The 72,089-nt window shown below is 40.9% G+C and overlaps 2 protein-coding genes across 3 annotated transcripts; both read left to right on the top strand.

The window, feature by feature from the left end:
- Positions 1–3,172: 3,172 nt before the first annotated feature.
- LOC133550103 (zinc finger protein 37-like) lies at positions 3,173–7,698 on the top strand. Its single transcript, XM_061896179.1, has 2 exons — positions 3,173–3,628; positions 6,254–7,698. Exons 1-2 carry the CDS (start codon positions 3,445–3,447, stop codon positions 7,498–7,500), a joined length of 1,431 nt encoding a protein of 476 aa, XP_061752163.1. The 5' UTR covers positions 3,173–3,444; the 3' UTR covers positions 7,501–7,698.
- A 4,194-nt stretch (positions 7,699–11,892) lies between these two features.
- Positions 11,893–68,538, top strand: gle1 (GLE1 RNA export mediator). Of its 2 annotated transcripts, XM_061896118.1 has the most exons (18): positions 11,893–12,100; positions 18,733–18,927; positions 21,552–21,746; positions 26,644–26,841; positions 35,523–35,717; positions 40,025–40,159; positions 41,551–41,699; positions 42,949–43,009; positions 43,085–43,342; positions 49,140–49,371; positions 53,850–53,962; positions 54,033–54,245; positions 54,315–54,505; positions 56,283–56,412; positions 56,525–56,629; positions 66,665–66,747; positions 66,858–66,921; positions 68,410–68,538. In XM_061896118.1, exons 1-18 carry the CDS (start codon positions 12,002–12,004, stop codon positions 68,476–68,478), a joined length of 2,685 nt encoding a protein of 894 aa, XP_061752102.1. In that variant the 5' UTR covers positions 11,893–12,001; the 3' UTR covers positions 68,479–68,538. The 2 variants fall into 2 exon arrangements, with proteins under 2 accessions (XP_061752102.1, XP_061752112.1); XM_061896128.1 differs by lacking the exons at positions 11,893–12,100; positions 18,733–18,927; positions 21,552–21,746; positions 26,644–26,841 and adding an exon at positions 30,170–30,392.
- The last annotated feature ends 3,551 nt before the right edge of the window (positions 68,539–72,089 follow it).

The raw sequence follows: 72,089 nt of genomic DNA, 5'->3' as shown, positions 1-72,089 counted from the left end.
TTCGAACTAACACTTTCCCAAGTTCCAGACCCAATTCCGGTTTTCCTGGAAATTCAAACTCTTCAACATTCAAAACATTCCAAACATTCAAACTTTTCTTACATTCATACTACATTCTGTCAGCATTTTAGTTCGACTTCAGCATTGGAGCATTCATTTATTTTATTTTGACATTGTTTCAAGTTCTGCGATGAGGTGGCGACTTGTCCAGGGTGTACGCCGCCTTCCGCCCGATTGGAGCTGAGATAGGCACTAGCGCCCCCCGCGACCCCTAAGGGAATAAGCGGTAGAAATGGATGGATGGATGGATCTTTTCAAATTGTTGTTCACTGGGGATTAAATCGTCAACTTGTGTGTTTTTTTTCTTGCATAGATGGATCCTGTTTAGACCAGTTGACCTGCTGCTTCTCTGTTTTGACCCTCCTCCCCTGCCTGGAGAGGAAACCAGGTGGTCAGGGATCATTTCTGGAGAGGTTGCAGTCTGGAGTACTGGGTAAAGAATTGTTTAATTATTTAATCCATTTTGACATTATTTCAAGATGTTGTGCACTGGGGGTTAGATCGTAACCTTGTGTTTTTTCTTGAGTGTGATGCATACTTGCCAACCCTTCCGGATTTTCCGGGAGACTCCCGAAATTCAGCGCCTCTCCCGAAATTCAAGCAGAGCTGGAGGCCACGCCCCCTCCAGCTCCATGCAGACAGACCTGACTCAATGTTGTGACCCTCTTAAACAGGACAATACTGCCATCTACTGTACATAGAATACAATGTAAATATATTCTACATTTAAGTGCAGTCGAGGAACATGCATTAGGGAGTCTGTTCTGAAGCCCACAGTAAAGAGACGTAACTTCATCACGTCGCCTGGTTATTGACTCCAACCCAATATATTACACTGTCGACGAGCAAAATGAAGAAATACGCTTGCAAGTTCCAGAATGATTGGAAACATGAATTTCAGTTTATTCAGGAGAGTTCGAAGGGGAAGGGGTATGTTGCCTGTAAATTTTGTAGAACAGACTTGTCCATTGAACACGGCGGCCGAACAGATATACTCAGCCATGAACGGTCAGCGAAGCACAAAGTGTCCGCAGCGCAGCATCGTTCACAACCCAGTATTATGGCCCACCTCGCAAAATGGAGACCCGAGGGTGTATCTTATGCTGAGACAAAGATGGCTATGCTGATAGCTGGAAGCAACAAGCGGATGTCTACAACAGATCCGTGAAGGTTATGTTCCCGGATTCGGAGATCGCTCGCCAATACGCGAATGGCAGAACAAAGGTTGCTCAAATAGTGAAAGGTAAGTGTTTTTTTTTTTTAGTAACCAGCAAGCACAGTACAGTTAGTAGAACAACTGTGTTTTTATTACTGTGTATTTGATCGGTGCCGTCGGAAATTCAACTATTTATTTTATTTATATATATGATTAAATAAATATATATGGCTAGAATTCCCTGAAAGTCAAGTATTTCATATATATATATATATATATATATATATATATATATATATATATATATATTAAATACTCAAGTTGGTGAATTATACACCACCCCTCTTAACCACGCCCCGACCACGCTCAGTTGCTGGAAAGCAACTGAGAGACTTATTGGAAAAAAACCAACAATATTTTAACCCTAAAACAGGCTCTCATGTCAGTGCTTGGTGGTCTGAAAAACCCGTAAGGACCAGATGAGTTTCCCGCTGGCCCAGGGATCGGGAACCTTTTTTGTCTGAGAGAGCCAATAAGCCAAATATTTTTAAATGTATTTCCCTAAGAGCCACATAATATTTTTTTAAACACTGAACACAACTAAACGCGTGCATTTTTAAGTAAGACCAACATTTCCAGAGTATATTAGGTCTCTTATTCTTTGTATTAACATTGTTATTCTGAAGTTAATTGTGGAGGGGGCGTGGCCTGTGGGCCTGCAACAAAGCGGGATGTTACCAGGACCGGCCTCGAAATCAGCGACAGGTGCGTAGTTGGCCCACCTGGGCCTTTTTATCTAATCACCTGTCGTGGCATAGCTCGGTTGGTAGAGCGGCCGTGCCAGCAATTTGAGGGTTGCAGGTTCGATTCCCGCTTCCGTCATCCTAGTCACTGCCGTTGTGTCCTTGGGCAAGACACTTTACCCACCTGCTCCCAGTGCCACCCACACTGGTCACTATGTAAAGCGCTTTGAGTCACTACAGAAAAGCGCTATATAAATATAATTCACACACACACACACACACACACACCTCCCACCTCCTGAAATCGGAGGTCTCAAGGTTGGCAAGTATGGTGTGATGTCATGTTTGTTGCCGATGTTGGATCCGCTTTGGACTGGACCCTCGCGACTGTGTTGGATCCATTATGGATCGAACTTTCACAGTATCATGTTAGACCCGCTCGACATCCATTGCTTTCCTCCTCTCCAAGGTTCTCATAGTCATCATTGTCACCGACGTCCCACTGGGTGTGAGTTTTCCTTGCCCTTATGTGGGCCTACCGAGGATGTCGTAGTGGTTCATGTTGTGGTTTGTGCAGCCCTTTGAGACGCTAGTGATTCAGGGCTATATAAGTAAACATTCATTGATTGATTGAAAGAAAAAACCCAACCTCTGTCATTGTGCTCCCCCTCCCACAGGTGAAGTGAATTATATTTATATAGCGCTTTTCTCTAATGACTCAAAGCGCTTTACATAGTGAAACCCAATATCTAAGTTACATTTAAACCAGTGTGGGTGGCACTGGGAGCAGGTGGGTAAAGTGTCTTGCCCAAGGACGCAACGCCAGTGACTAGGATGGCGGAAGCGGGAATCGAACCTGCAATCCTCAAGTTGCTGGCACGGCCACTCTACCAACCGAGCTATACCGCCCCAAACATAGCTTTGATTGATTGATTGATTGATACTTTTATTAGTAGATTGCACAGTTCAGTACATATTCCGTACAATTGACCACTAAATGGTAACACCCCAATAAGTTTTTCAACTCGTTTAAGTCGGGGTCCACGTTAATCAATTCATGGTCTATGCCTGTAACAATTTGAGTTGTTTCGTTTTATTGACATATTGTTTCAGGTGGACTGGGGATGAGATTGTCACGTCTGACCCCCACTCCGCAACAGTAGGTGGCGGTAATGCGCCATTAAGAACGCCAAACACCGAATAAAAGTACGTCGTCCTTGCGCATGCGCTTACTGAGCCGCTTCCGGTAGGCCGAGCACTCGTTTAGAGACAAGCAACACAGTGTGGTTTATATCTTTATGGTCATTCCTGCTTTTATAGCTTTCTACTTATTTGTTTATCGCACGACTAACTACATTTTTGTTCATTTTTCGTGTCAGGATAAAGTCGCCTCGGTGAACGGAAGCTTTTCAGGCTAGCTTAGCTCGCTAGTTAGCTTAGCGTGCTAGCCGCGGAAGTTAATCAACACATCGCTAAGCGGAGAAAATGTGTAAAGTACAAATGTTGAGATTGTTGGTGAATCAGCGACTAAATGAGGCTGTGGAAGAAATATTTGTAGTGTTGGAAAGAACGATAACAGAGTACGAAGAGGAACTTTCCCGAACCAAAGAGGAGAAGGAGCGACAACGTCAACTACTGGACGCTGTTTTTAAAAAGCTGCCGAGAACAGGTTTGTTTACTTCTTACTCTCACATGTTTAGTAACTTTATATTTGTAAGCAGAGATGTGTTGACAGCAGTCCTCGCGTTTTAAACTCGCTGAGGCTCTTAACAGGACTTGTTCTTTCTTGATAGTTAGGACAGACAACTTAGTCACCACAGAACACTGCCGGCTAGTGGTCATTGTGAGAACGACACCAGAGCAGACAATATATACAGTTGTGGTCACTTGTAAAGAACAACATGTAAAGGTTGTCTTGAGTTTCCAATCATTTCTACAACTCTTATTTTTTTTGTGATAGAGTGATACTTGTTGGTCACACAAAACATTCATGAAGTTTGGTTCTTTTATGAAATTATTGTGGGTTTACTGTAAATGTGAGCAAAAATCTGCTGGGTCAAAAGTATACATACAGCAATGTTAATATTTGCTTACATGTCCCTTGGCAAGTTTCTCTGCAATAAGGCACTTTTGGTAGCCATCCACAAACTTCTGATTGAATTTTTGACCACTCCTCTTGACAAAATTGGTGCAGTTCAGCTAAATGTGTTGGTTTTCTGACATGGACTTGTTTCTTAAGCATTGTCCACACGTTCAAGTCAGGACTTTGTGAAGATCTTTCTAAAACATTCGTTCTAGCCTGATTTAGCCATTCCTTTACCACTTTTGACATGTGTTTGGGGTCATTGTCCTGTTGGAACACCCAACTGCGCCCAGGACCCAACCTCCCGGCTGATGAATTTAGGTTGTCCTGAAGAATTTGGAAGTAATTCCTCCTTTTTCATTGTCCCGTTTACTCTCTGTAAAGCAGCAGTCCCGTTGGCAGCAAAACAAGCCCAGAGCATAATACTTCCACCACCTTGCTTAACGGTAGGGATGGTGTTCCTAAAAATTAAAGGCCTCACCTTCTCTCCTCCAAACATATTGCTGGGTATTGTGGCCAAACAGCTCAACTTTTGTTTCAATTTCTGTAGTCAGACGAAACAAAAATTGAGCTGTTTGGCCACAATACCCAGCAATATGTTTGGAGGAGAGAAATTGAGGCCTTTTGTGACGATCTGTCACCTCATTTCTGTTTGTTTCCTTGTTTTTCTCATCAGTGCTCTTATTTCGTTCCATTTCCTGTTTGTCTCGGAGCACTGTTTGATCACTCACCTGCCGTTGATTGGCAGGCGGTCCACACCTGCTGCCAATCAGCGTGTCCAATATAGGCCTTGTCTCGAAGATCACTTTATGTTGTGGAACGTTTACATGCAAGACTGTTTTTATTTATGTCGATGATAATAAAATCATCTTACCACCTCGTCCCTCTCTCGGTTCCTGCATCTTGAGGTCCCAAGAAATTGCAGCCATGCGCGTTCCTCACAACGTTAATCCAGGTGGTAGTAATATGCTCTGGGCCGGTTTTGCTGCCAATGGAACTTCTGCTTTAAATGGGACAATGAAAAAGGAAGATTACATCATAATACGTCATAAATCCCCCTCCCACCCTTAAAGGAGCACGGCTGCTACTTCAAAACAGAAAAGGAGCTGGCCAAAACAGCTCTGTGAGCCACCAAACAAGAACCCTTGAGACAAAACAAAGAGTTTACTAGCGGACATGAGGTAAAAGCAAGGAGGTCACGAGAAAGCACACATTAGCTGATTCAAACATGACTATGGATTAAGTAAGAACACTTAAACATATTTAATTCTGACAGTAGTTTCAAACTGAACAGCCAAGCGGCTTTCACCGCAGTGAGCGAGTAGAAGCTCCATCTGTCCCCCCGCGCACAAGCATGAAGCTATTAACCTAAAGTTAATGAACAAAACTAACAATATCTATTTTGACAAAGACACAGCGAACTAATTACTGTCTAAGAATAAGCAACATGTTACTACTTACAACAAAAACAATCTGAGTACTTCCAGCAGTGGTTATACTGCCATAAAACACTTAGGCAACCTTAAGCACTTTGCAGGTTGTGTTTAAGATACCAGTATATATTGAATGTCACCGTTCGGGATAAAAAAATCAATTTCGGTTCATAATGCCCAGCCCTACAGCCACCACGGGTCAAAAAGAATACAGCTCACCAAACTAAAGCAAAATAAACTAGACTCACCCAAAAAAAAGCATACCTAAATGGCTCCCACATGTTCCTTCCGCCCCAATGCAGCTGAGATAGGCTCCAGCGACCCCGGTAGGAAATGGATGGATGGATTGATGGATTTTCCTTTTTCCTTTTTCTTTTTGGTTCCTTTGCTCTTCTTTCTCTTTCTGTTCTTTCTTTTTTTTGTGTGTTTAATGTCCTTTTTAATTCGCCCAGACTGTATTCCCTCAAAGATTTGCACAATATTCCGTAAAAACTCTTTGTATCCTGTATCTGTTTTGTCCTTTGGTTGTAAGAGAAACTCTCTTCCTTGTATGTAAGGCTTTACTACTCAGGTTATTTTGTCATTTTTTCATGACTTATTTTATTACTTCTGTTAACACTGATGTAAGGTACGGCTATGACATATTGAATGTCAACGTGGCGACTGATAAGATGCTCCAAGACATTATCAGAACATATACTGTTGAACACAAGGTATTATTTCATTGACTAAAGCTGGACTTCGCTAAAGCGTTTGTTGGTTTTCTTGTATCCGGCAGACGGCTTTGAAGAAAATCTTCCTGAGCAGCTGGAGTGGTCTTCCAGGATGGAGCAGGAAGCGGCACAGCCAACACAAACTAAGAGAGATGAGGAGTACCCACAACCCCCTTGCCTTAAAGAGGACATTAAGGAGCCACAGCTCATTCACATTGAATGGAATGAGGAAGGAGAGGAGCCCAAGCGTGTTAAGGAGGAAGGGGAGGATCCACAGCACCCTCACATTAAAGAAGAGGAAGAAAAGGTGCCAGATTCCCCGATGTTGGAGAGAAAAAGTCACAGCCCAGCTACCTTAAAAATTAAAAGGATGAGCCACAAACCCCCTCAAAAAAAGGAAGAGGAGGAACACAACATGAGTCAAGACGGAGAGCATCTTGAAGGACTGGAGGAGGTTGTCATTGTGAAGAGGGAAGATGGTGAGGGTGAAGGTGTGGAGAAGGAAGAAGTGGAGCCTCCAAATCCACACATGACAACAGAAGCTGATGGAGACCACTGTGGAGGATCACAAGCAAACAAGCCCTTCGCTCCACTATCAGATAATGAGGAGTTAACATCACACTCTCCTGACACTGATGATGATGATGATGATGAAGAAGATGATGACACTGATGATGAAGACTTTAAAGCCGACGTGACACCTCACACTGACAACAAACGCTTGAAGTGCTCTTACTGTGACAAAACGTTTAAATACCCATGTCATCTGAAAACACACATGAGAACGCACACTGGAGAAAAACCATTCATGTGCTCAGTTTGCAGTAAAAGCTTCACACGAAAGGAATATTTGAAAGTACACATGAGAATGCACACTGGAGAAAAAACATTCCCGTGCTCAGTTTGTAGTAAAAGATTCTCTTTAAAGGAAAGTTTGAACGTACACATGAGAACGCACACCGGAGAAAAACCATTCCTGTGCTCAGTTTGTAGTAAAAGATTCTCTGTAAAGGAAAGTTTGAATGTACACATGAGAATGCACACCGGAGAAAAACCATTCCTGTGCTCAGTTTGTAGTAAAAGATTCTCTGTAAAGGAAAGTTTGAATGTACACATGAGAATGCACACTGGAGAAAAACCATTCCTGTGCTCAGTTTGCAGTAAAAGATTCCCTATGAAGAAAAGTTTGAAAACACACATGAGAATACACACTGGAGAAAAACCGTACACGTGTTTAGTTTGTAATAAGAGATTCACTCAGAAAGGGAATTTGATGACACACATAAAAACACACACCGGAGAAAAAGTGTGAGTTGCAGTGTGTGTGATGAAAGATTCTCTTATAATGTGTTGGTGAGTACAGCAGCAGCAAATGAAGATGCAGGATGTCGGTCCTGTCAGACAAATCACATCTGCTGTACAGATTTCATTTACAAAAGTGTTTGATACGTCTCTTTTTACCTTATTTGTATTTGCCTTTAATAAAGTCTGTTTGCTAGAGGCACGCTTGTTTTTTTGTATCCCGAATGATTTATGGAAAATGAAAAATTCCTTTCCGGAATCTCTACTCTTATATAACAGAGATAGTATGACTTCAGGTTTGTTCAGGAATACACTTGTAAACAATTCAAGTATTCTCTCTTAATTTTTATTTTATTCGTTTGGTGGACATTTGAAAACTGATCATTTCCAAGTGGACTTACAGACATAGAAGTGAATATAAACCCCAAAAACTGAAGTTGTCACGTTGTGTAAATGGTAAATAAAAACGGAATACGATGATTTTCAAATCCTTTTCAACTTATATCCAATTGAATGGAGTCCACAGACAAAATAGTTAATGTTCAAAATGGAAAAACAGCTCATTTGGAATTTGATGCCTGCAACATGTTTCAAAAAAGCTGGCACAAGTGGCAAGATAGACTGAAAATGATGAGGAATGCACATCAAACACTTATTTGGAACATCCCACTGGTGAACAGATTAATTGGGAACATGATTGGGTATAAAAGCAGCTTCCATGAAATGCTCAGCCATTCACAAACAAGGCTGGGGCGAGGGTCACCACTTTGTCAACAAATGTGTGAGCAAATTGTTTAAAAACAACATTTGTCAACCAGCTATTGCAAGGAATTTAGGGATTTCACCATCTACGCCGCGTAATATCATCAAAAGTTTCAGAGAATCTGGAGAAATCACTGCACATAAGCCATGTTATTACGGACCTTCGATACCTCAGGCGGTACTGCGTCAAAAAAGCGACATCGGCGTGTAAAGGATATCACCACATGGGCGCAGCAACACTTCAGAAAACCACTGTCAGTAACTACAGTCGCTACATCTGTAAGTGTAAGTTAAAACTCTACTGTGTAAAGCCATTTATCAACAACACCCAGAAGCGTCGCCGGCTTTAATGGACCCCCGAACTCATCTAAGATGAACTGATGCAAAGTGTAAAAGTGTTCTGTGGTCTGACGAGTCCACATTTCAAATTGTTTTTGGAAACCGTGGACGTCATGTAAGTAAAATAAAGTAAATAGTCACACACACACTAGATTTGGGGGAAATTACCCTCTGCATTTGACCCATTCCCCTTGGTCCAGCCCCGGGAGGTGAGGGGAGCAGTGAGCGGCAGCGACGGCCGTGCTCGGCCTCCGGAACAAAGAGGAAAAGAACCATCCGGACTGTTCTAGGCGCAAAGTTCAAAAGCCAGCATCTGTGATGGTATGGGAGTGTATTAGTGCCCAAGGCATGGCTAACTTACACATCTGTGAAGGCACCATTTAATGCTGAAAGGTACATACAGGTTTTGGATCAACATATTTTGCCATCCAAGCAACGTTATCATGGACGCCCCTGCTTATTTCAGCAAGATAATGCCAAGCCACGTGTTACAACAGCATGGCTTCATAGAGTGCGCGGGTACTAGACTGGCCTGCCTGTAGTCCAGACCTGTCTCCCATTGAAAATGTATGGTGCAATATGAAGCCTAAAATAGCAGAAAGGAGACTTAAGCTGTACATCAAGCACTTAAAAAATGCGTATTTTCAGTTCCCAAACGTTTACTGAGTGTTGTTCAAAGGAATAAAGGCCATGTAACACGGTGGTAAAAATAAAGAAAGCATTTAGGATGAAGGAAAAGAAGAGCAGTCAAAGCGCTACAGAGTGAGGCTGGAGAAGCACTAACCGCTGTACCACCGTGCTGCCCTGATAGATATGAATAATAAAGTATAATAGGAGATCATACATAATGTTATACTCCAGTACAGTAGGTGGCGCTATGCACCTTTTGTACCGAAAGTACTGCAACCCGCCAGAAAAGAAGAAGAAGCGCATTTAAAAAAGAAAAATCAGGCAAAGTAGAAGAAGATACAACTTATCTCTCGCGGATACACGACGTCTGCCTGCTTTTTCACCTTTTATTTGTCTTTTGACACCCTTTACGTCGTTCCACATGTCCAGCAAGCGTCAACGTTGGGAAACTTTGGATGCGCTCAAAAAGTCGCCGAAGGGAAATATCAACTTTGATCTTTTTTGGTCGGAGAGGGGTGAGGTAAGTCTATCTATCTGAATTTAACTTAATGTTTCTTAACTTGGGCAAACTGCCCATGCTTTTATTTAAAGTTGACTTTCTCTGGACAGAAGTTGACTTTGTGCCACACTCCTCGTCCAAAGTGTCTTTTTAACCACCCTTGGCATCCAGTAAATAAAAAAGAGTGGATTATTATGATCATATACGATCTTTGTCAGCTGCAACATAAGATGTGTGAATGGAAATGGCAACGGTTTACAAAACAAAACGGTTGGATCACTTATATAACACAATTTACCATCATCAGTAGGCAGAAACAGAACAAATGTCCAAAAATATGCAAAGGTCTGCCAAAAATAACGTGATTACTCACGAAAATAATTGTTGCATTAATTTTGAACGCATTTAGATTAATCATGCAATTTATTTTGACTGCTCGATCTCTTTTACCGTAACCGCTGTATATGGGTTTCCGTTCGCGAAGGATTGTGAGTAATCCGTGCAACAGCCGCCGTCTTGTGTGTCGTAAGTTCTTTTCTAAATATTGTTTTTATTTTTTATTATTATTTTTTTATATAGAGAGAGAGAGACAGGCAGACTGACAGACATGAAAGACGGACAGACTTAAAAGTTAAAAGACATAAAACATAAAAGACAGACAGACATTAAAAACAGACACAGACATGAAAAACATACAGACATAAAAGTTAAAAGACCGACATAAAGGACAGACAGACATAAAAGACGGACGGACATAAAAAAACAGACACAGACATGAAAGACATACAGACATGAAAGACATACAGACATAAAAGACAGACTGACATATCAGACATAAAAGACAGACAACAGACAGACTGACATTAAAAGACAGACTGACATAAAAGAGATGTAAAAGACAGACGGACATGTAAGACACAACAGACAGACTGACATAAATGACACACAGACATAAAAGACAGACAGACATTAAAAACAGACACAGACATGAAAAACATACAGACATAAAAGTTAAAAGACTGACATAAAAGATGTACGGACAGACATAAGAGACAGACTGACAGACATGAAAGACGGACAGACTTAAAAGTTAAAAGACTGGCATAAAAGACAGACAGACATTAAAAACAGACACAGACATGAGAAACATACAGACATAAAAGTTAAAAGACTGACGTAAAGGACAGACAGACATAAAAGACGGACGGACATAAAAAAACAGACGCAGACATGAAAGACATGCAGACATAAAAGACAGACTGACATATAAGACATAAAAGACAGACAACAGACAGACTGGCATTAAAAGACGGACTGACATTAAAAGACAGACTGACATAAAAGAGACGTAAAAGACAGACTGACATAAAAGAGACGTAAAAGACGGACTGACATAGAAGACAGACGGATAAATAAGACATAAAAGACAGACAACAGACAGACCGACATTAAAAGACAGACTGACATAAATGACAAACAGACATAAAAGACAGACATAAAAGAGACGTAAAAGACGGACAGACATAAAAGACAGACAGACATTAAAGACAGCCATTCAGACATGAAATACAGACTGACATAAAAGACAGACTGACAAAATACATAAAGGACAGACAGACATAAAAGCAGACAGACATAAAAGAGACGTAAAAGACGGACTGACATAAAAGACATACAGACATAAAAGACAGACTGACATAAAAGAGACATAAAAGACAGGCAGACAGACAGACATACAAGACATAAAAGAACGACAGACAAAGTTAGATGGATACATAGAGAGGGAGAGAAATTAATTTTTCCTTTTTTTATTTATTTATCTCCTTCATTGATGTGCATTTTTGATCAATAGACAATTAAAGTTTAGCAACTAAACACATATTTACACACCTGTACTTGAGAAGGAACAGGAGGAAGAAAATCTACGCTATAGACAATAGATAGAGAGAAATTGATGGATAGAGAGAAAGAGAGCAATTGATGTATTTACATACATAGGGAGGGATAGATAGATAGAGAGCGATATAGATGGATATGAATAATAAAGTATAATAGGAGATCATGCCTAATGACATACTCCAGTACAGTAGGTGGCGCTATGCACTTTCTGTACCGAAAGTACTGGCGGCTGCAACCCGTCAGAAAAGAAGAAGAAAAAGCGCGTTTAAAAAATAAAAAACGGCAAAATAGAAGAAGATACAACTTATCTCTCGCGGATACACGACGTCTGCCTGCTTTTTCACCTTTTATTTGTCTTTTGACACCCTTTACGTCGTTCCACATGTCCAGCAAGCGTCAACGTTGGGAAACTTTGGATGCGCTCAAAAAGTCGCCGAAGGGAAATATCAACTTTGATCTTTTTTGGTCGGAGAGGGGTGAGGTAAGTCTATCTATCTGAATTTAACTTAATGTTTCTTAACTTGGGCAAACTGTCTGTCAGTTTAGTCGTTTTTTTTTTATGTGCCTCACTCCTCGTCCAAAGTGTCTTTTTAAACATCGCCACACTCTTGTTTCTCAGCCAATCTTTGATCTCCTCCCAAAACACATGTACAGTATCACATGGACACATGTACAGTATCACATGGACACATGTACAGTATCACATGGACACATGTACAGTATCACATGGACACATGTACAGTATCACATGGACACATGTACAGTATCCCACACACACATGTACAGTATCCCACACACACATGTACGGTATCCCACACACACATGTACGGTATCACATGGACACATGTACAGTATCACATGGACACATGTACAGTATCACATGGACACATGTACAGTATCACATGGACACATGTACGGTATCACATGGACACATGTACGGTATCACATGGACACATGTACAGTATCACATGGACACATGTACAGTATCACATGGACACATGTACAGTATCACATGGACACATGCACAGTATCACATGGACACATGCACAGTATCACATGGACACATGCACAGTATCACATGGACACATGCACAGTATCACATGGACACATGCACAGTATCACATGGACACATGCACAGTATCACATGGACACATGCACAGTATCACATGGACACATGCACAGTATCACATGGACACATGCACAGTATCACATGGACACATGCACAGTATCACATGGACACATGCACAGTATCACATGGACACATGCACAGTATCACATGGACACATGCACAGTATCACATGGACACATGTACAGTATCACATGGACACATGTACAGTATCACATGGACACATGTACAGTATCACACACACACTTACAGTATCACATGGACACATGCACAGTATCACATGGACACATGCACAGTATCACATGGACACATGCACAGTATCACACGGACACATGTACAGTATCCCACACACACATGCACAGTATCACACGGACACATGCACAGTATCACATGGACACATGCACAGTATCACATGGACACATGCACAGTATCACATGGACACATGCACAGTATCACATGGACACATGCACAGTATCACATGGACACATGCACAGTATCACATGGACACATGCACAGTATCACATGGACACATGTACAGTATCACATGGACACATGTACAGTATCACATGGACACATGCACAGTATCACATGGACACATGTACAGTATCACATGGACATATGCACAGTATCACATGGACACATGCACAGTATCACATGGACACATGCACAGTATCACATGGACACATGCACAGTATCACATGGACACATGCACAGTATCACATGGACACATGTATAGTATCACAACGACACATGTACAGTATCACATGGACACATGTACAGTATCACATGGACACATGTACAGTATCACATGGACACATGTACAGTATCACATGGACACATGTACAGTATCACACACACACTTACAGTATCACATGGACACATGCACAGTATCACATGGACACATGCACAGTATCACATGGACACATGCACAGTATCACATGGACACATGTACAGTATCACATGGACACATGTACAGTATCACATGGACACATGTACAGTATCACATGGACACATGCACAGTATCACATGGACACATGCACAGTATCACATGGACACATGCACAGTATCACATGGACACATGCACAGTATCACATGGACACATGCACAGTATCACATGGACACATGCACAGTATCACATGGACACATGCACAGTATCACATGGACACATGCACAGTATCACATGGACACATGTACAGTATCACATGGACACATGTACAGTATCACACTCACACTTACAGTATCACACACACACTTACAGTATCACATGGACACATGCACAGTATCACATGGACACATGCACAGTATCACATGGACACATGCACAGTATCACACGGACACATGTACAGTATCCCACACACACATGCACAGTATCACACGGACACATGCACAGTATCACACGGACACATGCACAGTATCACACGGACACATGCACAGTATCACACGGACACATGCACAGTATCACATGGACACATGCACAGTATCACATGGACACATGCACAGTATCACATGGACACATGCACAGTATCACATGGACACATGCACAGTATCACATGGACACATGCACAGTATCACATGGACACATGCACAGTATCACATGGACATATGCACAGTATCACATGGACACATGCACAGTATCACATGGACACATGCACAGTATCACATGGACACATGCACAGTATCACATGGACACATGCACAGTATCACATGGACACATGTATAGTATCACAACGACACATGTACAGTATCACATGGACACATGTACAGTATCACATGGACACATGTACAGTATCACATGGACACATGTACAGTATCACACACACACTTACAGTATCACATGGACACATGCACAGTATCACATGGACACATGCACAGTATCACATGGACACATGCACAGTATCCCACACACACATGTGCAGTATCCCACACACACATGTGCAGTATCCCACACACACATGCGCAGTATCACACGGACACATGTACAGTATCACATGGACACATGTACAGTATCACACACACACTTACAGTATCACATGGACACATGCACAGTATCACATGGACACATGCACAGTATCACATGGACACATGTACAGTATCCCACACACACATGTGCAGTATCCCACACACACATGCACAGTATCACTCACACACATGCACAGTATCACATGGACACATGTACAGTATCACATGGACACATGTACAGTATCACTCACACACATGCACAGTATCACATGGACACATGTACAGTATCACAACGACACATGTACAGTATCACATGGACACATGTACAGTATCACATGGACACATGCACAGTATCACATGGACACATGCACAGTATCACATGGACACATGTACAGTATCACATGTACAGTATCCCACATACATGTACAGTATCACATGTACACTTACAGTATCACATGGACACTTACAGTATCACATGGACACATGTACAGTATCACATGGACACATGCACAGTATCACATGGACACATGCACAGTATCACATGGACACATGCACAGTATCACATGGACACATGTACAGTATCACATGGACACATGTACAGTATCACATGGACACATGTACAGTATCACAACGACACATGTACAGTATCACAACGACACATGTACAGTATCACAACGACACATGTACAGTATCACAAGGACACATGTACAGTATCACAAGGACACATGTACAGTATCACATGGACACATGCACAGTATCACATGGACACATGTACAGTATCACACACACACTTACAGTATCACATGGACACATGCACAGTATCACATGGACACATGCACAGTATCCCACACACACATGTGCAGTATCCCACACACACATGCACAGTATCACACGGACACATGTACAGTATCACATGGACACATGTACAGTATCACACACACACTTACAGTATCACATGGACACATGCACAGTATCACATGGACACATGCACAGTATCACATGGACACACGTACAGTATCACATGGACACACGTACAGTATCACATGGACACATGTACAGTATCACAACGACACATGTACAGTATCACATGGACACATGTGCAGTATCCCTCACACACATGTGCAGTATCCCACACACACATGTGCAGTATCACACGGACACATGTACAGTATCACATGGACATGTACAGTATCACATGGACACATGTACAGTATCACATGGACACATGTACAGTATCACAACGACACATGTACAGTATCACATGGACACATGTACAGTATCACAACGACACATGTACAGTATCACATGGACACATGCACAGTATCACATGGACACACGTACAGTATCACATGGGCACATGTACAGTATCACATGGACACATGTACAGTATCACATGGACACATGCACAGTATCACATGGACACATGCACAGTATCACATGGACACATGCACAGTATCACATGGACACATGCACAGTATCACATGGACACATGTACAGTATCCCACTCACACATGTACAGTATCCCACACACACATGCACAGTATCACTCACACACATGCACAGTATCACATGGACACATGTACAGTATCACATGGACACATGTACAGTATCACTCACACACATGCACAGTATCACATGGACACATGTACAGTATCACATGGACACATGTACAGTATCACTCACACACATGCACAGTATCACATGGACACATGTACAGTATCACTCACACACATGCACAGTATCACATGGACACATGTACAGTATCACAACGACACATGTACAGTATCACATGGACACTTGTACAGTATCACATGGACACATGTACAGTATCACATGGACACATGTACAGTATCACATGGACACATGTACAGTATCACATGGACACATGTAATATCATATTTTTAACACTGAATACAACTGTCAGGTTCAAACACTTTATGACATGTATTAAACAGACAAGAAGCAAGGAACAAAACAGAGACAGGATTCAATTTAGCTCAATGAGGAGAAACCCGTAGACCTGTACCCTTGTACAGTGTCGTCCCACGCTCTGACAAGAGAGTTCTACGCCTCCTCTTTTATTTGGACTTTCCTGATTGCAACCAAATGCGTGCATTTTTAAGTAACACCAACATTTTTTGAGTATATTAAGTCCTTTTTTTTTTAAATAATATTGTTATTATAAAGCTAACCAATATTAAATAAAATACTTTTGACTTCTTTAACAGGTGCGGTAGGAACGGATGGATGGATTATATTTTCAACGTTATTTTTAACACTGTGATTACCAGGGGAATTATTATTAAGTTATCGTGTTAAGCAACGTCAGCTAAGATTTATCTGAGAGCCAGATGCAGTCATCAAAAGAGCCACATCTGGCTCTAGAGCCATAGGTTCCCTACCCCTGCTCTATAGTTATAGGCTCACACAAGCTGTGTAAATCGTTTAAATTTAGAGCATGGCATCCTAGTTTTCACAGCTTTTTGGTTTTTAATTGTAGAAAGCTGGATTCTGATGCGTCATCTATGTTGCTGCTCCTCGATCTTAGCGCTGCTTTCGATACCGTCGATCATAATATTTTATTAGAACGTATCAAAACACCAATTGGTATGTCAGACTTAGCCCTGTCTTGGTTTAACTCTTATCTTACTGATAGGATGCAGTGTGTCTCCCATAACAATGTGACCTCGGACTACGTTAAGGTAACGTGTGGAGTTCCCCAGGGTTCGGTCCTTGGCCCTGCACTCTTCAGCATCTACATGCTGCCGCTAGGTGACATCATACGCAAATACGATATTAGCTTTCACTGTTATGCTGATGACACCCAACTCTACATGCCCCTAAAGCTGACCAACACGCCGGATTGTAGTCAGCTGGAGGCGTGTCTTAATGAAATTAAACGATGGATCTCCGCTAACTTTTTGCAACTCAACGCCAAAAAAACGGAAATGCTGATTATCGGTCCTGCTAGACACCGAACTCTATTTAATAATACAACGCTAACATTTGACAACCAAACAATTAAACAAGGCGATACGGTAAAGAACTCTCCCTTGTGGAGGGGGTCCGGTCCGATCCGGTGGCCATGTACTGCTTGCCTGTGTATCGACTGGGGACATCTCTGCGATGCTGATCCGCCTCCGCTTGGGATGGTTTCCTGCTGGCTCCGCTGTGAACGGGACTCTCGCTGCTGTGTTGGATCCGCTTTGGACTGGACTCTCGCGACTGTGTTGGATCCATTGTGGATTGAACTTTCACAGTATCATGTTAGACCCGCTCGACATCCATTGCTTTCCTCCTCTCCAAGGTTCTCATAGTCATCATTGTCACCGATGTCCCACTGGGTGTGAGTTTTCCTTGCCCTTATGTGGGCCTACCGAGGATGTCGTGGTGGTTTGTGCAGCCCTTTGAGACACTAGTGATTTAGGGCTATATAAGTAAACATTGATAGATTGATTGATTGAAAGCGTTTTAAGATAAAGTTCTAACTCTATTTTTAAAAGCACAAAAACAGGTCGGGTATTGAGAAGCTTACATGTCTTAATATAAAACTTACCCAATAGTGTTATGAGGTAGCAAAGGTCAATTTCCTTTAGAAAAAAAAGTTCCCATACGGTTTTCGAAATTGTATTTTTTGTATTTCCAAATAAAATTCAAGTTGTTTTTTTTAATTTCCCAGTCCTGAAAAGAAACTTCCCTAACTAAAACATGTACTGAGCCACAAAGTTAAGATATGGAGGTTTTGTTGAGCATGTCTTTGCCAACATTGGATTGCTTTTCCGCTCTATAATGAGTAAAACTCCAAACATAGATATTCTATGCGGTCCTCAGACCCTGTTGAATGTGTGCAGTATTGTGTGAAGCAGTACATTAATTAAAGTGCACCAAAATAAAGACTGCAGAAACTATTAACACCTTTTTGTGAAATGATACATGTTTGATGCAATTGCAGACCCCTGAGATGAATTTCCATAGTTCAGTTACCAATGTTTCCTGTCATTTCCTTAACACGCTTTTTACTTTTGTAGGATATTTTGGCCGGTTATGAGGAGATGCTCAGCCTGTCCGCTGAGGCTGGAGAGATCCTGAAAAATCTCTGGTCCGAATCCCCTCAGAAGTGTGCTCTTTTGGAGTCCAGTCCTGGGCTCGCTGCCTCCAGTCGACAGTGTGATGACGCCACTGGCGAAAACAACACGGTGTCTGTAGCGGACGAACAAAAACAGGCAAGTCATGTTGTCTTTCCGTTAAGTGTAACCCACAGTACAGTTACATTTTTTTTTTCCTATCAAAAATGTCTCTTTATTTTGCTTATCAGCAAAAACTGCATTTTGCAGCGGACAAAGAATCACTGGTGTACTGAATACAGACTGACATAAAAGACTGACTGACATAAAAGACTGACTGACATAAAAGACAGCCAGACATAAAAGACAGCATGCAGACATGAAAGACAGACTGACATAAAAGAGACATAAAAGACAGACAGACATAAAAGACAGCCATGCAGACATGAAAGACAGACTGACATAAAAGAGACATAAAAGACAGACATAAAAGACGGACAGACATAAAAGACAGCCATGCAGACATGAAAGACAGACTGACATAAAAGAGACATAAAAGACAGATAGATAGACATAGATACTGTCCGTCGGCTAAGTCGTTTTTTTTTTGTATCTGACACAAACTTCCTTCAGCCTCTCGTTTTGAGCCTTGCTTTTATTTGAAGTTGACTTTCTCTGGACCGAAGTTGAATTTGTGCCACACTCCTCGTACAAAGTGTGTTTTTAACCACCCTTGGCATCCAGTAAATATAAATGAGTGGATTATTATGATCATATACGATCTTTGTTAGCTGCAACATAAGATGTGTATCTCTACTTGAATGGAAATGGCAACGGTGTCGAAGGCCAGTAACTAGATTTACAAAACAAAACGTTTGGATCACTTATATAACACAATTTTTCCATCATCAGTCGGCAGAAACAGAACAAATGACCAAAAACATACAATGCGCTGTCAAAATTACGAGTTGTGTGATTAATCACGGAAAAATGTTGCATTAATTTTGAACATATTTAGATTAATCGTACCATTTAAATTTTGACTTTCCGATCTCTTTTACATATACCGAAGTACATGTCAAACTACTTCCTTAAATGACCACCATAACCACAACACCAGGGGGAGCTCCACAAACCACGGTAAACCCAGATTCCGATCTAACAAAGGTCTTAACTCATTCTCTTTCTATGCCACATCAATGTAGAATGCACTCCCAACAGGTATAAAAGTAAGTGCATCTCTATATTCCTTCAAAACCGCTCTAAAACAACACCTCCAGGCAACTTCAACACTTTACTAATACCCTCCTCCATCCACATCCCATCTCCCCGGATTATAAACAACTCAAATGTACTTCTAATGTATATCCATCCATCCATTTTCTACCGCTTATTCCCTTTTGGGGTCGCGGGGGGGCGCTGGCGCCTATCTCAGCTACAATCGGGCGGAAGGCGGGGTACACCCTGGACAAGTCGCCACCTCATCACAGGGCCAACACAGATAGACAGACAACATTCACACTCACATTCACACACTAGGGCCAATTTAGTGTTGCCAATCAACCTATCCCCAGGTGCATGTCTTATTTAGATTAATTAAATTAATTACATTTTGACTTTCCGATCTCTTCTACGTAACCGCTATACATGGGTTTCCGTTCGCAAAGGATTGTGGGTAATCCGTGCAGCAGCCGCAATTCTGTGTCGTAAAGTCTTCGCCTGCGGAAGTTTTCTAAATATCATTTTTATTTTGTATTATTATTTTTAAATGATAAATAAATAAATAAATGGGTTGTACTTGTATAGCGCTTTTCTACCTTCAAGGTACTCAAAGCGCTTTGACACTACTTCCACATTCACCCATTCACACACACATTCACACACTGATGGAGGGAGCTGCCATGCAAGGCGCTAACCAGCACCCATCAGGAGCAAGGGTGAAGTGTCTTGCTCAGGACACAACGGAAGTGAGGAGGTTGGTACTAGGTGGGAATTGAACCAGGGACCCTCGGGTTGCGCACGGCCACTCTCCCACTGCGCCACGCCGTCCCTTTTATACACCTTTTATGTATAAAGTTCAACATTTACAAACAAACATATTGTAACGACCTGCTGGGTTTATGTTGTGTTCCTGAGAGAGAGATCTTCAGAATTCCGATTGTCGTGAACGTACCACGCCTGTAAGGTGATTGGCGAAGCGGTCGTTGTTGCGGAAATGAGGGAGAGTATAGACTTTTTTTTAATTTTCATTTTATTTTTTATTGAGCAAAAAACATACATCTAATTCACACAAAAGTCAATGCACTTCCTACATCAAGGAAATAAAAAAAAAAAGCAAGCAGAGAGCAACAATACCAAACAATATGAAAAAAAAAATAAATAAAAGACAAAAAGGGCTACCCAAATCACTTTAAATGTTTTTTAACAAATATATCAATTTAAGGGCTTTTGTACTCTTAATCATTAATTCTCCAAAATTTGATTGATAATTGTAACACAGTAAAAGAAAAGGCCATATTTTCATAAATCGACATTTATGTAGAAAAAATGTTTTTCTGGAGGATAATAATGTTGACAACATTTCTATGTTACAGTCGTTTATGAAAATACCAAATTTGATCTCTTCTATAATGAATGGTGACATCGCCAGAGACATGTTTGATGCAATTACAGACCCCTGAGATGAATTTTCATAATTCAGTTTAATATGCGAGCCGTGTTTTTTTTCTACATGTTTACCCGTGTTTACTGTCATTACCTTAACACGCTTTTTACTTTTGTAGGATATTTTGGCCGGTTATGAGGAGATGCTCAGCCTGTCCGCTGAGGCTGGAGAGATCCTGAAAAATCTCTGGTCCGAATCCCCTCAGAAGTGTGCTCTTTTGGAGTCCAGTCCTGGGCTCGCTGCCTCCAGCCGACAGGTTGGTGACGCCACTGGCGAAGACAACACGGTGTCTGTAGCGGCCGAACAAAAACAGGCAAGTCATGTTGTCTTTCCGGTAAAGCCCTACTGAAATTAGATTTTTCTTATTTAAACGGGGATAGCAGGTCCATTCTATGTGTCATACTTGATCATTTCGCGATATTGCCATATTTCTGCTGAGAGGATTTAGTAGAGAACATCGACGATAAAGTTCGCAACTTTTGGTGCCGATAAAAAAGCCTTGTCTTTACCGGAAGTCGCAGACGATGACGTCACAAGGGTGGGGTCTCCTCACGTCCTCACATTGTTTTTAATGGGAGCCTCCAGCAGCAAGAGCTATTCGGACCGAGAAAACGACAATTTCCCCATTAATTTGAGCGAGTAAGAAAGATTTGTGGATGATGATATTGATAGCGAAGGACTAGAAAAAAAATAAATAAACAAAATAAAAAGCAGTGTGAGCGTTTCAGATGTAATTAGACACATTTACTAGGATAATTCTGGAAGATCCCTTATCTGCTTATTGTTTTATTAGTGTTTTAGTGAGATTGTAAAGACATACCTCGAGGTCGGATGGCTGCGGTGAACACGCAGTGTCTCAGAGAGAAGCCAAGCTCACAACTGCCTTTTAAACAGCTACTGCAGGAGGACGAATAATCCAATGATGTCTCCGGTAAGATATATATCACAATTTTCCCATCCAAAAACATACTGGTTGACGTAGAGAAAACATGTTCGTTTGACCTTGGGGTGGTATAGCTCGGTTTGTTGGTAGAGTGGCCGTGCCAGCAACTTGAGGGTTGCAGGTTCGATCCCCGCTTCCGCCATCCTAGTCACTGCCGTTGTGTCCTTGGGCAAGATACTTTACCCACCTGCTCCCAGTGACACCCACACTGGTTTAAAAAAATGTAAAATTGGATATTGGGTTTCACTATGTGTAACTGTTGCGACTAATAATTATAATTTGTTTTATTTCTCTAAAAACTGAATAAGTTAAGTTCACAAAAGGGAATTTAAATCAAAATGTATAAAAGTTCATAAGAAGGCTTTATTTAAGTTACTATGGTTAAAAATGTAATTTCATGCCTTTTTGTTGGGTTTGTGGGCATGTGTTTGTTTTGAAGTGTCTCGATTGGTCTGTGAACGGATATAAGGAAGCTACTTCCGGGTATGAGGAAAATCTGTTTGATGCAATGAGAAGGGATAAAGAGAGCGACTGATGGTTACAAGGACTAAAAAGTGTCACAAGGACTTTCAGCGTTTGGGCCACAAGAGCCAGAAGATCACAATTTCCTCCTAAATGAAGCATGCAGGCCAACGAGGTATTTGTCATTTCTGTTTGTATTTTACTTCGGTAAATGTTTGAGCCACATGCTGTGATACGTTTGTAACGTGCTTTATTTTATTAACAGTTTTCACGGTGAATTGAAGTGAAAGAAAGCCTTCAATAAATCAGTTCAAGAAAGCCATTGTGTCAGTGCTATGTGGAGAGAGTTACACTATGTAAAGCGCTTTGAGTCACTAGAGAAAAAGCGCTATATAAACATAATTCACAATTCACTTCACTTGACTGCTCTGTGTTAAAAACAAAGAAACACCGGCTGTTTCTGGGTGCTAAAGACAGCTGCAATCCACCACTTTCCACCAACAGCATTGTTCTTTCTAGTCTCCTTTATTAATTGAAGAAATTGCAAAAGATTCAGCAACACAGATGTCCAAATTACTGTGTAATTATGCGATGAAAAGAGACGACTTTTAGCCTTTTTGCTCTCTGGCCATGCTCCCTCCACCCCAGCGGACAATGGCGTGGAACACCCCAGAGGCCATCACAGTGGATAGGTTTCTTTTACTTTTTATTCATAGCTAGTATGTAGAAATCTCTGGTTGTATCTGCTGCTTTAATGTAAATCTCTGGTTGTATCTGCTGCTTTAATGTCTTTAATGTCCTATGTGTTCTTTGATGTTTGATGTTTCCCTCTTACACACATGGAAGAGGGATGTGTACCATCCATCCATCCATCCATTTTCTACCGCTTATTCCCTTTCGGGGTTGCGGGGGGCGCTGGCGCCTATCTCAGCTACAATCAGGCGGAAGGCGGGGTACACCCTGGACAAGTCGCCACCTCATCGCAGGGCCAACACAGATAGACAGACAACATTCACACTCACATTCACACACTAGGGCCAATTTAGTGTTGCCAATCAACCTATCCCCAGGTGCATGTCTTTGGAGGTGGGAGGAAGCCGGAGTACCCGGAGGGAACCCACGCAGTCACGGGGAGAACATGCAAACTCCACACAGAAAGATCCCGAGCCTGGATTTGAACCCAGGACTGCAGGAGCTTCGTATTGTGAGGCAGACGCACTAACCCCTGGGATGTGTACCATGGCTCTGAATTGTGTACCATGGCTCTGAATTGTTGTTTTTTTCCCTTGGCCTCAGTCTGCACCTCCTCTCCAGGGCCCAGGCTAAGACCGATTAATTTTTTTAAATTTTTTTTCTATTTTAAATTTTTTTTTATTTTGTTTTAATCTTCTATTCCCCCTCCTTGTTTACCTGTATCTCATCTTTTTTGTAAGGGGCGCTGGAAGCCGGCAGACCCGTCAGCGATCCTGTTCTGTCTCCCTGTAATGTTTGTCTAAACTTGAATGGGATTGTGCTGAAAATTTTAATTTTCCTGAAGGAACTCTCCTGACGGAATAAATAAAGTACTATCTAATAAAGTACTATCTTAAGTGGGGCTGAGCTAATATTTCCTGACAGTCCGTGACGTCACGCGCACGCGACGTTTTCAACAAGAAACTCGGCGGGAAATTTTAAATTGCAATTTAGTCAACTAAAAAGGCCGTATTGGCATGTGTTGCAAGTTAATATATTTTATCATTGATATATAAACTATCAGACTGCGTGGTTGGCAGTAGTGGGTTTCAGTAGGCCTTTAAGTGTAACCCACAATACGGTTACATTTTATTTTTCCTATCAAAAATGTCTTTAAATTTCTCATTCCTGAAAAGAAACTTCCCTAACTAAAACATGTACGGAGCCACAAAGTTAAGATATGGAGGTTTTGTTTAGCAATGTCTTTGCCAACATTGGATTGCTTTTCGGCTCTATAATGAGTAAAACTCCAAACATAAATATTCTATGCGGTCCTCAGACCCTGTTGAATGTGTGCAGTATTGTGTGAAGCAGTACACTGTGTAGCTGCTGACTGAAGCACATTGTATAAATGTGATATAACGTTGTAGTTGGTTATAATAAATAAATACAATGTATAAATATTCAGTTCATATTTACATATAATGTGATTAAAAATGTATTTTATTTGGTAATTTCATGCATGTATTTGTTAACTTTATTTTTATTACAAAACCCATGTAAATTGGAGAGGAGCATATTTTGTTTCTGGTTTGGTCACATTGTTGGGGGGGGACAATTAATATGTGACGGAATAAGGGAAGCAGCATGAGACAGCAAACATTTGATGGAAGAGGTTAATGGAGTCTCGGCTGGAAAATAAACTTTATTCCCTCTGAGTTTGTGAGGCCAATGAGGTATGATTCTTTGTCATAATGCATGTGAAATCTACGTGTTTTATTTGATGTCAGACTAATTGTAAGTTCTGTTTTTTCTTATTCATTAGTTCTGACGGCATTTGTTCGGCATCCATCATTTGGGAGGAAAAGAAGGCGTGGCTGAAATAAATGTCTGTTTGAGGAAAAACGAACAACTTGAGCCTATATTAAGACCTCGGAGGGAGTAACACACTGATTGAAGCTTAGATAGATTAGATTAGATAGTACTTTATTTATTCCGTCAGGAGAGTTCCTTCAGGGAAATTACAATTTTCAGCACAATCCCATTCAAGATCAGACAAACATTAAAGGGAGACAGAACAGGATCGCTGACGGGTCTGCCGGCTTCCAGCGCCCCTTACAAAAAAAGATGAGATACAGGTAAACAAGGGGGGGGGGGGGGGGGGGGGGGGATAGAAGATTAAAATAAAATAAAAAAATCGGTCTTAGCCTGGGCCCTGGAGAGGGGGAGCAGATTGAGACCGAGGGAAAAAAACAACAACTCATAGCCATAGTACACATCCCTCTTACATGTGTGTAAGAGGGAAACATCAAACATCAAAGAACACAGAGGACATTAAAGACATTAAAGCAGCAGATACAACCAGACACTTCTACACACAGCTTTGAATAAAAAGTTAAAGAAACATATCCACTGTGGTGGCCTCTGCGGTGTTCCACGCCATCGTCCGCTGGGGTGGAGGGAGGATGGCCAGAGACAGGAGCAGACCCAACAAAGCAACCAGGACAGCCGACTCCACTCCCGGCCAGTGTCCAGTCCGCATGGATGAGCGAGGATACGTCCAAGGAGACTGAGGTGTCCGACACCTGCTCACCCAGTCAAGACACCGCGAAGCCTCTCCGTCCCAGCGCTCAGTGCCAGCTCCGCAGCCCTGTCCCCCTCATCCGCATCTCCTCCAGTCCCTCCAAAGCGACTCCGGTGTGGCAGAGACCCAGCAGCTGGTCTCCATGGCCAAAAGGCTCCCGGGAGGCAGATCCAGAAGTCCACAAAAAAAGCACCACAGAGGTCACGAAAGTGCCACCCCTTGTCACACAGTCCCAAAGGGTCCCGGACCAAAAGGCAAAAAAATATAATAACACATGAAAACAAGAGGGAAACACAAAAGGATGACACAAGAGCACAGAGCTCCTGCCTACAGCAGCCACTACAGCAGCGTCATCTTGGAAAAAAAGTGCACCAAAATAAAGACTGCAGAAACTATTAACACCTTTTTGTGAAATGATACATGTTTGATGCAATTACAGACCCCTGAGATGAATTTCCATAGTTCAGTTGAATGTGCGAGCCGTGTTTTTTTTCTACATGTTTACCCGTGTTTACTGTCATTACCTTAACACGCTTTTTACTTTTGTAGGATATTTTGGCCGGTTATGAGGAGATGCTCAACCTGTCCGTTGAGGCTGGAGAGATCCTGAAAAATCTCTGGTCCGAATCCCCTCAGAAGTGTGCTCTTTTGAGTCGGTCCAGTCCCGGGCTCGCTGCCTCCAGCCGACAGGTTGGTGACGCCACTGGCGAAGACAACACGGTGTCTGTAGCGGCCGAACAAAAACAGGCAAGTCAAGTTGTCTTTCCGTTAAGTGTAACCCACAGTACGGTTACATTTTTTTTTCCTATCAAAAATGTCTCTTTATTTTGCTTATCAGCAAAAACTGCATTTTTGCAGCAGACAAAAAATCACTGGTGTACTGAATACTACTAGTCTTAAGTAATGAGAATGTACACTTGAGAAAAACCATTCATGTGCTCAGTTTGCAGTAAAAGACTGCATACTGGCGAAAAAACATTCCTGTGCTCAGTTTTTCGTAAAAGATTCCCTATAAAGAAATTACACATGAGAATGCACATACACATGAGAAAAGGGACGGCGTGGCGCAGTGGGAGAGTGGCCGTGCGCAACCTGAGGGTCACTGGTTCAAATCCCACCTAGAACCAACCTCGTCACGTCTGTTGTGTCCTGAGCAAGACACTTCACCCTTGCTGCTCCTGATGGTTGCTGGTTGGCGCCTTGCATGGCAGCTCCCTCCATCAGTGTGTGAATGTGTGTGTGAATGGGTGAATGTGGAAGTACTGTCAAAGCGCTTTGAGTACCTTGAAGGTAGAAAAGCACTATACAAGTACAACCCATTTAATGCACACTGGAGAAAAAACATTCATGTGCTTAGTTTGTAGAAAGAGATTCACTAAGAAAGGAAATATGAAGACACACACTGTAGAAAAAGTGTGAGTTGAAGTGTGTGTGATGAAACATTGTTATATAAGTATTAGTGTAAGAAATACAAATGTGATGGTGAGAACAGCAGCAGAAAAAGAAGATGCAGGATGTTTGTCCTGTCAGACAAATCACATTGTTGATGTCCCAAATGATTTATGGAAAATAAAAAATTCCCTTCCAGAATCTCTACTCTTGTGTAATAGCAGAAATAGTATGACTTCAGCTTTGTTCAGCAATACACTTGAAAACAGTACAAATCTGCTCTCTTCATTTTATTTTATTCATTTTGTGGACACTTGAAAACTGATCATTTTCAAGTGCACTTACAAACATGCCAGTTTTTATACCCAATCATGGCACCCACCTGTTCCCAATTAGCCTGCACACCTGTGGGATGTTCCAAATAAGTGTTTGATGAGCATTCCTCAACTTTATCAGTATGTATTGCCATTTTCCCCACGTGTCAACACGTGTCACGTGTTGCTGGCATCAAACTCTAAAGTTAATGATTATTTGCACACAAAAAAAAAAGTTTATCAGTTTGAACATCAAATATGTTGTCTTTGTAGCATATTCAACTGAATATGGGTTGAAAATGATTTGCAAATCATTGTATTCCGTTTATATTTACATCTAACACAATTTCCCAACTCATATGGAAACGGGGTTTGTACTATCTTGTCAGCTGCAGCATAAGATGAGTATCTCTACTTGAAGGCCAGTAACTAGATTTAAAAAAGTCAACAGTTGGATCACTTATATAACACAATTTACATTCATCAGTCGGCCGAAACAGGACAAATGTCCAAAAATAAGCAAAGGGCTGCCAAAATAACGTGATTACTCACGGAAAAATGTTGCATTAATTTTGAACACATTTAGATTAATCATGCAATTTATTTTGACTGCTCGATCTCTTTTACTGTAACCGCTATACATGGGTTTTCGTTCGCAAAGGATTGTGGGTAATCTTTGCAGCAGCCGCCATCTTGTGTGTCGTAACTTCTTCGCCCGCGGAAGTTTTCTAAATATTATTTTTATTTCTGTATTATTATTTCTTATATATAGAGAGACAGACAGGCAGACAGACGGACATAAGACAGACAGACAGACATAAGACAGACAGACAGACATAAAAGATATACAGACAGACATAAAAGATATACAGAATGACATAAAAGACTGAAGTAAAAGACGGACAGACAGACATAAAAGACAGATATAAAAGACAAACACTGAAATAAAAGACAGACAGACATAAAAGACAGACAGACATGAAAGATATACAGAATGACATAAAAGACTGAAGTAAAAGACGGACAGACAGACATAAAAGACAGATATAAAAGACAGACGGACATGAAAGACATACAGATATAAAAGGGACATAAAAGACTGACCGACATAGAAGACAGACGGACAAAAGACAGACTGACATAAAACACTGACATTAAAAGACGGACTCACATAAAAAGACAGACGGACGTAAGACAGACAGACGGACATAAGACAGACAGACATAAAAGATATACAGACAGACATAAAATATATACAGACAGACATAAAAGACAGACAGACAGACATAAAAGACAGATATAAAAGACAAACAGACTAAAATAAAAGACAGACAGACAGACATAAAAGACAGACAGACATGAAAGACATACAGATATAAAAGGGACATAAAAGACTGACCAACATAGAAGACAGACGGACAAAAGACAGACTGACATAAAACACTGACATTAAAAGACAGACTCACATAAAAAGACAGACGGACATACATAAAGAACAGACAGGCATAAAGGACAGACAGACATAAAAGAGACGTAAAAGACAGACTGACATAAAAGAGAGACATAGATAAAAGACAGACATACAGACATAAAAGAAACATAAATGACGGACAGACAAAAAACATAAAAGACAGCCTGACATAAAAGACAGACAAGACAGACAGACATGAAAGACAAACAGACATAAAAGAAACATAAATGACGGACAGACAAAAAACATAAAAGACAGACTGACATAAAAGACAGACATAACAGACAAGACAGACGGACATGCAGACATGAAAGACAAACAGACATAAAAGAAACATAAAAGACTGACGGACAAAAACATAAAAGACAGACATACATAACAGACAAGACAGACAGACATTGAGGACAGACAGACATAAAAGACAGACATGCAGACATGACAGACAGACAGACATAAAAGAGATGTAAGACAGACAGACGTACAAGACAAACAGACATAAAAGACAGACAGCCAGACATAAAAGACAGACAGACAGCTAGATAGATACACACAGAGGGAGAGAGATTCATTTTTCTTTTTTTATTTTATTTATCTCCTTCATTGATGTGCATTTTTGATCAATAGACAATTAAAGTTTAGCAACTAAACACATATTTACACACCTGTACTTGAGAAGGAACAGGAGGAAGAACATCTACGCTATAGACAATAATAGACAGACAGAGAGATTGATATATATATAGCTGGATAGACAGAGAGAAAGAGAGCGATATAGATAGATTTGAATAATAAAATATAATAAGAGATCATACCTAATGACATACTCCAGTACAGTAGGTGGCGCTATGCACTTTCTGTACCGGAAGTACTGGCGGCTGCAACCCGCCAGAAAAGAAGAAAAAGCGCGTTTAAAAAAGAAAAACAGGCAAAGTAGAAGAAGATACAACTTATCTCTCGCGGATACACGACGTCTGCCTGCTTTTTCACCTTTTATTTGTCTTTTGACACCCTTTACGTCGTTCCACATGTCCAGCAAGCGTCAACGTTGGGAAACTTTGGATGCGCTCAAAAAGTCGCCGAAGGGAAATATCAACTTTGATCTTTTTTGGTCGGAGAGGGGTGAGGTAAGTCTCTCTAACTTAACTTAACTTAATGTTTCTTAACTTGGACAAACTGCCCTGGCTTTTATTTAAAGTTGACTTTCTCTGGACAGAAGTTGACTTTGTGCCACACTCCTCGTCCAAAGTGTGTTTTTAACCACCCTTGGCATCCAGTAAATATAAATGAGTGGATTATTATGATCATATACGATCTTTGTCAGCTGCAACATAAGATATTTATCTCTACTTGAATGGAAATGACAACGGTGTCGAAGGCCAGTAACTAGATTTAAAAAAGTAAACGGTTGGATCACTTATATAACACAATTTACCATCATAAGTCGGCAGAAACAGAACAAATGACCAAAAACATACAATGGGCTGCCAGAATTAAGAGTTGTGTGATTAATCACGGAAAAATTTCGCATTAATTTTGAACATATTTAGATTAATCCTGCCAATTATTTTGACTTTACGATCTCTTTTACGCAACCGCTATACATGGGTTTCCGTTCGCGAAGGATTGTGGGTAATCCGTGCAGCAGCCGCCATTCTATGTGTCGTAAACTCTTCGCCTGCGGAAGTTTTGTAAATATTATTTTTATTTTGTATTATTATTTGTATACACCTTTTATGTATAAAGTTCAACATTTACAAACAAACATATTGTAACGAACTGCTGGGTTTATGTTGTGTTCCTGAGTGAGAGATATTCAGAGTTCCGATTGTCATGAACGTACCACGCCTGTAAGGTGATTGGCGAAGCGGTCGTTGTTGCGGAAATGAGGGAGAGTATAGACTTTTTTTTTAAAGGCCTACTGAAATGAGATTTTCTTATTTAAACGGGGATAACAGGTCCATTCTATGTGTCATACTTGATCATTTTGTGATATTGCCATATTTTTGCTGAAAGGATTTAGTAGAGAACATCGACGATAAAGTTCGCAACTTTTGGTCGCTAATAAAAAAGCCTTGCCTATACTGGAAGTAGCAGATGATGACGTCACCGGTGTGAGGGCGTTGTCACGCCCAATTTCTTTCCCCCCTTCAAACACCTTCCCCACCCATTTACTTATCGGGGTCATGATTAATACAGACGTTTTGTTACCGCTATATCATACAAATATAACGCTATATCTTAAAAATACAGATGTTTTGTTAACGCTATATTATAAAAAAATGTTAAAAACAATTTACAAACACAAGCTATGGGATGACTCATTTACTTCCGGGGTCACGTTTCCTCTTATGTCATCCCATAGCTTGTGTTTGTAATTTGTTTTTTTTGTTTTTTTATAATATAGCGTTAACAAAAGTCTGTATTTTTATAATATAGCGTTAACAAAACGTCTGTATTACTCATGACCCTGGAAGTAAATGGGGGGGAAGGTTTTTGTAGGGAGAAGAAATTTGGCATGACAGCTCCTCACATTGTTTATAATGTGAGCCTCCAGCAGCAAGAGCTATTCGGACCGAGAAAGCGACAATTTCCCCATTAATTTGAGCGAGGATGAAAGATTTGTGGATGAGGATATTGATAGTGAAGGACTACAAAAAAATAAAAATAAAATAAAGTTACATTGGGAGCGATTCATATGTTTTTAAACACATTTACTAGGATAATTCTGGGAAATCCCTTATTTTTCTATTGTGTTGCTAGTGTTTTAGTGAGTTAAATAGTACCTGATAGTCGGAGGGGTGTGTCCACGGGTGTGTTGACGCCAGTGTCTGAGAGAAGTCACGGCAGCTGCGTGGATGGCGCAATCTCCGGTAAGAGGCGACTTTTTACCACAATTTCCTCACCAAAACCTGCCGGTTGACAAGTGGTCGGGAACCATGTTCGCTTGACCGCTCTGATCCATAGTAAGGTTTCACCGCCGGGAATTTTAAACAAAAAAAACACTGGTTGTTTGTGTGGCTAAAGGCTAAAGCTTCCCACCTCTATCTTTCTACTTTGACTTCTCCATTATTACTTGAACAAATTGCAAAAGATTCAGCAACACAGATGTCCAGAATACTGTGTAATTGCGCGGTGAAAAGAGACGACTTTTAGCCGCAAGTGATGCTGCGCTAATATGTTTCCTCCAACCAATAACGTCACAAACACTCGTCATCATTCCGTGACATTTTCAACAGGAAACTCCGCGGGAAATGTAAAATTGTAATTTAGTCAACTAAACCGGCCGTATTGGCATGTGTTGCAATGTTAATATTTCATCATTGATATATAAACTATCAGACTGCGTGGTCGGTAGTAGTGGGTCTCAGTAGGCCTTTAATTTTTTAATTTTTTTTTAAAAATTTTATCGAGCAGCAAACATACATCTACAATTCACACAAATGTCAATGCTCGGTTGGTAGAGCGGCCGTGCCAGCAACTTGAGGGTTGCAGGTTCGATTCCCGCTCCCGCCATCCTAGTCACTGCCGTTGTGTCCTTGGGCAAGACACTTTACCCACCTGCTCCCAGTGCCGCCCACACTGGTTTAAATGTAACTTAGATATTGGGTGTCACTATGTAAAGCGCTTTGAGTCACTAGAGAAAAGTGCTATATAAATATAATTCACTTCACTTCACTTCCTACATCGAGGAAATAAAAAAACAAAGCAAGTAGAGAGTAACTATACCAAAAAATATGAAAGAATGAATAAATAAGACAAAAAGGGCTACCTGAATCACTTTAAATGTTTTTAACAAATACATCAATTTAAGGGCTTTTGTATTCTTAATCATTCTCCAAGATTTGATGATAATTGTAACACAGTAAGCCAATTAGAAAAGGCCTTACTTTCATAAATCAACATTTATGTAGAAAAAATGTTTCTCTGGTGCATAATAATGTTAACATTTCTATGTTAGTCGTTTATTAAAAATACCAAATTTGATCTCTTCTATAGAGAATGGTGACATCGCCAAACTTGTTTCTCAGCCAATTTCTGATCTCCTCCCAAAACACACTTACAGTATCACATGGACACACTTGCAGTATCACATTCCACAAACACATGATTGACATCCTCTACAGCTCCACATATATAACATCCGTCAACCTCCATGTTAAATTTAAGTTTCAAAAAATCCTTTGAGGGGTATATGTCATTAATAATTTTTAATTGTATTTCTTTAATTTTGGGAGGAATTGGGTATGTAATATATCTTGTCCTTATTTTCCTTAAATAAATGATAAATGGGTTGTACTTGTATAGCGCTTTTCTACCTTCAAGGTACTCAAAGCGCTTTGACACTACTTCCACATTTACCCATTCACACACTGATGGAGGGAGCTGCCATGCAAGGCGCTAACCAGCACTCATCAGGAGCAAGGGTGAAGTGTCTTGCTCAGGACACAACGGACGGGACGAGGTTGGTACTAGGTGGGATTTGAATAAGGGACCCTCGGGTTGCGCACGGCCACTCTCCCACTGCGCCACACAGTCCCGTAGCTGTATATTATTTCACTAAAACTGGCCTCATATATTTGTTGGACCATTTTTCATTACAGAAATAAACAGGGCTAGGATTTGAATATAATACATCCTGAGTCACCATAGACGTGCTTGTGGAATGAACGATCCAAGTTGAGCTCTATTAGCATAGGTTGCTCAATAAAAGTTTAAAAAGAGCGTCATACTTTGTGTGCACTTCTTCTGGACGCCACAATATGAACAAGGAGAATTATAACAAGTACAAAAACTGTACAATTCAGCGCCAAGGGCTTGTTAATGCAATAAAGTAGGGATGCACCGATTAATCGGTAACCGAATATATTCGGCCGAATATGGCAAAAAAAGCCGTCTTCGGTGGAATGAGTTAAGAACAAGGCCGAATAGTGGCGTGTGACGCAATTTTTTGACGCGGTGACGCAATCAACCAACGTGCGGTGACGTTGGGATATGTTGTGTACCTGTATAAGTGTATGAGGTTACAAGCACACACTTATTGAGTTTTAGTGGGTCCTCTGTTTACATTATTAGCCTGTTGTGTAGGTTACCTGTATAAGTGTAAGAGGTTATAAGCACACACTTAATTGAGATTTACTTGAGCCTTCTGTTTACATTATTAGCATATCTACTGTGGCTAAGGAGACTTTTGCCAAAAGGATAATATTTAATTTGTTGTTGGTTTATCCACTTTAATGCACTTTATTTTTTTTTGGAATGCATGTTTTGTTTGAAGGCCTAATATAAATGAAAAACTTTGTGCTTTTTTTGAAAAGCAAAGGCTACTGGAATATTTAAAAAAATGTCAGTATTCAATAAAAAATTACTTTATTTGAAAAACATGTCTAAATATTTATTCTAGGCTATTTATGCTATATAAAAAAAGTTGTGAAAAACTGCATTCATTATTCGGCCTTCAGCCAAGCGTTTAAGTTTTATTCGGCTTCGGCCACAAATTTTCATTTCAGTGCATCCCTACGATAAAGTCATTATAGTAGAATGTAAAATGTATATATGTCGTAATCTCTATAGTTAGGCTCACACAAGTACTGTAAATCGTTTAAATTTGGAGCATGGCATCCTAGTTTTCACAGCTTTTTGGTTGTTAGAGGTAGAAAGCGTTTTAAGGTAAAGTTCTAACTCTATTTTTAAAAGCACAAAAACAGGTCGGGTATTGAGAACTTTACATGTCTTAAAATAAAACTTTAGCCAATAGTGCTATGAGGTTGCAAAGGTCAAATTCCTTTAAAAAAAAAAAAAAAGTTCCCATACGGTTTTCTAAATATTTTTCACACTATAGAAATTGTATGTTTTGTATTTCCAAATGAAATACGAGTTTTTTTTAATTTCCCAGTCCTGAAAAGAAACTTCCCTAACTAAAACATGTACTGAGCCACAAAGTTAAGATATGGAGGTTTTGTTGAGCATGTCTTTGCCAACATTGGATTGCTTTTCCGCTCTATAATGAGTAAAACTCCAAGACCCTGTTGAATGTGTGCAGTATTGTGTGAAGCAGTACACTGATTAAAGTGCACCAAAATAGAGACTGCAGAAACTATTAACACTTTTTGTGAAATGATACATGTTTGATGCAATTACAGACCCCTGAGATGAATTTTCGTAATTCTGTTCAATGTGCGATCCGTGTTTTTTTTTTTTCCACATGTTTACCTGTGTTTCCTGTCATTACCTTAACACGCTTTTTACTTTTGTAGGATATTTTGGCCGGTTATGAGGAGATGCTCAGCCTGTCCGCTGAGGCTGGAGAGATCCTGAAAAATCTCTGGTCCGAATCCCCTCAGAAGTGTGCTCTTTTGGAGTCCAGTCCTGGGCTCGCTGCCTCCAGCCGACAGGTTGGTGACGCCACTGGCGAAGACAACACGGTGTCTGTAGCGGCCGAACAAAAACAGGCAAGTCAAGTCTTCTTTCCGTTAAGTGTAACCCACAGTACAGTTACATTTTTTTTTCCTGTCAAAAATGTCTCTTTATTTTGCTTATCAGCTAAAACTGCATTTTGCAGCAGACAAATAATCACTACTAGTCTTAAAGGAGAACTGTACTTTTTATTTATTTTGCCTATCATTCACAATCCTTCTATGAGACAAGAACACGTTTTTCTTTTTTTAATGCGTTCTAACTAGTGGATATATGCTAGTAAAGGTCAGCTAACAACAAAGCCAATGGTACTTCCTCTATTTTGCATATTATTTGCTCTGAAAAAACATCCAGAAACCTGCAACAACGTTTTATACACATTCATGATAATACGTAATTACGCATTTTGGTCACTTTAAGCATACCGTGGTGTCGTCAATTACACCAGTGTTTTTCAACCACTGTGCCGTGAGATATTGTTTGGTGTGCCGTGGGAGATTGTCAATTTCACCTAATTGGGTTAAAAAAAAAAAGTTTTGCAAACCAGTAATTATAACCCACAAATGTGCCGCTGTTGAGTGTCTGTGCTGTCGAGAGCTCGACAGAGTAACCCTGTAATACTCTTTCATATCGGTAGGTGGCAGCAGGTAGCCTTGTAGATATCAAGAATATTGTCCGGTTCAAACACTGATGACATCTATTAAACAAGACAAGAAGCGAGGAATTAAACAGAGACAGAATTCAATTGGGCTCAATTGAGGAGAAATGTCTGGACTGTACTCTTTGTACGGTCCCACCATGCTCTGATACAAGATTGTACGCCTCGTCTTTTATTTGGACTTTCTCTTGATTACGTGGCAACAGCTGTTTCTAAGAGAGGGGTTGTCGTAAACAGCCGTCCCCTTTGGTTACAAAACAGTTCAAAGAAAAGGTCAGAGACAGAATTCAATTTGGCTCAATTGAGGAGAAACGTCTGGACTGTACTCTTTGTACGGTCCCACCATGCTCTGATACAAGATTGTACACCTCCTCTTTTATTTGGACTTTCTCTGCTTACATGGCAACAGCTGTTTCTAAGAGAGGGGTTGTCGTAAACAGCCATCGCCTTTGGTTACAAAACAGTTCAAAGAAAGGACCTGCCAGTCAGGCGCTTTGTAGATCTCGGGTAAAGACAAAATCTTCCTGTGGATTACAAGACATCAAAGAAACTGACACCCTCATGTCGCTCCCCATCCTACACAGTGGAGTTTTACGAGCCTTTCGCTTGGTTGGATCAAAGACCGCTTTTGTTCTCTCGCAAGGCGAGCTGAATTCAATGTAACACAAAGTTTTGTGACAACTTAGATACAATTATTCTGACAAACATAGTTTGTCATCATCACAATATGCGGTAGGCAGCATGCAGGTAAAAAGGTATCTAATACTTAAACCAAAAATAAATAAAAGGTGAGTGCTGCTAAGAAAATGCATTGAAGCTTACAGATGGCTATGCAAAACGAAACTAAAACTGAACTGGCTGCCAAGTAAACAAAAATAGAATGCTGGAAGACAGCAAAGACTTACATCGTTTGGAGCAGATGGCATCCACAAAGTACATCCGTACATGGCATGACAATCAATAATGTCCCCACAAAGAAGGATAACGTCCGCACAACTGAAATAGTCTTGATTGCGAAAACAAAGCAGGTGCGGGGAATAACACTCAAAAGGAAGGCATAAAACTGTTACAGAGAAACCAACAAAACAGGAAGGGCCACCAAAATAACAGCGCAAGACAGGAACTAGCACTACACACTTGAAGACAACAACAAACTCAAAATAAGGCACAAAAACGTGGTGGAGTTTCATTTTTTAACTTATTCTGCTGTTGGTGTGCCTTTGTATTTTTTTACTTAAAGAAGATGTGCCTTGGCTCAAAAAAGGTTGAAAAACACTGATTTACACAGATGCACCACAAAGTTCGTTTTTTCCTTCAACAACAGCACGACTCATAATGACAGACAACAAAGACTACTTTGGAACAATTGATGATCCGGAAACTTATATTTTTGAGCCTGAATATAAGGAGGATGAAGCTGAGCTACGAGTTTGAAAAGCTGTGTGCTAAACCAGATACAGCCTTAGTGAAGCACTGGTTATAAAACTGGTTTTAAAAGCCAAAAACCGCGGTCCATAAGGATGTTTTTTCCCGTTCAGAGTGGAGCGAACGCTGTACGTTGCATCTGTACTTTCCACAATGAAGACATCTAACAAGCGATTGCCTACATTTTTTTTACTTTGTGGATTATTTGGGATTTGTGAGTTGTGATATCTCCCTCTGTTATGAAAGTTTATGGAACATAATTGCGAAGGAGCTGCGGCTATGCTGCACATGTGCATATACCGCATTTTCAGAGTATAAGTCGCTCCGGAGTATAAGTCGCACCTGCCGAAAATGCATAATAAAGAAGGGAAAAAAACATATATTAGTTGCACTGGGGTATAAGTCGCATTTTTGGGGGAAATTTATTTGATAAAACCCAACACCAAGAATAGACATTTGAAAGGCAATTTAAAATAAATAAAGAATAGTGAACAACAGGCTGAATAAGTGTACGTTATATGAGGCATAAATAACCAACTGAGAAGGTGCCTGGTATGTTAAAGTAACATATTATGGTAAGAGTCATTCAAATAACTATAACATATAGAACATGCTATACGTTTACCAAACAATCTGTCACTCCTAATCACTAAATCCCATGAAATCTTATACGTCTAGTCTCTTATGTGAATTAGCTAAATAATATTATTTGATATTTTACGGTAATGTGTTGATTGTCCCCCAAGGCAGTATACTAGGACCTTTGCTGTTCCTAATGTACGTAAATAACATGCCATCAGCATGCCACTGTGAATTGTTCCTGTTTGCGGATGACTCGGCCCTGCTGGTATCCGGCAAGGACAAGTCACAGGTGGAACAAATCCTCAGTGCTGAACTCCTTAATATTTGCACCTGGCTCGCTGACAACAAGCTATCCATACACTTAGGTAAAACGGAATCCATCCTATTTGGATCCCATATCAACCTTAAGAAGGTCAGTGACTTCACTATAAAAGTGGGTGACATTGTTATCACCAGGAAGGATGAGATCACCTACCTAGGTTCCATTCTAGAGGCTAATCTTTCCTGTGATAAAATGGCGACCAAGGTGATCAAAAAGGTCAACCAAAGAACGAGATTCCTCTACAGAATCTCCTCTCTGGTCAACAAAAGCACCTTGAGGATTCTAGCGGGAACTCTCATTCAACCCTTCTTCGGTTACGCTTGCACCTCCTGGTACCCCAGCACCTCCAAAACCCTCAAATCTAGACTCCAAACATCCCAGAATAAGCTAGTCCGGTTACTTTTAGACCTCCACCCCAGATCACACCTCAATCCAACCCACTTCTCCAAAGTGGGCTGGTTCAGGGTGGAGGACAGAGTAAAACAACTTGCACTGAGCCTAGTCTATAAAATCCGCTACACCTCCTTGATACCGAAGTACATATCAAACTACTTCCTTAATGACCGCCATAACCACAACACCAGGGGGAGCCCCACAAACCACGTTAAACCCAGATTCCGATCTAACAAAGGTTTCAACTCATTCTCTTTCTATGCCACATCAATGTGGAATACACTCCCAACAGGTATAAAAGTAAGTGCATCTCTATATTCCTTCAAAACCGCTCTAAAACAAACCTCCAGGCAACTTCAACACTTTACTAATACCCTCCTCCATTCACATCCCATCTCCCCGGATTATAAACAACTCAAATGTACTTCTAATGTATATACTTGTTCTTATGCTATGTGAACTCACTATGTTCTCTGCTGGCTGTACATATCCTACTAAATAAGACCTACACTGTTTCAATGTCCACATTTCTCTGTTGATGCAATTATTGATGACTGAAGTACTGATATCAACCAAAGCTCCTCATCCCACCTCTCGGATTGTAAATAATGTAAATAATTCAATGTACATACTATGATGATTAACTTGTGTGATGAATGTATTATATTTGTACCATGAATTGATTAACGTGGACCCCGACTTAAACAAGTTGAAAAACTTATTCGGGTGTTACCATTTAGTGGTCAATTGTACGGAATATGTACTGTACTGTGCAATCTACTAATAAAAGTATCAAGGAATCAATCAATTGATAATTTCACACACAAGTCGCTCCTTAGTATAAGTCGCACTTGGCCAAACTATGAAAAAAAAACTGCGACTTATAGTCCGAAAAATACGCTAAGCGCATGCAGATATGATGCTAATCTCTTGAATTTTTGCATCTCTTTTCCTCTCATCAGATCGCAAGCGAGAGCGAGCAGAATGTGGAGGAAAGTTCCACGCCTCCGCCGACCGTCTCCCTACGCTCCTTTGAAGCCAGGGTAATTGCTGGACAAATCTCCCAGTATGAAGAGGCTTACCGTCAAAAAGCAAGGGTGAGCTTGATCTTCCGCATGAACGCACTTTTCCCATGAATGTATTTTATTGTGTATTGAAGTATTGGTTCTATAATTAAGAGACAAAACACTTGCATTTCAAATCCGCCCCACCCGCTGAAACAAATTTAAAAATGATTTAATCCGTGATCGGCCCTCCCGAAACAGCACAATTTTAACATAACGTACATTTTTCTAAGAAAAACTAACGTTTAGATCAGGCCTGGGTAAATATTTTAACTCGGGGCCAAATTTAGAGAAAAAAATTTGTCTGGAGGCCGGTACATCTAATTTTAGAACACTTAAGATGTCTCACAATAATGGCTGATTGAATGCTAAAAACGTTATGACAGACCGTCTTCAAAAACGGAATTAAATTTAAATATTTTACTGAATGAGACACCCAGAATGTGCATGAAAATAAAGAATGTGGGATTTACAATATTAACTATGAACAATAAAACACTGAATATTGACAACATTTGACATATTTTACAATCAAGCGAAACTTAACAAAAATGCAAAAAACACAGCGAAATATGAACATGAATGGTAAAAAAAAAAACCACACCTACAATCTGTTACATCTGATATATCGCAAAGCTTTAGAACTTTGTTGTAAAAATCTCCCTCCGCGTCTGTCCCTGACACCCACATTTCAGGCTCACTTTTTGGAAACACTCTGTGGAAACGCTCCCTACCCACACTGCTTGGTGCCTTGTTTTCATATTACAAGTAATGACTTCTGTTTCCTGCTCGATACCTGCTAGCTTCCACGCTAGGCTCGTTATTTTCTAGCTCCCATGCTAGCTCTTTTAGTTTGTCGGCCTCGTGCGCATCCTTTGTTAGTACCTTTTTGTTTGTTCTTATTCTATTATTTTAATTAAATCATGTTTTCTGCCGCCTCCTCTGCATCTTGGGGTTTGTCACAAACTTACTTTGACAACTTTTTTTCTAATGGAATTGATGGATTTAAACAAATTGTTGCTGCCCTGCTGCGCATGTTCTTATTGGTCTGTTTTTCTAAAACAGTGGGCGTCGTCGTTCTCGCTAACCCAAGGGCGTCAAACTCCTTTTCATCGTGGGCCACATCGCAGATACCAAAGCCCTCAGAGGGCCGCTTCATGATAATATTACACAACTTCCATTTCGTTGGATTATTATCATTGTTTACTAACAAACTAATGGAAAACCTGCCTCGGGATCAATAGTCAGAGTGACAACTTCACTTCAGCTAGTGTAGAATGTTCAATAGAAACAGGTTTGAATGAAACAAAGGCAAGGAATACAGTAGGACCGGGATTCAAAAGGCACTATTTGTTGCGGTTTACCTGAGCTAAACTCCGGTTTGACACCTAATGGTTCTAACCTAAACCTTTGTTGTGGTTCAGATCATTTTCAGAGGGCATCAGCAGAAGATGGAGGACATGGTAACTCAGCTGGCAAACGCCCAGTTGGAGCAGATGAAACGCTACGAAGAGCGAATGGAGTTGAAGCGGAGGCAGGAGTACCAGCGCATAAGTGACATGATGGAACAAGAGTGAGATGACTTTTTTTTTCATCAAAAAAAATATGTACAGTCCATCATGTTTCTGGCTTGCTTTAACAGAGAGAGACAGGAATTTTTAGACAGGAATGTTGCGACATTTCCTAAAAGTTTCATGAAAATCCAGCCATAACTTTTTGAGCTATGTTGCTAACTAACTGGCAAACCCTGGTGATCCTTTGTTATACTTTTTTAATGATTGACGAGTCTTATAATTCTGACACACGTACGAGCAAGACCAAAGGACTTCAGGGACATTATCTTTCTGTCTCTCAATACAATAAACCTACCATAAATATGTTGGTGTTTTTGTAAACTTTAAACTTTTTAACACACTAAGGCAGGGGTAGGGAACCTGTGGCTCTTTTGATAACTGCATCCGGCTCTCGGATAAATCTGAGCTGAGACTGTTAAAAATAATGTTCAAAATATAAAACATGCTCATGCATTTGAATCCATCCGTCCTTTTTTCTACCGCACTTGTTCAAGAAGTTGCAATAAGGGTAAGAAGTGATTTATTTATTATCGGTTAGTTTAGGGTTTGCCCTCCTGGGGGTTCTTCAGACCACCAAGCACTGACATGAGAGCCTTTTTCACTGCTACAATATTTTTTTATTTTTCACTAAGTCTCTCAGTTGCTTTCCAGCAATTGTCTTTTTCCTCTTTCGTTCTCGCTCGCACTCTGGCTCCAGCCCCAACCCCGTCTCTCCTCCTGGCTGCTGCTTATCAATTAGATAAAAAGGACCAGGTGGGCCTTCTATGCACCTGTTGCTGATTTAGAGGCTGGTCCTGGCAACAACCCGCTTCGCTGCAGTCGCGCAGGCCACACCCCCTCCACAGTTAGCTTCAGGATAACAATGTTGATACAAAGAATAAGAGACCTATTATAATCTAGAAATGTTGGTCTTACTTAAAAATGCACGCATTCAGTTCAGTGTTGAAAAAAATATTATACGGCTCTCACGGAAATACATTTTAATATATTTGGATTCTTGGCTCTCTCAGCCAAAAAGGTTCCCGACCCCTGCACTAAGGGGATCAAATGAACAAAAAGTGCTTTCCTGCTTCGGTATTTTCTTTCAAACTCTTGCTTCTGTTACTCATAAGTCCTGTGGCTTTACGTGTGCTGCAGTCGCCGCTATTAACACTAGATCTTTGCTTAGCAGCACAACCTGCTTCGGGGATCAAATACTTATTTTCCCTGACTTCCACAATAATGTTTTTTCAATGTTTCGTACTGTAGAACCAAAGAGAGCATTGGCCGTCAGGAGAAGCTCAAGGAAGAGCAGCGCCACAGACTGAAGGTACACTACAATCCACTTTGAAATACATGGTGAATGTATCTTCACATCTCACTGACTTGTCCACCTGGCCCAAAGATCCTCAACCTCCGCGTGAGGGAGGCGGAGCAGCAGCGTCTAAGGGAGGCGGAGCTGGAGCGACAGCGGCAGACCGAAGGCAAAGAGCGGCTGCGGAACCTCAACTCCATTCAAGAGGAGATCCTGCAGCTCAACCAGCTTCTAGAGTCCTCCACCCAGAACAAGACCACGGCGCACCCAAGCAGCGTCGGCAAGTACAACACCCGTGGGAACCAGTTTTGCTCCCAGGTGTCCGAGGTGGTTCAAAAGACGGCGGAAGTGAGTGTAGTGTTTATTTATTTTTTTTAAATGAAGTTCAAAATGCATCATTTATTTAACACAGGTTTAAACCTTTTCCACTAAATAAGACTGAAACGCTCAGATTTAAAGGGGAACATTATCACCAAACCTATGCAAGCGTCAATATATACCTTGATGTTGCAGAAAAAAGACCATGTATTTTTTTAACCGATTTCCGAACTCTAAATGGGTGAATTTTGGCAATTTAAACGCCTTTCTGTTTATCGGTCTTTTAGCGATGACGTCAGAACGTGACGTCACCGAGGTAACACACCCGCCATATTCATTTTCACATTACAAACACCGGGTCTCAGCTCTGTTATTTTCCGTTTTTTCGGCTATTTTTTTGGAACCTTGGAGACATCATGCCTCATCGGTGTGTTGTCGGAGGGTGTAACAACACTAACAGGGAGGGATTCAAGTTGCACCACTGGCAAGAAATCTGCCGCCAGACCCCCATTGAATGTGCCAGAGTGTCTTCACATTTGACCGGCGATGCTAAGACAGACATGGCACAGAGATGTATGGATAACCTGCAGATGCATTTGCAACGATTAAGTCAACGAAATCACAAAGGTGAGTTTTTGTTGATGTTGTTGACTTATGTGCTAATCAGACATATTTGGTCACGGCGTGACTGCCAGCTAATCGATGCTAACATGCTACGCTAATCGATGCTAACATGCTATTTACGCTAGCTGTATGTACATTTGAAACTAGATACCCACATTTAGATTAGATTAGATAGTACTTTATTTATTCCGTCAGGAGAGTTCCTTCAGGAAAATTACAATTTTCAGCACAATCCCATTCAAGATCAGACAAACATTACAGGGAGACAGAACAGGATCGCTGACGGGTCTGCCGGCTTCCAGCGCCCCTTACAAAAAAAGATGGGATACAGGTAAACAAGGGGGGGGAGAAAAAAATAGAAGATAAAATAAAAAAATCGGTCTTAGCCTGGGCCCTGGAGAGGGGGTGCAGACTGAGGCCAAGGGAAAAAACTTTTATCTGACTGGAAACTCATAGCCATAGTACACATCCCTCTTACATGTGTGTAAGAGGGAAACATCAAACATCAAAGAACACATAGGACACTAAAGACATTAAAGCAGCAGATACAACCAGACACTTCTACATACAGCTATGAATAAAAAGTAAAAGAAACATATCCACTGTGGTGGCCTCTGCGGTGTTCCACGCCATTGTCCGCTGGGGTGGAGGGAGGATGGCCAGAGACAGGAGCAGACCCAACAAAGCAACCAGGACAGCCGACTCCACTCTCGGCCAGTGTCCAGTCCGCATGGATGAGCGATGATTTAATGCGAAACAAACACTTACCAATCGATGGATTTAAGTTGCTCCAGTGTCACAAGATGCGAAAGTCCTGATCGTTTGGTCCGCACATTTTACCGGCGATGCTAATAAGGCAGCCATGCTATGGGCCACTTCATTAGGTACACCCACGCTATGGCCGAATAGCGTCAATAGCTATTCGCTCAATAGCTTCAATTTATTCTTCAATTTCGTTTTCGCTATCTGCCTCCATACTCCGACCGTCTGTTTCAATGCATGCGTAATCTGTTGAATCGCTTAAGCCGCTGAAATCAGAGTCTGAATCCGAGCTAATGTCGCTATATCTTGCTGTGGTAACCGCCACGTTGTTTGTATTGGCAGCCCTGTATGACGTCACAGGGAAATGGATAGTGGTTTCGAAGATAGCGAAAATAAGGCACTTTAAAGCTTTATTTAGGGATATTCCGGGACCGGTAAAATTTTGAAAAAAACTTCAAAAAATACAACAAGCCACTGGGAACTGATTTTTATTGTTTTTAACCCTTTTGAAATTGTGATAATGTTCCCCTTTTAAAAAAGTAGCAGCCTTTTTGTTGTCCATGACAAATGATATCATTATTTGTGTTATTAGTATTAACATTTATTTATTCTCTTGTAATAATGCCTATTTTGCTGTTTTTGTTTTTTGTGTCAACCAAAAATTCAGACAAACTTACTCGCTGACTGCTATAGGGATGCACAATAATAAACGTGAACCGATACCAATAACCGATAGTTTCTGTACTTTTACAACCAATAATCGATATTTGTAGTACCAGTACGTATAAATATTTACACTGGATTTTGTGAAAATTTATTAAATTAACAGTTTACACTTTTGCCCAAAATGTAGACATTACTAAATATTGTAGGGATAAGGATAATGTCAACTGGATTAGATTTTATATCGCGCTTTTCTATTATTAAATACTCAAAGCGCTCACAGAGAAGTGGGAACCCATCATTCATTCACACCTGGTAGTGGTGGTAAGCTACATTTGTAGCTACAGCTGCCCTGGGGTAGACTGACGGCCCATCCGACCACCACCTCTCATTCATTCACCAGTGTGAGCGGCACCGGGGGCAAGGGTGAAGTGTCCTGCCCTAGGACACAACGGCAGCAACTTGGATGTCAAGAGGCGGGAAGCGAACCTGCAACCTTCAGGTTTCTGGCATGGCCGCTCTACCCACTACGCCATACCACCCTACACTTCTTACACTTTCTACTATAATTCGGACCAATGCAAAAATTGAGTAAGGCAAAAATAAACTGGAATTTACTGACATTTCAACTTTTGTAACTATTTCCTTGATAGACAACAACCTACTCAAACTTTCTGTATATTATTTCATTAAATGAACAAAACACGACATATATATAAATGGAGCCATTGGGACTGAGCCAATAAGATTCTGCGTTGCAGTTAGCAACAACATGGAACAAGTGGAGTCACATCTCTTGTCGATTTGACAAAAAGAAGAAATATATTTTTTCCTGACAGTAATACAATAGGGCAATACTGAGAAAGCTACATTCAATTGCAGAAATTAATTCAAATATAATGTGAATTTTTTTTCCACTGAGATATCTTAAAAGGTAACTAACTCAACTGTGCCTCCAAATGAACAAATTAAAGGCCTACTGAAACCCACTACTACCGACCACGCAGTCTGATAGTTTATATATCAATCAATCAATGTTTATTTATATAGCCCTAAATATACTCTAGCCTTTAAATAGACTCCCTTTTTAGACCAGTTGATCTGCCGTTTCTTTTCTTTTTCTCCTATGTCCCACTCTCCCTTGTGGAGAGGGTCCGGTCCGATCCGGTGGCCATGTACTGCTTGCCTGTGTATCGGCTGGGGACATCTCTGCGCTGCTGATCCGCCTCCGCTTGGGATGGTTTCCTGCTGGCTCCGCTGTGGACGGGACTCTCGCTGTTGTGTTGGATCCGCTTTGGACTGGACTCTCGCGACTGTGTTGGATCCATTGTGGATTGAACTTTCACAGTATCATGTTAGACCCGCTCGACATCCATTGCTTTGCTCCTCTCGAAGGTTCTCATTGTCACCGACGTCCCACTGGGTGTGAGTTTTCCTTGCCCTTATGTGGGCCTACCGAGGATGTTGTAGTGGTTTGTGCAGCCCTTTGAGACACTAGTGATTTAGGGCTATATAAGTAAACATTGATTGATTGATTGATAAATAACAAATGTCTCAAAGGACTGTACAAACCATTACGACTACGACATCCTCGGAAGAACACACAAAAGGGCAAGGAGAACTCACACCCAGTGGGCAGGGAGAATCCACATCCAGTGGGACGCCAGTGACAATGATGACTATGAGGAACCTTGGAGAGGACCTCAGATGTGGGCAACCCCCACCCTCTAGGGGACCGAAAGCAATGGATGTCGAGCGGGTCTAACATGATACTGTGAAAGTTCAATCCATAGTGGCTCCAACACAGCCGCGAGAGTTCAGTTCAAAGCGGATCCAAGACAGCAGCGAGAGTCCCGTCCACAGGAAACCATACCAAGCGGAGGCGGATAAGCAGCGTAGAGATGTCCCCAACCGATACACAGGCGAGCGGTCCATCCTGGGTCTCGACTCTGGACAGCCAGTACTTCATCCATGGTCATCGGACCGGACCCCCTCCACAAGGGAGGGGGGGACATAGGAGAAAAAAGAAAAGAAGCGGCAGATCAACTGGTCTAAAAAAGAGGTCTATTTAAAGGCTAGAGTATACAGATGAGTTTTAAGGTGAGACTTAAATGCTTCTACTGAGGTGGCATCTCGAACTGTTACCGGGAGGGCATTCCAGAGTACTGGAGCCCGAACGGAAAACGCTATATAGCCCGCAGACTTTTTTTGGGGCTTTAGGAATCACTAATATATCTTATATATCAATGATGAAAATATTAACACTGCAACACATGCCAATACGGCCTTTTTAGTTTACTAAATTGCAATTTTAAATTTCCCGCGAGTTTCTTGTTGAAAACGTCTCGGAATGATGACGTGTGCGCGTGACGTCACGGACCGTCAGGAAATATTAGCGCAGCACCACGAGCGGCTAGAAGTTGTCTGCTTTAATCGCATAATTACACAGTATTTTGGACATCTGTGTTGCTGAATCTTTTGCAATTTGTTCGTTTGATAATGGAGACTATAAAGACCAATCCTGTTGGTGGAAAGCGGTGGATTGCAGCTGTCTTTAGCACCGAGACACAGCCGGTGTTTCTTTGTTTGTTGTGAAGCAGAGCGGTCAAGCGAACATGTTTTCTCTACGTCAACCAGCATGTTTTTGGATGGGAAAATGGTGTTATATATCTTACCGGAGACATCATTGGATTATTCGTCGTCCTGCAGCAGCTGTCAAAAAGTCAGCTGTGAGCTTGGCTCCTCGGCTTCTCTCTGAGACACTGCGCGTTCACCGCAGCCATCCGACCTAGAGGTATGTCTTTCCAATCTCAATAAAACACCATTAAAACAAGAAGCAGATAAGGGATCTTCCAGAATTATCCTAGTAAATGTGTCTAATTACATCTTTAACACTCACACTGCCGCCGCCCGGAGCCGTCGCTTTTTTTTATTTATTTATTTTTTTCCTAGTCCTTCACTATAAATATCCTAATTCACAAATCTTTCATCCTCGCTCAAATTAATGGGGAAATTGTCGCTTTCTCGGTCCGAATTACTCTTACTGCTGGTGGCTCCCATTATAAACAACGTGAATATGTGTGGAGCCCTGCAACTCGTGACGTATGTGCGCGTGCACATACTTCCGGTAAAGGCAAGGCTTTTTTATTAGCGACCAAAAGTTGCGAACTTTATCGTGGATGTTCTCTACTAAATCCTTTCAGCAAAAATATGGCAATATCGCGAAATGATCAAGTATGACACATAGAATGGACCTGCTATTCCCGTTTTAAATAAGAAAATCTCATTTCAGTAGGCCTTTAAGTGCTTTCCTGCTCTGGTATTTTCTTTTAAACTCTTCTCCTGTGGCTTTACGTGCGCTGTGGTCGCCGCTATTAACACTAGCTCTTGGCTTAGCAGCACAAGCAGCTTCGTACGGCCTCCATGCATCTTTATTATGGTGAATTTTAAAGAAACTCATTAGATTTGTTGTGTTGAAGCGCTTCTTTTTCCGTTCTGGTGGAATCTTAGTTTTGCAAACTGACACTGTAAAAGAAAAGCCCACACAACAAGGTTTACTGCCCACAACAGTGACTCTGCCGCGCCATGTTACTTTTTCCCTTTACACACCAGGCTGTGTGCGCGGTATCATGACATCACAAATATGCTCGCACGCTGTAGGGGTTCAGGAGCCACGTTGCAGGACAAGCCACGGCAGAAACCAACGACGAACACAAAGAGGCTTAAACCCTGATTATTATCAGCTCATTTTATCTGTTGATTTTTTTTTTGTTTTCAGGTACAGTATCCCAGCGCGGAAGACATGACCGTGGCAGAGCGTGCCCTCCACGAAATGAGGGCGCTCATCTCCTCGATGCAGGAGGAAGCGGCCACAGCTCAAGAGGAGATGAAGAAGAAGGAGCTGGAGAAGGAGGAGGAAGAATCCCGTAGGAAGCTGTCATTGCTGACGACTCAACAGGAAGCACAAAAGAAGGCAGAGCTTTCAGCCAAAGAGAAAACAAACAAGCACGGTTAGCACTCAGTATTTTCCACCCTCAGAAAGATGTGACTAAGTCCTTCTTTTTTACACAAAACCCACACATTGCTCAAAAAGGTTAATTATGTCTTATTCACATGCTGTTTTTTAATGTTCTTGTCATCAGGCCATATGTTCGGTATATTAGATCAGTGGTTCTCAACCTTTTTTCAGTGATGTACCCCTTGTGAACATTTTTTAATTCAAGTACCCCCTAATCAGAGCAAAGCATTTTTGGTTGAAAAAAAGAGATAAAGAAGTCAAATACAGCACTATGTCATCAGTTTCTGATTTTTCTAAATTGTATAATAGTGCAGAAATATTGCTCATTTGTAGTGGTCTTTCTTGAACTATTTGGAAAAGAAGATATAAAAATAACAAAAAAACTTGTTGAAAAATAAACAAGTGATTTAATTATAAATAAAGATTTCTACACATAGAAGTAATCATCAACTTAAAGTGCCCTCTTTGGGGATTGTAATAGAGATCCATATGGATTCATGAACTTAATTCTAAACATTTCTTCACAAAAAAAAAACAATATTTATGGAACATGTCCACAAACAATCTAGCTGTCAACACTGAATATTGGCATTGTTGCATTTCTTTTCACAGTTTATGAACTTACATTCATGTTTTGTTGAAGTATTATTCATTAGATATATTTATGAAGGATTTTTGAATTGTTGCCATTTTTAGAATATTAAAAAAAAAATCTCCCGTACCCCTTGGCATACCTTCAAGTACCCCCAGGGGTACCCATACCCCCATTTGAGAACCACTGTGTTAGATGGACTCTTTTCCTGACATGTTTCGACTGTGATCTGCAGGGCGCTATAGCTCGGTTGGTAGAGTGGCCGTGCCAGCAACTTGAGGGTTGCAGGTTCAATTCCCGCTTCCGCCATCCTAGTCACTGCCGTTGTGTCCTTGGGCAAGACACTTTACCCACCTGCTCCCAGTGCCACCCACACTGGTTTAAATGTAACTTAGATATTGGGTTTCACTATGTAAAGCGCTTCGAGTCACTATAGAAAAGCGCTATATAAATGTAATTCACTTCACTTCACAGTCTTCTTCAGAAGGGTCAGCTGACCATTGTGACCTGTTGCCCATCAGCTGTTCTTATAGGCGTGGTCAACCAGGAAGACCTGTCAAGTCTACCTGGTTTTGCAATGATCTGATATGGCTGATTTTAAGATTTCCTCTTCAGAACCTCCAAGTCTGAGTCCGTGGTTCTCGGTTCAGGGTGGAGTGCCATCTCCGGGTTGGGGAGGAGACCCTGCCCCAAGTGGAGGAGTTCAATATATATAGAGCGTTTTCCGTTCGGGCTCCAGTACTCTGGAATGCCCTCCCGGTAACAGTTCGAGATGCTACCTCAGTAGAAGCATTTAAGTCTCACCTTAAAACTCATCTGTATACTCTAGCCTTTAAATAGACCTCCTTTTTAGACCAGTTGATCTGCCGCTTCTTTTCTTTCTCCTATGTCCCCCCCTCCCTTGTAGAGGGGGTCCGGTCCGATGACCATGGATAAAGTACTGGCTGTCCAGAGTCGAGACCCAGGATGGACCGCTCGTCGGGACACAGGATGGACCGCTCGCCTGTATCGGTTGGGGGCATCTCTACGCTGCTGATCCACTTGAGATGGTTTCCTGTGGACGGGACTCTCGCTGCTGTCTTGGATCCGCTTGAACTGAACTCTCGCGGCTCTGTTGGAGCCACTATGGATTGAACTTTCACAGTATCATGTTAGACCCGCTCGACATCCATTGCTTTCGGTCCCCTAGAGGGGGGGGGGGTTGCCCACATCTAAGGTCCTCTCCAAGGTTTCTCATAGTCAGCATTGTCACTGGCGTCCCACTGGATGTGAATTCTCCCTGCCCACTGGGTGTGAGTTTTCCTTGCCCTTTTGTGGGTTCTTCCGAGGATGTTGTAGTCGTAATGATTTGTGCAGTCCTTTGAGACATTTGTGATTTGGGGCTATATAAATAAACATTGATTGATTGATTGAATTACTTAGATTCTTGTTCTCGAGTGAGGGAAGAGTGGATCGTGAGATTGACAGGAGGACCGGTGCGGCGTCTTCAGTAATGCGGACGCCGTATCGATTCGTTGTGGTGAAGAAGGAGCTGAGCCGGGAGGCAAAGCTCTCAATTTACCTGTGGGTCTGTGTTCCCATCCTCACCTATGGTCATGAGCTTTGGGTTATGACCGAAAGGACAAAATCCCGGGAACAAGCGGCCGAAATGAGTTTCCTCCGCCAGGTGGCAGGGCTCTCCTTTAGCGATAGGGTAAGAAGCTCTGCCATCCGGGAGGAACTCAAAGAAAAGCCGCTGCTCCTTCACATCGAGAGGAGCCAGATGAGGTGGTTCGGGCATCTGGTCAGGATGCCACCCGAACGCCTCCCTAGGAATATGTTTAGGGCACGTCCGACCAGTACGAGGACACGTTGGGAAAACTGTCTCCCGGCTGGCCTGGTAACGCCTCGGGATCCTCCGGGAAGAGCTAGACGAAATGACTGGGGAGAGGGAAGTCTGGGCTTAGGCTGCAGCCCCCGTGACCCAACGTCGGATAAGCGGACGAAGATGGATGGATGGGATTCTTGTAAAACCTTCCAGTTGTCTCTTTTTGGCATTCTTTCTAAAGTTCTTTCTTCCTTGTGTTGAATGTCCTCCCCGTGTCTCCCAGATATGTTTTTTTTTTTTTTTTTTTTTGCTAGATTTACACGGGATTTTGTAAATGATATAGCATTTCTTGTCTTTTGGCTGTACAAGTAACTCTTGTTTTTGTGTGAGGTTTAACTGTTTTGTTTTATTTGGTGTTTTTTCTTGACCCACTGTATTTGTTTAGTTATTCCCCTAATGTACAGTAAGGTTCTGAATTCTTTTTTCTTTATTTCAGGTTTTTCTTTGTTTTGTTTTTTACTTGTTTCTCCTTTTTTGTTTGCTGTTGGTTATTGGCAGTTTTTAAGTGCATTTTTTTGAAGTGTTTCTGTTATTTTTTTCTTTGTTGTTATGATGTTGGCTCGTTCATAGAGGTTTCTTACGACTGATAGTTTGTGTGCTGTGGGATGTTCGGAGGTCCAGAGTTAATATTGGTCGGTATGTTTCGGTTTTCGATGAACAGTAATGTTTTGACTGCCGTCATCTTTGCGGTGGATTTTCATGTTCAAAAACGTGGTTGGCCACGCCTATAAGAACAGCTGATAGCCAACAGGTCACAGGGGTCAGGTGACCCTTCTGAAGAAGACTGCAGATGAGTCGAAACATGTCAGGTAAAGATTCCATCTAATATACCGAAAATATGGTCTGATTGCAAGAAAATTTGAAAAAGTAAAAGAAAAAACACACATTCACTTTCTAGGAACTTTATTGTCAGAGCAGCACACATGAGATGGCATGAAATGTATTACCTCCTGGTACCCCAGCACCTCCAAAACCCTCAAATCTAGACTCCAAACATCCCAGAATAAGCTAATCCGGTTACTTTTAGACCTCCACCCCAGATCACACCTCAATCCAACCCACTTCTCCAAAGTGGGCTGGCTCAGGGTGGAGGACAGAGTCAAACAACTTGCACTGAGCCTAGTCTATAAAATCCGCTACACCTCCTTGATACCGAAGTACATGTCAAACTACTTCCTTAGCGTAAATGACCGCCATAACCACAACACCAGGGGGAGCTCCACAAACCACGTTAAACCCAGATTTCGATCTAACAAAGGTCTTAACTCATTCTCTTTCTATGCCACATCAATGTGGAATGCACTCCCAACAGGTATAAAAGTAAGTGCATCTCTATATTCCTTCAAAACCGCTCCAAAACAACACCTCCAGGCAACTTCAACACTTTACTAATACCCTCCTCCATCCACATCCCATCTCCCCGGATTATAAACAACTCAAATGTACTTCTAATGTATATACTTGTTCTTATGCTATGTGAACTCACTATGTTCTCTGCTGGCTGTACATATCCTACTAAATAAGACCTACACTGTTTCAATGTCCACATTTCTCTGTTGATACAATTGTTGATGACTGAAGTACTGATATCAACCAAAGCTCCTCACCCCACCCCCCGGATTGTAAATAATGTAAATAATTCAATGTACATACTATGATGATTAACTTGTGTGATGACTGTATTATGTTGATAGTATATATTTGTACCATGGATTGATTAACGTGGACCCCGACTTAAACAAGTTGAAAAACTTACTCTGGTGTTACCATTTAGTGGTCAATTGTACGGAATATGTACTGAACTGTGCAATCTACTGATAAAAGTATCAATCAATTCCCACATTCACTTTCCTAATTGAAAGCAAGAGGGAGCCTTTTCTTTGCGTTTAACTACGGTCCACTTGCAAAGTGCATAGTTGTGTTGAAGTAAAGATGCCGTACGTTGTTGCTGCTTTGGTCTCAGTTGTGTAACATGACTCTGCCAATGTTTTACTGTCGTGTTCTTCTCCAGGGCTGCAGAACAATGCTGAAGACAGCACGTTGAAATGGTACAAGGACTTGCAGGAGTCTCTGGATCAGTGCGCTCAAATAATAGAACAGCTCAGCTCCTCACAGGACGACCAGGTTTGTTTGTGCACGTAAAGTTGATGAGCACAGCCTGGGAGTCATTATGTCAATCTTCCTCTGTGTGCAGACGAGGAGTGTGAAGTTGGACCTCCAGAGAGCCTCCACCATCCCCGTCAGTCAAATCTCCTTCAATTCTGGATCTCATCTACAAGAAATCTTTGGAACGCTCACCAAGCTGCTCTCTGGCCAGGCAGTGGTGCGTGGGGGCCAGTCCGTGTCCACCTCGCAGCACCCACAGGGCCTGGACTTTGTGTGTTACAAAATGGCCGAGAAGTTTGTGGTGAGTACTCCACCCTCAGAATCCTCCGTTAAGACCAGAAGGTGGCAGCTGAGGATTTTCTTGTTGCAGAAACAAGGGGAGGCGGAGGTGGCGGCTCATCACGAAGCGGCCTTCCCCATCGGTGTGGTGGCGTCGGGTATCTGGGAGCTGCACCCCCGAGTGGGCGAACTCATGCTCGGACACCTGCACAAAAAATGTCCGTACGCCGTTCCACATTATCCCGTGATGAAGGAAGGCATGTCTGTGGAGGAATATCAGAGGTGAGACCAACATATCAGCTGTGGAACTCGGAGAGGATTAAGTCAAATAGTCAAATCTGATTTGTTAGCTTTTCCCTATTGTCGACTATTAGCCGAATTCAGGTGTCTTTTAAATAAAAACCCCGTTTCCATATGAGTTGGGAAATTGTGTTAAATGTAAATATAAACGGAATACAATGATTTGCAAATCCTTTTCAACCCATATTCAAATTGAATGCACTACAAAGACAAGATATTTGATGTTCAAACTCATAAACTTTGTTTTTTTTTTGCAAATAATAATTAACTTAGAATTTCATGGCTGCAACACGTGCCAAAGTAGTTGGGAAAGGGCATGTTCACCACTGTCTTACATCACATTTTCTTTTAACAACACTCAATAAACTTTTGGGAACTGAGGAAACTATCTGAAGCTTTGAAAGTGGAATTCTTTCCCATTCTTGTTTTATGCAGAGCTTTAGTCGCTCAACAGTCCAGGGTCTCCGTTGTAGTATTTTAGGCTTCATAATGCACCACACATTTTCGATGGGAGACATGTCTGGACCGCAGGCGGGCCAGATAAGTACCCGCACTCTTTTACTACGAAGCCACGCTGTTGTTTTGCTTAAATAAGCAGGGGCGTCCATGATAACGTTGCTTGGATGACAACATATGTTGCTGCAAAACCTGTATGGACCATTCAGCATTAATGGTGCTTTCACAGATGTGTAAGTTACCCATGCCTTGGGAACTAATGCACCCCCATACCATCACAGATGCTGGCTTTTGAACTTTCCGCCTATAACAATCCGGATGGTTATTTTCCTCTTTGTTCCGGGGGACACCACGTCCAGTTTCCAAATACAATTTGAAATGTGGACTCGTCAGACCACAGAACACTTTTCCACTTTGCATCAGTCCTTCTTAGATGAGCTCGGGCCCAGCGAAGCCGGCGGCGTTCCTGGGTGTTGTTAATTAATGGGTTTTGCTTTGCATAGTAGAGTTTTAACTTGCACTTACAGATGTAGCAACCAACTGTAGTTACTGACAGTGGTTTTATGAAGTGTTCCTGAGCCCATGTAGTGATATCCTTTACACACTGATGTCGGTTTTTTATGCAGTACCGCCTGAGGGATCAAAGGTCCGTAATGTCATGGCTTACATGCAGTGATTTCTCCAGATTCTCTGAACCTTTTGATGATTATACGGACCATAGATGGTAAAATCCCTAAATTCCTTGCAATAGTTTTTTGAGAAAGGTGTTCTAAAACTGTTCGACAATTTGCTTACAAACTGGTGACCCTCGCCCCATCCTTGTTTGCTAATTACTTAGCATTTCATGGAATCTGCTTTTATACCCAATCATGGCACCCACCTGTTCCCAATTAGCCTGCACACCTGTGGGATGTTCCAAATAAGTGTTTGATGAGCATTCCTCAACTTTATCAGTATTTATTGCCACCTTTCCCAACTTCTTTGTCACGTGTTGCTGGCATCAAATTCTAAAGTTAATAATGATTATTAGCAAAAAAAACCAAAGTTTATCAGTTTGAACATCAAATATGTTGTCTTTGTAGCATATTCAACTGAATATGGGTTGAAAAGGATTTGCAAATCATTGTATTCCGTTTATATTTACATCTAACACAATTTCCCAACTCATATGGAAACGGGGTTTGTGTATATATATATATATATATATATATATATACACACACACACACGTATTCGGTGGTCTCAAGGTTGGCAAGTATGCAACCTGGAGGACAATTTTCAAAGTCCCCTTTTCACCCGACAGAATTCTTGGTTACCGAGTGGACGACTCCGGAGTCGAAGGTCAGGACAGTTTTCTCAAAAGTATGTCTGGCATGATCCGCTTCTACGCAGCTGTGATCCAGCTGAGGTGGCCCTTTGACTACAAGCAGGGGGTAAGGACCCTTTTGAATTCCTCACATTTGGAATCCATTTTGTGTGTTGTTGCTCTTTCAAAAACGTGTCCATCGGTGCAGCAGAATACTAAACTTCTTGTCGTTGTGTCAGGCGTCCCCTCACGGTCTGAACCACGGCTGGCACTGGTTGGCACAGATGCTGAACATGGAGCCCATTGCTGACATCACGGCGACGCTGCTGTTCGACTTCCTCGAGGTGAGTCTTACTTTGAACAGATTTGAATTGACACTAGGGGTGTAACGGTACGTGTATTTGTATTGAACCGTTTCGGTTCGGTTCATAGGTGTACCGAACGAGTTTCCAAGCTAAAGTCTTAACAAGCTGCTCTGCTTTCTGCCTCTGTCTCAGCACCCAGCATTGTCCCACACACACACAACCATCTGATTGGTTACATATACAGCGGTAACAGCCAATCAGCAGTGCGTATTCAGAGCGCATGTAGTCAATGCTTCAGCGTCGAGCAGATAGGTCAGGGGTCGGGAACCTTTTGGGCTGAGAGAGCCATGAAAGCCAAATATTTAAAAATGTATTTCCGTGAGAGCCATATAATATTTTTTTTTAACACTGAATACAACTAAATGTGTGCATTTTTAAGTACGACCAACATGTTTAGAGTATAATAAATCTTTTATTTGTTTTAATAACATTCTTATTCTGAAGTTAACCAATAATAAATCAAATACTTCTTAACATTAATGCGACTTCTTGAACAAGTCTGGTAGAAAACGGATGGATGGATAAAATGCATGAGAATGTTTTGTATTTTGAATGTTATTTTTATCTCTGTGCTTACTAGCGGAATTATTCATAATTATCGTGTTAAGCCAGGGGTGTCCAAACTTTTTCCACTGAGGGCCGCACACTGAAAAATCAGAGCAAGCGGGGGCCATTTTCATATTTAAAAAAAACAATACAATATATGTATAAAAAATATACATTTAGGCCTCCACTCAGTTATGATCCCGGGGACCCCAAAGGGTTTTGGTAAAAAAAAATATTAAAAATGTGTCATTATTCAGTATTATAATTTTTATTATTATGCAAGTTTTAAATCTCTAGATCAACATTAGAAAAAAAAAAATGGAAAAAACACAAAATATGCAATATTTTCACCCAATAACTTGTTTAGGTGCGATATTTGAGATTGTATAATAATTGGAGCCTTAATTTTGGATTTTGATTCATTATTATTGTTTGAGCAATGACACTTAAAAAAAAAATCACACTAAAATAATTAGGGATCCAAAAGTGTCCTACTTATTAAAGTGTTAAAAAATAAATCATACATTTTTTTTACTGTTTACTTTTTGCACAATAATCTCGAGATCAACTTCAGATATATCCGTCAATTTTAAGTTTTATTGTTGTTTATGTTTTGTTTGTTTGTTTTAGGCCCTTCAAAAAAAAAACAGCTCCGTTTTTTTATATGGTAAAACACAAAATATGCAACATTTTACCACAAAAATATCTCAAAGTGGAATATTTAATGTGATGTAATCGAAGCCTTGTATAGGTCAATAATTGAAAATGACATTGATTTTGATTCATTATTCTTTTTTAAAGAAAGAAACCGCCTGCATGGCAGCTTTGTGTTATAAGAGTAAACATTGCAACAATTTCTTGTTACATTTCACCTGTTTGCTCTTTTATACCACTTTTTATGTTTTTAATTTTTTTTAAATTGTATTCTTAAAATGTGCCGTGGGGCCGTTAAAAAATGACACGCGGGCCGCACTTTGGACAGCCTTGTGTTAAGCAATGTCAGCCAGATGAAGTCATCAAAAGAGCCACATCTGGCTCTAGAGCCATAGGTTCCTTACCCCTGAGATAGGTGTTTAGCAGGTGAACATAAGGCAGCGGACTCTCCCCAAATGATAATAAATTCCTCCCAGTCAACTACTAGTAACATCATTATGAGCCCTTTGACCTTCTAGAAACTTAAACTACAGCTCAGCTCGCTCGCAGTCCTGGCTTGAGGTAGAGGCTAATTAGCTTTTAGCGTAACATTAAGGCCTACTGAAATGAGATTTTCTTATTTAAACGGAGATAGCAGGTCCATTCTATGTGTCGTACTTAATCATTTCGCGATATTGCCATATTTTTCCTGAAAGGATTTAGTAGAGAACATCGACTATAAAGTTTTCAACTTTTGGTCGCTAATAAAAAAGCCTTGCCTGTACCGGACGTAGCAGACGATGTGCGCGTGACGTCACGGGTTGTGGAGGTCCTCACATCTGAACATTGTTTACAATCATGGCCACCAGCAGCGAGAGCGATTCGGACCGAGAAAGCGACGATTTCCCCATTAATTTGAGCGAGGATGAAAGATTTGTGGAGGAGGAAAGTGAGAGTGAAGGACTAGGAAAAAAAAAAAAAAAAGACTATACAGTGGGAGCGATTCAGATGTTATTAGACAAATTTACCAGGATAATTCTGGAAAATCCCTTATCTGCTTATTGTATTAGTAGTGTTTTAGTGAGATTATATGGTCGTACCTGTACAACCTGAACGTCGGCCCCGCCCCTTTCTTCAGCACCAGCCGACGGGTGGTGGCGATGCCCATCTCTGGCCTTCGCAAGGGACCCTCTTTGAAACACGATCTTTCGAAATGATCGCTGCATAATACACTGTACTTTGTGTGTGTGTGTGTGTGGTCCAATATAACCGTGTTCGCTTGACCGCTCTGTTCCGTAGTAAAGGTTTACTGTCATCTTTCGGGAATGTAAACAATGAAACACTGGCTGTGTTTGTGTTGCTAAAGGCGCCCGCAATACGCCGCTTCCCACCTACAGCTTTCTTCTTTGACGTCTCCATTATTCATTGAACAAATTGCACAAGATTCAGCAACACAGATGTCCAGAATACTTTGGAATTATGTGATGAAAACAGACGACTTATAGCTGTGAACGGTGCTGGGACAAAATGTCCTCTACAATGCGTGACGTCATGCGCACGCTTCATTATACCGCGACGTTTTAGCACGATACTTCCGCGCGAAATTTTAAATTGCAATTTAGTAAACTAAACCGGCCGTATTGGCATGTGTTGCAATGTTAATATTTCATCGATATATAAACTATCAGACTGCGTGGTCGGTAGTAGTGGGTTTCAGTAGGCCTTTAGCTCATATTGCTGTGTGTGTGTGTGTGTGTGTGTGTGTGTGTGTGTGTGTGTCTTATAGACAGCAAAGTCTGTCTGTTATTTCCCTTTACCTGTTTTTATGTTGAAACAGCAAAAAAGGCCTTAATGTTAAATGAAGAGTCTGATAGTTGATATAATAATGTAAGTGCATCATTAAGCCTACATGAACTCCATGGTGTTCAGGGATGAATAGTCACTCCTATTGCTATTGTACTATTTTTTTCAGCTATAGTTACATGAATCATTAGTAATGTAGCAGCCTAGTTTTGAATGGCAGGGTCCCTGCTATCACATGTTGATAAAAATATAACATTTACATAACAAAAATCAACTACAAGCCTCCCAAATTCTGTATTAAATTAAGCATGATGAGTTGACTTGAAACTTTTTTATGTTGCACTTTGTCATTTTATTTAATCTGAGCAACCACTTGAGGCAGTTTAATATTGATTAACGTGGGCCGAATTTTTATAGTGTTTCCCATGTTAAAAGGATAAAGCCATTGTTTACAAATTTGGTAAATAAATAACCCCAAAATTTATATTTTGTTGTTTTCTTACTGTACCGAAAATGAACCGAGTCGTGACCTCTAAACCGAGGTACGTACCGAACCGAAATTTTTCTGTACCGTTGCACCCCTAATTGACACTGGTGCCAAAAAACGGCTTTTGCGCAAAGAAACACCCGCTTGTGTTGTAACGTTCGCGTAGTAAAATAGCATTGGTTAGTTAACAAATGTTGCGTTTTGGTGACTGTATTAAAAATACTTTGTGAATTTGTTATATTAAGCTCGCGATCAAAGAGGCAGTAAAGATAGCCACAAAAAGAGTAGCAGCTAGCTCTGCCAACTGGCTAGTGTATCCTATACGTGCTACAAATCAATGTCAAGTATATAGGGTGTTATGGGCTAGGAACAGAAAACTAGAGTTTCGACTCGGAGAGAGAAGGCAGAGCTTGAATTGCAGTTTGGTTGGCACCGAGTATTAAAGGAGAACATTATCACCAAATCTATGCAAGCGTCAATATATACCTTGATGTTGCAGAAAAAAAGACCATGTATTTTTTTAACCGATTTCCGAACTCTAAATGGGTGAATTTTGGCAAATTTAAACGCCTTTCTGTTTATCGGTCTTTTAGCGATGACGTCAGAACGTGACGTCACCGAGGTAACACACCCGCCATATTCATTTTCACATTACAAACACCGGGTCTCAGCTCTATTATTTTCCGTTTTTTCGACTATTTTTTTGGAACCTTGGAGACATCATGCCTCGTCGGTATGTTGTCGGAGGGTGTAACAACACTAACAGGGAGGGATTCAAGTTGCACCACTGGCAAGAAATCTGCCGCCAGACCCCCATTGAATGTGCCAGAGTGTCTCCACATTTGACCGGCGATGCTAAGACAGACATGGCACAGAGATGTATGGATAACCTGCAGATGCATTTGCAACGATTAAGTCAACGAAATCACAAAGGTGAGTTTTGTTGATGTTGTTAACTTGTGTGCTAATCAGACATATTTGGTCACGGCATGACTGCCAGCTAATCGATGCTAACATACTATGCTAATCGATGCTAACATGCTATTTACGCTAGCTGTATGTACATTTGAAACTAGATACCCACATTTAATGCGAAACAAACACTTACCAATCGACGGATTTAAGTTGCTCCAGTGTCACAAGATGCGAAAGTCCTGATCGTTTGGTCCGCACATTTTACCGGCGATGCTAATAAGGCAGCCATGCTATGGGCCACTTCATTAGGTACACCCACGCTATGGCCGAATATAGTCAATAGCTATTCGCTCAATAGCTTCAATTTCGTTTTCGCTATCTGCCTCCGTACTCCGGCCATCTGTTTCAATACATGCGTAATCTGTTGAATCGCTTAAGCCGCTGAAATCCGAGTCTGAATCCGAGCTAACGTCGCTATATCTTGCTGTGGTAACCGCCATGTTGTTTGTACTGGCAGCCCTGTATGACGTCACAGGGAAATGGACAGTGGTTTCGAAGATAGTGAAAATAAGGCACTTTAAAGCTTTATTAAGGGATATTCCGGGACCGGTAAAATTTTGAAAAAAAATACAACAAGCCACTGGGAACTGATTTTTATTGTTTTTAACCCTTTTGAAATTGTGATAATGTTCCCCTTTAAAGAATTAGTGATGGACAGCAGATATATACACAACAATGAGTTGAATGGCCTTTCAACGTGAACATTTTTTGAAGAAAAACAGTTAATATATATATATATATATATATATATATAAAATTCCAAATCAATTATTTAGGGTCTCTGGATCTTGTTTAAATCTCAGCTCAGATAATAGAGTTCTTGGAGAACGGTTTGGAGTGTAAAGCAGTACAGTCCACGTGCTGCGGTTAAGAGTGAAAGAGTAGAAGTTGGCTCGAGAGCGTCCTACCAGTCCAGACAGAACAGGGGGTGGGGTTCCTGGCTGGAATCTCCTTAGAACGATCCTTGGACAAGAGGTTTTTTTCCTTAGCTCGCCATCATAAAGAGAAGCCTGGCCAACTCCACTTCTACAGTCACACACAAGTCAATAGCAACAAAATTGGCTCTCGAGCAGAAATACAATCTGTTTCCCCTCACGTCCTGTTTACTGGCCACTTCCTGCTACCGGCTTATAAGCACAGCTGATTGGACCGCGGCGGTCACGTGACTAGGAAAAGAGTAATAAAGAGCAAGAGCCTAATAGTCTCCGCAAAAGTATGTTTTTGACATTTGCGTTACACCAGCATGTAGCATCAGGGGCGGTAGCGAGTAAGAGGTGACAGCTTTTCTCTTTGTTCAAAGATTTTATCGACACATTTTTTTTAATTTTTTTTTAGTGTTTCTGTACTTTTAGTTGCACCTATCAAAAATGGATGTTGCACATTTAACCGCCTTGTAAATTATTGAAATAAATCTCACCAGCATATGCTAAATATTGTCAATGATTCAATGACATCTTTAAAGGGGAACATTGTCACAATTTCAAAAGGGTTACAAACAATAAAAATCAGTTCCCAGTGGCTTGTTGTATTTTTTGAAGTTTTTTTCAATATTTTACCGGTCTCGGAATATCCCTAAATAAAGCTTCAAAGTGCCTTATTTTCGCTCTCTGCGAAGACACTGGCCATTTCCCTGTGACGTCATACAGTGCTGCCAATGTAAACAAACACAGCAAGATATAGTGACATTAGCTCGGATTCAAACTTGGATTTCAGCGATTTAAGCGATTCAACAGATTACCCATGTATTGAAACAGATGGTCGGAGTATGAAAGTATTGAAGAAGAAACTGAAGCTATTGAGCGAATAGCTATTGACGCTATTCATAGCCATAGCATGGCCGAATAGCTGGGTTAGCATCGCTGGTAAAATGTGCGGACCAAACGATCAGGACTTTCGCATCTTTTGACACTGGAGCAACTTAAATCCGTCGATTGGTAAGTGTTTGTTTCGCATTAAATGTGGGTGGAAGGAAACGTAATATAGTTGCAAATGCATCTGCAGGTTATCCATACATCTCTGTGCCATGTCTGCTTTAGCACCGCCGGTAAATAGCATGTTAGCATCGATTAGCGTAGCATGTTAGCATCGATTAGCTGGCAGTCAACATCAACAAAACTCACCTTTGTGATTTCGTTGACTATCGTTGCAAATGCATCTGCAGGTTATCCATACATCTCTGTGCCATGTCTGCCTTAGCATCGCCGGTAAAATGTGGAGAAACTCAATTCAATGGGGGTCTGGCGGCAGACACTTTGGCATCTTCGGGCCAGTGGTGCAACTTGAATCCCTCCCTGTTAGTGTTGTTACACCCTCCGACAACACACCGTCGAGGCATGATGTCTCCAAGGTTCCAAAAAATAGTCAAAAAAACCGGAAAATAACAGAGTTGAGACCCGGTGTTTGTAATGTGAAAATGAAAATGGTGGGTGTATTACCTCGGCGACGTCACATTCTGACGTCATCGCTTCCAGTGCGATAAACAGAAAGGCGTTTAATTGGCCAAAATTCACCCATTTAGAGTTCGGAAATCGGTTAAAAAAATAGATGGTCTTTTTTCTGCACCATCAAGATATATATTGACGCTTACATAGGTCTGGTGATAATGTTCCCCTTTAAGTAAGAATTAAGACAAAATATGATCTTCACACCATATAAACAACTGCAGACATAATTTGTAGATGAGAATAAAACATTTAACTGACCAATGCTTCATTTGTGCACCCCCTCAGATGTAAAGACGTGATTTTCCTTCTTTCAATCCTCGTAAGTGTCAAGGAAGTTTGGTCAAGGCGAGCAGTAACGTCTTCTCGGGTGACGACGAGTGGTTTAAAGGCCTACTGAGACCCACTACTACCGACCACGCAGTCTGATAGTTTATACATCAATGATGAAATATTAACATTGCAACACATGCCAATACGGCCTTTTTAGTTGACTAAATTACAATTTTAAATTTCCCGCGGAGTTTCCTGTTGAAAACGTTGCGGTATGATGATGCGTGCGTTTGACGTCATTGGTTTATCCGCGGACGAGACCGCAAACCGCGCATCTCTAACAGACAAACATTCACACACTAGGGCCAATTTAGTGTTGCCAATCTACCTATCCCCAGGTGCATGTCTTTGGAGGTGCCGAACTAGCTTAAACTAGACCTGAAAGGAACTCCTTGTAGTGCACTGCTAACTTGGGCAATACTGCCTCTCGCTGTCTAAAAGAGGAAGTGCACCTCACTTTAGGATTCCAAAATGAACTCAAACGGGGTTTTACATATATTCTTGATAAAGTCGACAAACAAGACAGAACAAAAGTATTATGTTTAGTTATTCTCCTGCAAAGAAGGTATTTTTTTTTTTATGAAAACTGGGTTAATAAAAGTATTATTTGATTATATTCAGCAATATTGTGTGATCCTAGCCTTCCCTCCTTCCCTGCTTGCTCTCTTTGTCTGAACTTTTTTAAAAAGCCTCTTTCTTTGCGCTGTCCTCTAATCCAAATGTCAATATGAATATGATCAGCTGGACTCTTGACGCAATTGACACAGTCTTTTTGACAAGAAAAAGCGGTTCGGGGGAGCCTGGCTGCCCTGATGGAACCAACGTGAGGGGGCTCCTGGAACTCATGGAGGATCATGTGCCTCTCAGCTCTTTCCATGGAGGACGTCGAAGACATCTACCTATTTGGAGCTGTGATCACGGGGCATTGCTCTGGTGTATCGACAAATTCGGAAGACGATGGCAGCCACTCAAGGGGCCCAACGGCTGTTCAACGCACTGGAAGGATTGGGTCGGGCTGTGGGAACACGGACTTGTGCGATTTCTGAGTTGAATGGCAAAATGGATCTCATCTTGGAAAAGTTTGCAGAGAAGGAATAATTAATTGGAACTAAAAAAGAGGTCCAGCATGGACAAGCAGAGAAGACGAGTCAATATTTTGTCTTCTCGAAGGAAAACAACTTTTTATCTACGATTTGGACTCCTTGAATGGCCTTGGCATGGGAGCAGGCTGCTCTGAAGAAAATCCCCCGAAGACTCCTCAAAGATGGACGCTTTTGACCTTCCTTTTTGTCAACAACATCTGTAGCCGAACTTTTTATCGGCCTCAGCCATACAAAAAACACTTCACCTCTCCCGAGTTAATTAGGCATATACGAACACACATGACCCCGACCCTTAAATCAACACCTTCACCACCGCTTATTTCCTATGGGGTTGTGAAAAGGCTGAGCGGCGCTACAGAGCGAACAGCGGGCCTGCGCAAACCCACCCCTCCCTCTGTTGCAAGTTGGTGTGATATATGTATGTTTAATGTGTGCCATGCTACGTGAGGTTTTTTCCTTGGACTCAGACTAGACCTCTGCTGAGGGTCTAGCCTTGGACTGATATTTTTTTTACTCCCCCCTTTCCTAATGTCACCCTTTTCTTATCTTTTTAAGGAGCGCTGTAACCGGCTGATCCGTCGGCGGTCTCGTCTTGTCCCCCCCCCCCCCCCCCCCCCCCCCCCCCCCCCGTAACGTGTGTCTGCTCTTAGCGGGACTGTGCCGAAAATGTAATTTCAGTTCTGATGTGTCTTCTACATGTTGGAACGGACAAATAAAAGTGATTCTGATTCTGATTTTGGTGAAAATAACCCTGATAAGAAATGTTCATATCAATGCATCCCTAAAGTGTGACTTTAAGGTTTTACTACTTACGTATAAAATACTACACGGTCTAGCTCCATCCTATCTTGCCGATTGTATTGTACCATATGTCCCGGCAAGAAATCTGCGTTCAAAGGACTCCGGCTTGTTAGTGATTCCCAAAGCCCAAAAAAAGTCTGCGGGCTATAGAGCGTTTTCCGTTCGGGCTCCAGTACTCTGGAATGCCCTCCCGGTAACAGTTCGAGATGCCACCTCAGTAGAAGCATTTAAGTCTCACCTTAAAACTCATTTGTATACTCTAGCCTTTAAATAGACTCCCTTTTTAGACCAGTTGATCTGCCGTTTCTTTTCTTTTTCTTCTATGTCCCACTCTCCTTTGTGGAGGGGGTCCGGTCCGATCCGGTGGCCATGTACTGCTTGCCTGTGTATCGGCTGGGGACATCTCTGCGATGCTGATCCGCCTCCGCTTGGGATGGTTTCCTGCTGGCTCCGCTGTGAACGGGACTCTCGCTGCTGTGTTGGATCCGCTTTGGACTGGACTCTCGCGACTGTGTTGGATCCATTGTGGATTGAACTTTCACAGTATCATGTTAGACCCGCTCGACATCCATTGCTTTCCTCCTCTCCAAGGTTCTCATAGTCATCATTGTCACCGACGTCCCACTGGGTGTGAGTTTTCCTTCCCCTTATGTGGGCCTACCGAGGATGTCGTGGTGGTTTGTGCAGCCCTTTGAGACACTAGTGATTTAGGGCTATATAAGTAAACATTGATTGATTGATTGATAAAGTAAAACCAGTTTCTGCCATCAACCGCCGAATCATTTTCCCATCTCGGCCGCTAAAGGAACCTGTCAGTCTCTGTCGAGGAAAAAAATGTACTGGAAGTGTAAAAAAAAAAAAGTAACATTTATTATTTGTACTTCTTTTTCAGGTTTGTGGTCACGCATTGTTGAAAACCTATCAGGGTCAGTTTTGGAAGCTGCTTCTGCTTTTAAAAGAGCAATACATGGCCAGGTAAACCCCCACCCACCTGTTGGGACGGTCCTTAATTGTATATTGTGTGTGTGTGTGTGTGTATAATGACCCGTGTGTGTGTGTGTGTGTGTGTGTGTGTGTGTGACCAGGATTGAAGCCGTCACAAGCAGTGGACAGATGGGATCAGTCTCCAGACTGAAAAACTTCCTGCAGGTAAAGAACACACGGAAGAATGAATGAATGAATGATATTTATAAGTGCAGATCCCCACCAATTTTGTTATGTGTGATGAGATGTGAATTATATTTATATAGCGCTTTTCTCTAGTGACTCAAAGCACTTTTACATAGTGAAACCCAATATCTAAGTTACATTGAAACCAGTGTGGGTGGCACCGGGAGCAGGTGGGTAAAGTGTCTTGCCCAAGGACACAACGGCAGTGACTAGGATGGCGGAAGCGGGAATCGAACCTGCAACCCTCAAGTTGCTGGCACGGACGCTCTACCAACCGAGCTATAACCGCCCCACGTTATCATCTTGTGTTCTTATCAGCTAACAATAGACTATTTAAGCCCTGTTGATATTTTAATGCCATTATTATTGATAGGATTGTGCTCAGTCTGATTGAATTAGAGCATGGGTGTCAAACTCTGGCCCGCGGGCCAAATCTGGCCCGCCGTGTAATTTAATTTGGCCCTTGAGGCAATATCAATTTAGCATTAGAGCTGGCCCGCCAGTGTTATACAGCGTCGGTGCCGCTGTAACACCGCATTCACCGCTAATACTCATACTTGCCAACCCTCCTAATTTTCCCGGTAGACTCCCGAAGTTCAGTGCCCCTCCCGGGGCAACCATTCTCCCAAATTTCTACCGATTTCCAACCGGACAACTATATTGGGGGCGTGCATTTAAGGCACTGCCTTTAGCGTTTTCTACAACCCGTCGTCACGTCCGCTTTTCCTCCATACTAACAGCGTGTCACATAATATTTGTGGCTTTTACACGCACAAGTGAATGCAAGGCATACTCGGTCAACAGCCATACAGGTCACACTGAGGGTGGCCGTATAAACAACTTTAGCACCGTTACAAATATGCGCCACACTGTGAACCCACACCAAACTAGAATGACAAACACATTTCGGGTGAGCATCCGCACCGTAACACAACAGAACAAATACCCAGAACCCCTTGCAGCACTAACTCTTCCGGGAAACTTCCAGCAAACTGACCAATAATTAACGTTTTATTCATGCCTTTTTCTCTTGCTACTTCAAGGCTTGAATGTTTGGTTCATTCATTATTATTTTATTTTCAAATTTCTTATTAGCCTGTGGAAAAAAAATTGATATTTACCTCAGAAGATTGCAAATAGAAAAAAAGGCACAACATTTTTATTAACATTTTATTTGATAGGCCATTGATATTTTTTAATTATTAATATTTGAAACTGGATTTTGCATGTCACTAAAGTTATATAAGCCTTGCTTGTTCAATATTTAATGCAAAACTTGTTTGGGTCCCTATTAAAAGGTTAATTTCTTCAACCTTGGCCCGCGGCTTTTGTTCCGTTTAAATTTTCGGCCCACTCTGTATTTGAGTTTGACCCCCCTGAATTAGAGGAATATCTATCTATCGTTAGAACATGTCAGCTTTTCATAGAAAGTGAAAAATACTAAATGATAATGAACTTCTTTCGCAGCGTTCAGTGCAAGAACAACAATTAAGTCCTCCCAAAGGCCAGCTGAGTGCCATGTTTTGGAAGTCGTGATTCTGGACAAGGAGCTTATGTTTGTGTTGAGTTGGTAAATAAAGTTCAGTTGTTTTTTCCCGTCCGTGTTTTTTTTTTTGTAGAGTTCAACAGTTTTTAATCCACAGGAATGTTCCAATTGTGCAACAACACTTTTTGTGCCTTGGGGTTAACACCAAGATGATGATAATAATGTTAATTGGGAATGAAATAGGAGCTGGAGACACTGGATGTCTGTCAGATTGCTGCACTGATTACTTGTTGCATATTTGTCCTAAGCAGCAAAAGATAAAGTCGTACATAAAAATAGACTAAGAGAAGAAACAAACACATTTTTGTGTTTGCAAACCTTACAAAAGCACGTTTCTAGTAAAACTCACAAAGATACAATAATACAGGCATTAATGGACATATTACGTGTTTGGTTTAGGAGTTACGCTTGAAGACATTTTTTTGCATTATCTCGGGATTCTAAGAACATTACTGTTATACTAATTAAAAACGTGTGTTTGCAAACTTTACAAAAGCACATTGTTCTAGAACAATGCACAAAGATACAATAATACAGGTATTGTTAGACATATTGCATGTTTGGTTTAGGAGTTATATTTGAAGAATGTTTTTATTGCTTCAGTCGCATTATCTCCAAATTCTAAGAACATTATTGTTGTATTGAGTAAAAAACAATTTTTTTTGTGTTTGCAAACCTTACAAAGGCACATGTTTTCTAGTAAAACTCACAAAGATACAATAATACAGGCATTATGAGACATATTGCATGTTAGGTTTAGCAGTTATACTTGAAGGAATGTTTTATTGCTTCAATCGCATTATCTCAGGATTCTAAGACCATTGCTGTCATTTGTGTGTTTGCAAACCTTACAAAAGCACATGTTTCTAGCAAAGCTCTCAAAGATACAATAATACAGGTATCATTAGACATATTGCATGTTTGATTTAAGACTTATAAGTGAATAATCTTTTATTGCTTCAATCGCATTATCTCCAAATTCTAAGAACATTAAGGTCATTGAGTAAAAAAAAAACCTTTTTTGTGTTTGCAAACCTTACAAAAGCACATGTTTTCTAGTAAAACTCACAAAGATACAATCATACAGGCATTATTAGACATATTGCATGTTGGGTTTAGGAGTTATGCTTGAAGACATTTTGTATTGCTTCAAACACATTATCCCAGGATTCTAAGAACATTACTGTCAAATTGAGTTAGAAATAATGTTTTATGGCTTCAAGTACATCGTCTCCGTGTTCTAAGAACATTAGTCATATTGAGTAAAAAACAATTTTTGTGTATGCAAACCTTACAAAAGCACATGTTTGTAGTAAAACGCACAAATATACAATAATACAAGCGTTATTAGTGCATGTTTGATTTAGGAATTATACTTGAAACATTTTTTTTATTGCTTCAAACACATTATACCAGGATTCTAAAAACACTACTGTCATAGAGTAAACTATTTTTTATGGCTTTAATCGCATTATCTCCCAATTCTAAGAGCATTACTGTCATATTGAGTAAAAAACTGTTTGCAAACCTTACAAAAGCGCATGTTTCTAGTAAAACTCACAAAGATACAATCACACAGGCATTATTAGACATGTTTGGTTTAGGAGTTATACTTGAATACATTTTATATCACATTATCTGCAAATTCTAAAAACATTACTGTCTTATTGAGTAAAAAAATATTTTTTTGTGTTTGCAAACCTTACAAAAGCACATGTTTCTAGTGAAACTCAAAGATACATTAATACAGGCATTATTAGACATATTGCATGTTTGGTTTAGGAGTTTTATTGCTTCAATCGCATTATCTCAGGATTCTAAGAACATTACTGTCATATTGAGTAAAAAACTAATTGTGTTTGCAAACCTTACAAAAGCACATGTTTCTAATAAAACTCACAAAGATACAATCATACAGGCATTATTAGACATATTGCATGTTTGATTTAGGAGTTATACTTGAATAATTTTTATATCACTTCAATCGCATTATCTGCAAATTCTAAGAACATTAGTCTTGAGTAAAAAAACATTTTTTGTGTTTGCAAACCTTACAAAAGCACATGTTTCTAGTGAAACTCAAAGATACATTAACACAGGCATTATTAGACATATTGCATGTTTGGTTTAGGAGGTGTGCTTGAAGAAATGTTTTATTGCTTCAATCGCATTATCTCAGGATTCTAAGAACATTACTGTCATGTTGAGTAAAAAACTAATTGTGTTTGCAAACTTTACAAAAGCACGTTTCTAGTAAAACTCACAAAGATACAATAATACATGCATTATTAGTCATATTGCATGTTGGGTTTAAAGTTATACTTGAATATTTTTTATTGTTTCAATCGCATTATCTCAGGATTCTAAGAACATTACTGTCATATTGAGTAAAAAACTAATTGTGTTTGCAAACCTTACAAAAGCACATGTTTCTAGTAAAACTCACAAAGATACAATCATACATGCATTATTAGACATATTGCATGTTTGGATTAGGAGTTATACTTGAATAATTTTTGTATCGCTTCAATCGTATTATCTGCAAAATCGAAGAACATTACTGTCTTGAGTAAAAAAACATTTTTTGTGTTTGCAAACCTTACAAAAGCACATGTTTCAAGTGAAACTCAAAGATACATTAACACAGGCATTAATAGACATTACTGTCATGATGAGAAAAAAATTGTGTTTGCAAACCTTACAAAAGCACATGTTTCTAGTAAAACTCACAAAGATACAATCACACAGGCATTATTAGACATATTGCATGTTTGATTTAGGAGTTTGATTAATTGATTGATTGAAACTTGTATTAGTAGATTGCACAGTTCAGTACATACTCCGTACAATCGACCACCAAATGGTAACACCCGAGTAAGTTTTTCAACCAACCCACCTCACCCTCCTCATGCTCTGTCAGGGAGAGCATGTCGCAAATTCCAAGCTGCTGTTTAGAGGCACGTTACAAAAAATAGTGCACTTTGTGACTTCACTTTGGCATTTTTTTCCCTAACTTGATTTATTTCGGAAAACCTTGTTAAATTGTTCAATGCATGCTGTGGGGCATCACAACAAAATTAGGCATAACTATGTGTTGATTCCTAGACTGTATATATCGGTATCGGTTGATATCGGAATCGGTAATTAAGAGTCGGACTGCGGATATCGGAAAAAAGCCATTAACGGACATTTCTAATATTTTATAATTTTCAATTATTTCACATTTCAAGGTTTTCTTAAACCTTGACAAAGAACTACATGTCTTCAACTCATCACTGAGCTTGTTCCACCATTCAACTCCTAAAACTGAACTACATTTGTATTTTATATTCGTTCTCACTTTACCTATTTCAAAAATCAATACCCCCCGTGGATTATAGTTTTCTCCTCTTTATTTAAATAACCTAAGATTACAAGCTGGAAGGCTGTTGTTCTTTACTCGAAACATCATTTCCATTGCTTTTAAAAACACAATATCTGAAAATTTTAACACATTGGAACCTATAAATAATGGATTGGTATGTTTATAGCGGCACCCTTTTTTGAAGTTTAATGATCTGATCTATGTTTTTTTTATAAACATTTCCCCAAACTTCAACAC

Source organism: Nerophis ophidion, linkage group LG01 (genome assembly GCF_033978795.1).
Source record: "Nerophis ophidion isolate RoL-2023_Sa linkage group LG01, RoL_Noph_v1.0, whole genome shotgun sequence".
NCBI lineage: Eukaryota > Metazoa > Chordata > Actinopteri > Syngnathiformes > Syngnathidae > Nerophis > Nerophis ophidion.
The sequence above is the reverse complement of the archived record's forward strand: the minus strand, read 5'-3'. Positions and strand labels throughout refer to the sequence as shown.

Excerpts from the sequence above, each read along its gene's own strand:
- gle1 (XM_061896118.1), top strand. The coding sequence starts at position 12,002 with ATGTCCAGCAAGCGTCAACGTTGGGAAACTTTGGATGCGCTCAAAAAG. Across the intron at positions 35,718-40,024 it reads TAGCGGCCGAACAAAAACAG|ATCGCAAGCGAGAGCGAGCA; the intron begins GCAAGTCAAGTC and ends TCCTCTCATCAG. Across the intron at positions 66,748-66,857 it reads AAAGAGCAATACATGGCCAG|GATTGAAGCCGTCACAAGCA; the intron begins GTAAACCCCCAC and ends GTGTGTGACCAG.
- LOC133550103 (XM_061896179.1), top strand. The coding sequence starts at position 3,445 with ATGTGTAAAGTACAAATGTTGAGATTGTTGGTGAATCAGCGACTAAAT. Across the intron at positions 3,629-6,253 it reads TAAAAAGCTGCCGAGAACAG|ACGGCTTTGAAGAAAATCTT; the intron begins GTTTGTTTACTT and ends TGTATCCGGCAG.